We start from the raw sequence: 72,089 nt of genomic DNA on the forward strand, positions 1-72,089 counted from the left end.
GATGCTCTGTGGGTTTACCGCACCTCACCAAGGAGCGCTACAGGTTTTTCACCTTACTCACTTGTGTACGGGTCTGAGGCTATTTCACCCGTGGAAATCACCATCCCGACAGCTAGAGTATCAGCTGTTAATCACCTAGAATGGGATACAAAGTCATTCTCGGATTGGCGCCTGTTGGACCTCGAAGTTTTGATGAAAAAGAGCGGAAGCCTAAAGGAAGACATCGTTGTACCACAAAACTGTAGCCCAAGCTTACAACAGGACAGTCAAACCTCGATCCTTCAAGCAAGGAGACCTCGTGCTAAAAGTCGTGGAGCATGTAAGAAGACAAGTGTCGAGACCTTCCAAGTTTGACCTGCAATGGGAAGCCCATTCACAGTCAAAGAGGCTTACAGCAGCGGCTATTATCGCTTGGTCTCTGTCAAAGAAGGCACGCTGACGGATCCCATCAACGGGAAGTGCCTCAAGCCTTACTACTACTAAGTTAACTTTATACCCAGCAAATATCATGCAAATAACATGCACTTAGCAGTAGAACATGCCAAGCTACTTGAACGGGATCCCAAATTGTCAACAAATAGCATGCCCAAGCAAAATAATATAAGAAAGGCAAAGCCAAGCTGTTACAAAAAAATCTTGCACACGCTAGTCTAATCCTGCTTAGACATAACAAGGAAGTGCTTTTTCAGTGGTTATACAAAATTTTGGGCAGCATATACCTTGTTTTTAAGGAAATCCAACCTGTCAAAAAATTTCAAACAGTTCACAAAGACGAATTTTGCCAACCAAGCAATATATATATATATATATATATATAAGACATGCAACATGCCTCAAGCATTCAGAAATTAATACAAGCTTCAGTGGTTCAATACCAAATTACAAAGTTATAACAACGAAAGAATTCTCCCAATCTAGACAAAACATGTTTCTCTCGGGTAAATGCCCCATAGAGGTGAGAGCATCACTGTTCTTGTGGTTGTAATCAATAATCTCACCACGAGGTAGCACTGCCGAAAGCTGTGAAGAGGTGCCGGAAGCTATGTTGGGTGTGCCCAAGCTAGAAGGAGTAGGAGGTAGCCTGCTGGAAACTGTGGAGAAGTGTCGGCGGCTGTGTGCCCAAGCAAGGAGTATGAGGTAGCGCTGCTGAAATCTGGAGAGGTGCCGGCAGTTGTGTCGGGTGTGCCCAAGCAAGGAGTAGGAGGTTACACTGTTGGAAACTGTGGAGAAGTGTCTGTAGTTGTGTCGGGTATGCCCAAGCAAGAAGAAGGAGGAGGTAGCACTGCTGGAAATTGTGGAGAAGTGTCGGTAGCTGTGTCGGGTATGCCCAAGCAAGAAGAAGGAGGAGGTAGCACCGCTGGAAACTGTGGAGAAGTGTCGGCGGTCACTGTGCCCAAGCGAGAAGGAGTAGGAGGCAAGATCGCTGAAGCCAGGCAGGCAGCTGTGTCGGATGTCCCTAAGAGAGGAGGAGCATGAGGCTACATTACTGAAGGCGATGAGAGTGTCGGCAGCTACACTGACATCCCAGAGTAAGAGTAGGAAGTGTATTCTCCGCACCTTGTGACATGCTCTCAACCCGAGAAAGAGGAGAAATACAGGTATGAGTTGCAAGTCACAACAGGCAGCATGCAATGTGTATATACCAAGTAAAACAAGCAAAAAGGTTATTGGATACTGGTTCAATGTCAACATGCCGCTCATGGTTACTAACAAATTCGGAGTCATGCCTGAGGCATCCAGTTCCTCCAAACGAGTGTTGGAATTTGGTTTCTACAGCCATGGTTCATGCCGACCCTTTCTCAAGAAGTCTGAACTTGGTCAAGCAAGCAGATAGGTGCCCCTAGAACATAAGGGCTAGAGGAAGCACGCTGTCACGTGCTATCACAAAGGCCAAAGGAAACACCCACTCATGCAAATGATCATAAAAAATAAAAACAAATAAAATAAAAATAAAAATCACAGGAGAGAAATCTCCCAAGCCATAACGATGCAAGCGCTGCAAGACGACATGGCTCATTCTTGTTAGCATCTCCGAAAACTGATCTAATTGCTAAACCGTAGAGAAGTGCTAGGAGAAGTCAGGGCACCCTTTCGTAAAGCCTCATGCTTTAGTTCATCTTTCGGAGACAACGCAATGTGGAAAGCATCTTGGCTGCCGCAAAGTGGAAGGTGGAAAATATTGGCTACATCCTCAAGTGTGGGAGTAAACTCTCCCCATGAACCGGTAAATGTGTCTCGGTATTCCATTGCCTAACCACATGCTGGAGCATCTTGGCTTAAATATGGATGTCGCAAGCTTTAGAAATAAAGATAGCGTCCAGCAACCCTACCCGATTTAGGATGTCACAGGAGGATGGGTCCTTCAATTCACAGTCAACCCATTCTGACCAACCATTGCTGATGCCACATGGATATTGGAAGAATAAGAGGACGCTGAAATATGCCCTCTTTATGCGGGATCAACCACTCGAGTGTTTCGCACTGCTCTCCATTAAATGAATACGCTTCACCAAAGACTCTTAAGCAAAGGAGGAGGCCTCACTCTTTTTAATATGTCATCTAGGGATAAATGGGTCCCTAATAATGGGCAATGATCAGCGATGCCATGACCAGTTTTGGCAAAATGGCAAATCTCTGCATACGAAAAGAAAAAAAAAAGGGGGTTCAAGCAAATATGCAATTTATGACCCAAGTTCGCGACAAACAAAGTTCCCATCCTGTGAATCAATAAGCAGGCCAAGAAAATTCTCTCTCAAAACAAAATCAAGCATTGCAAGACATGCGTTCATCAACTTCTACTTCTCACGAGAACAAACTCTACAATTAATCAAGCATATGTTCGCAAGGGGAGTAAGCCTAGGCCAAGCACCAGTCTATGCTTATTCCTAGAATATTAAAATTGGCAGGGCTATTTACCAAAAGATTAAAACGGAAGCCCCAAATATCCAAGTTAGAAGGCTGGAGGATTTGAAGGTTCCAGTGGCAGAAACGTCAAAGGCTTCGAACCTGCCCCACCTATGCCTAGACGTATGCACCTGCACAGAAATAAACAAAAGAGAAAGCACATCATGCCAAGTTCAGCATTTTCATATACAAAGAAGAGGTCAGATAAAAGTAAAGAAGAGAAAAAGGGGGACAAACCCAAGCTAACGGTTTCTTCTCACAAAATTTGGTACCTTTCCAGCAATTCGAGCAAGCCAAAGAAAAGAGAACCTGGGAAGAAGGATGCAAATCCTTCTTTGCTAGCACCCACGTTGCTGCAATAACAAAATAGGTCAAGAGAGGGTTTGGTGTTTCACAGCCATAACAAAAGGGCAACATTCATGGATGAAAGGAACCCAGCAAATTTCTCAAATAAATTCAAGAGAAAACAAGGGAAAAAGCATACCTTGTTGAATTCCCCAAAGAAGGATCTTGAATACACCAAGAAAATGAGAGAAATCGAGGATTTTTGGAAGAAAATCGCACAAGGAGGCCCCTTCAGCAGCGACGAACGGAGCCTTTCGAATAAGGGAGGGGCGGAGTCGAACTTGGCATGGGCCTCTTCACAACGATTGGAGGCAGATGACTTCTACCCGATCTCACTCCTCACCACCCGAGTCTGTTGGAGAAGGGAAGGGAGCGAAGAAAAGAAAATTGGAAGAAGGTTGGGTCTGGTGCGAGAAATGAGGGAGAAAGGAAGAAAAGGAAGAAAATAATAATAGAAGAAGAAGGCGGTTGGCGTTGGGAAACTGCAAATAACCGCTGGAACCAATCACGATGCGCCATCATTTTGCACCCGGGAAGAGAAGAAGTTCTCTACAAATACAAATCTGATTTTTTTTGGGCTGGGTTTAATTATTCTGCCCATTCCAAAGACTATCCATGGCCCTTATAATTAAGGGGGCTAATGTTGAGGCCCAAAAAATCCATGGTTGGGCCCGAATAAATTATCAACCCAAAACGACACTCTACTAAGGAAAAACGTAAAGCGAAGTACACGAGAACCCACCACATGCGAGTTGTAGTTCACGTGCCATGCTAAATAAATTAGCCATGCTAGGGGTTGAGATAAAATATACCGGCTCTACAAGCCCATGCCAAACTTAAACATCGCAGTCCTTCCCAAGGACGATAAAATTAAAACATGCCAAGCAATATGCCATGCCAAGCACAAAATTGTTATCTCACACCTAACCACGCTACAAGCCTAAGTGGGCCCAAGCCACAAAATTAACCGGGGCTTACTGAGAAGGTTGTGGTATGGAAGGAAACAAGCAATTACGGGGCCCATTGAGGGTTCAAGGAACGTAAGTTTCAAGCCACTTGGGGGCTTTGAAACTCAAGCCCGTTCCTAGAACCCAAGCACATGGGTTAGCATGAGAGAGAGGAGAAAAATTGACCCATGCTCTAGGAAGACACCAAAGAACCTACCAAGATATTTAGCCCAGCCCACATCAATAGAATTAAAAAAAGAAAACCTTTCTAGCAGCTTGACGAAAGCCTGTCAAACGATAGAAGCAACAAAGCCAGAGGACCCAATACCATATGTACAAGCCCAAGCCCAGCAACTTGCAAAAATCTGGCGTCAAGTCCTATTCCCATTTGAACTCCAAACAATGGTCACAAGGGAGCCATGGCAAGACCAGAGGAAATCCATGGGGGTGAGAGAAGTGTCCATCGGACAAAAGGCTTCATCTCTTCTCTTTTCCTCTGTAAGCTCGCCTTGGAGAAAACATAAGGAAAGCAGGTGGCGCCTTCCCCTCTATGGGAAAGCCCAACTGCGTCAAACCATTGGAACCATAAAAGGTTCCTTACCCATGCTCCTTGGATGGAGAAATTCATCAAAATAGGGCTAAGTAGGAGCTGCCAAGGAAAAAAGGAAGAGGAAAACCAGACAAAATTAGAGCTCTTAACGCCTATAAAAGGAGACTTTTGCTACCCAGAAAACCCATCCACAACTCAACCATCCAGAGCCTGACCAAGCTTTGTCAAGCAAACTGGAATCTACTCAAGCCACCCAAACCTTTCTTTCGTTCATCCTTCTTCTCCCTTAGGATAGGAATCGTGCTAATATTTCCTTTGTAAGAAACCAGAGCCTGACCAAGCTTTGTCAAGCAACCTGAATCTACTCAAGCCACCCAATCCTCTTTCTCCGTTGTTTTCTTCTTTCCCTGAGATAAAATCTTGCTAATTTTTCCTTCGTTCCCAGTTTAGATTTTATCCTCTGCAAGAAACTCATGTCTCTCTCTCTCTCTCTCTCTCTCAAATTGCTAAACTCGTGAAAGCTTAGCTCCCATGCCACATGCTCATCAGGCTAAGTCATTAGTGAAATCATCATGCTTATTTGGGTGTTAGTAAAGTGATCCTGAGAGTGTTCTTTTAAAATCTCATCAGATTTTCTAAAACTCTCTTGGGAGCTTGGTTTCAACTCAGGCATTTGGGGGATTTTGCTCGTTGTCTTCTTACAAGCCCAGGCCCATTCGTCAGGCTGCTGGAACAAAAAACCCCCTACAACTATTTTACTTTAGTATATATCATTTTTCTTCAATAATATGTGAGAATTATGTGTCCAATGGTTAATTAATATATATATATATATATTAATCAAAAGGTTAGCATTGGGCCTTAGGGCTCTTGGGCATTATGATTTAAATTAAACCCGATTAGTTAATTAATTATTTGAATTATTTTTAAATAATGTTTTGAGTTTGTCCTATAAATTCGTTGAGAACATTCATATCATCATTCTTGTATAGCCACATCGATAAACCCAAAAATTTCGCTAGAAATGAAAGCTTTAGTGCTACGACTTTGATTTAGAAAGTTGTATCCTAGTGGAGCAAACACCATATTTAATTTCATTATTCTATTTGTTGTTTAAAATATAATCTATATATATAAAGCAAAAGGCGGAGAATGGTGAAACATTCAAAATACCAAAAAATGCCCGTGGTTAATTCAAACATAGAGAATTAAAATTATTAATTAAATGATGATAATATGATACATTCACATTTTTTATATTAAAAATTAAAAAAGAAAAAGATAATAGGTCATACTTTATGAAACATAAGTACTCATATTATCTTTTCTTAATTCTAAAATTAAAACCAATTGGCACATGTGTGAGCATGTGCTAAGGGGCTAGTTACTAATTAAAGTAATTAAAAAAGGCTAACATATTACTTAATTACATATATTAAATTAAAGAAGTAGGCCAAAAAATAAAGGTTAAGAAGAAACTAATTTTATATTTTTAAATATTTTTTTTCATTTTAAAGCGTATAGCCGAACGGCTATACTATTTAAAAGGACGCTCCCGGTCCAAGGTACCACTTGTCAAATGCGTAAAGCCGGTCGGCTACACTATTTTGGGAAAAAAGTGAGCAAATGGTATAGCCGCACGGCTATACTATTTTGAAAAAGAATCTAAATAGCCGGTCGGCTATACTATATACAGACCCGCCCACCATTTACGCGCCACGCGTCAAACGAGTAGCACCGATTTTTTTACCGTATAGCCGCACGGCTATACAATTTTTAAAAGCAACTAAGGGGAACATGTATAGCCGAACGGCTATACTATTTTATTTTAGTATATATCATTTTTCTTCAATAATATGTGAGAATTATGTGTCCAATGGTTAATTAATATATATATATATATATAATTAATCAAAAGGTTAGCATTGGGCCTTAGGCTCTTGGGCATTGTGATTTAAATTAAACCCGATTAGTTAATTAATTATTTGAATTATTTTTAAATAATGTTTTGAGTTTGTCCTATAAATTCGTTGAGAACATTCATATCATCATTCTTGTATAGCCACATCGATAAACCCAAAAATTTCGCTAGAAATCAAAGCTTTAGTGCTAGACTTTGATTTAGAAAGTTGTATCCTAGTGGAGCAAACACCATATTTAATTTCATTATTCTATTTGTTGTTCAAAATATAATCTATATATATAAAGCAAAAGGCGGAGAATGGTGAAACAATCAAAATACCAAAAAATGCCCGTGGTTAATTCAAACATAGAGAATTAAAATTATTAATTAAATGATGATAATATGATACATTCACATTTTTTATATTAAAAATTAAAAAAGAAGATAATAGGTCATACTTTATGAAACATAAGTACTCATATTATCTTTTCTTAATTCTAAAAATTAAAACCAATTGGCACATGTGTGAGTGTGAGCATGTGCCAAGGGGCTAGTTACTAATTAAAGTAATTAAAAAAGGCTAACATATTACTTAATTACATATATTAAATTAAAGAAGTAGGCCAAAAAATAAAGGTTAAGAAGAAACTAATTTTATATTTTTAAATATTTTTTTTCATTTTAAAGCGTATAGCCGCACGGCTATACTATTTAAAAGGACGCTCCCGGGCCAAGGTGCCACTTGTCAAATGCGTAAAGCCGGTCGGCTACACTATTTTGGGAAAAAAGTGAGCAAATGGTATAGCCGCACGGCTATACTATGTGCGGCTATACTATTTTGAAAAAGAATCTAATAGCCGGTCGGCTATACTATATACAGACCCGCCCACCATTTATGCGCCACGCGTCAAACGAGTAGCACCGGATTTTTTTTTTTACCGTATAGCCGCACGGCTATTACAATTTTTAAAAGCAACTAAACACTGTGTATAGCCGAACGGCTATACTATTTTATTTTAGTATATATCATTTTTCTTCAATAATATGTGAGAATTATGTGTCCAATGGTTAATTAATATATATATATATATTAATCAAAAGGTTAGCATTGGGCCTTAGGGCTCTTGGGCATTGTGATTTAAATTAAACCCGATTAGTTAATTAATTATTTGAATTATTTTTAAATAATGTTTTGAGTTTGTCCTATAAATTCGTTGAGAACATTCATATCATCATTCTTGTATAGCCACATCGATAAACCCAAAAATTTCGCTAAGAAATGAAAGCTTTAGTGCTACGACTTTGATTTAGAAAGTTGTATCCTAGTGGAGCAAACACCATATTTAATTTCATTATTCTATTTGTTGTTTAGAATATAATCTATATATATAAAGCAAAAGGCGGAGAATGGTGAAACATTCAAAATACCAAAAAATGCCCGTGGTTAATTCAAACATAGAGAATTAAAATTATTAATTAAATGATGATAATATGATACATTCACATTTTTTATATTAAAAATTAAAAAAAAAAAAGATAATAGGTCATACTTTATGAAACATAAGTACTCATATTATCTTTTCTTAATTCTAAAAATTAAAACCAATTGGCACAAGTGTGAGCATGTGCCAAGGGGCTAGTTACTAATTAAAGTAATTAAAAAAGGCTAACATATTACTTAATTACATATATTAAATTAAAGAAGTAGGCCAAAAAATAAAGGTTAAGAAGAAACTAATTTTATATTTTTAAATATTTTTTTTCATTTTAAAGCGTATAGCCGCACGGCTATACTATTTAAAAGGGACGCCCCGGGCCAAGGTGCCACGTGTCAAATGCGTAAAACCGGTCGGCTACACTATTTTGGGAAAAAAGTGAGCAAATGGTATAGCCGCACGGCTATACTATTTTGAAAAAGAATCTAGAATAGCCGGTCGGCTATACTATATACAGACCCGCCCACCATTTATGCGCCACGCGTCAAACGAGTAGCACCGGATTTTTTTACCGTATAGCCGCACGGCTATACAATTTTTAAAAGCAACTAATGTATAGCCGAACGGCTATACTATTTTATTTTAGTATATATCATTTTTCTTCAATAATATGTGAGAATTATGTGTCCAATGGTTAATTAATATATATATATATATATATAGTTAATCAAAAGGTTAACATTGGGCCTTAGGGCTCTTGGGCATTGTGATTTAAATTAAACCCGATTAGTTAATTAATTATTTGAATTATTTTTAAATAATGTTTTGAGTTTGTCCTATAAATTCGTTGAGAACATTCATATCATCATTCTTGTATAGCCACATCGATAAACCCAAAAATTTCGCAAGAAATCAAAGCTCTAGTGCTAGGACTTTGATTTAGAAAGTTGTATCCTAGTGGAGCAAACACCATATTTAATTTCATTATTCTATTTGTTGTTCAAAATATAATCTATATATATAAAGCAAAAGGCGGAGAATGGTGAAACATTCAAAATACCAAAAAATGCCCGTGGTTAATTCAAACATAGAGAATTAAAATTATTAATTAAATGATGATAATATGATACATTCACATTTTTTATATTAAAAATTAAAAAAAAAAAAGATAATAGGTCATACTTTCTGAAACATAAGTACTCATATTATCTTTTCTTAATTCTAAAAATTAAAACCAATTGGCACAAGTGTGAGCATGTGCCAAGGGGCTAGTTACTAATTAAAGTAATTAAAAAAGGCTAACATATTACTTAATTACATATATTAAATTAAAGAAGTAGGCCAAAAAATAAAGGTTAAGAAGAAACTAATTTTATATTTTTAAATATTTTTTTTCATTTTAAAGCGTATAGCCGCACGGCTATACTATTTAAAAGGGACGCTCCCGGCCAAGGTGCCACGTGTCAAATGCGTAAAACCGGTCGGCTATACTATTTTGGGAAAAAAGTGAGCAAACGGTATAGCCGCACGGCTATACTATGTGCGGCTATACTATTTTGAAAAGAATCTAGAATAGCCGGTCGGCTATACTATATACAGACGCCCACCATTTATGCGCCACGCGTCAAACGAGTAGCACCGGTTTTTTTTTTTACCGTATAGCCGCACGGCTATACAATTTTTAAAAGCAACTAATGTATAGCCGAACGGCTATACTATTTTATTTTAGTATATATCATTTTTCTTCAATAATATGTGAGAATTATGTGTCCAATGGTTAATTAATATATATATATATAATTAATCAAAAGGTTAGCATTGGGCCTTAGGGCTCTTGGGCATTGTGATTTAAATTAAACCCGATTAGTTAATTAATTATTTGAATTATTTTTAAATAATGTTTTGAGTTTGTCCTATAAATTCGTTGAGAGCATTCATATCATCATTCTTGTATAGCCACATCGATAAACCCAAAAATTTCGCTAGAAATGAAAGCTCTAGTGCTTGGACTTTGATTTAGAAAGTTGTATCCTAGTGGAGCAAACACCATATTTAATTTCATTATTCTATTTGTTGTTTAAAATATAATCTATATATATAAAGCAAAAGGAGGAGAATGGTGAAACATTCAAAATACCAAAAAATGCCCGTGGTTAATTCAAACATAGAGAATTAAAATTATTAATTAAATGATGATAATATGATACATTCACATTTTTTATATTAAAAATTTAAAAAAAAAAAAGATAATAGGTCATACTTTCTGAAACATAAGTACTCATATTATCTTTTCTTAATTTTAAAAATTAAAACCAATTGGCACAAGTGTGAGCATGTGCCAAGGGGCTAGTTACTAATTAAAGTAATTAAAAAAGGCTAACATATTACTTAATTACATATATTAAATTAAAGAAGTAGGCCAAAAAATAAAGGTTAAGAAGAAACTAATTTTATATTTTTAAATATTTTTTTTCATTTAAAGCGTATAGCCGGGCTATACTATTTAAAAGGGACGCTCCCGGGCCAAGGTGCAACGTGTCAAATGCGTAAAACCGGTCGGCTATACTATTTTGGGAAAAAAGTGAGCAAACGGTATAGCCGCACGGCTATACTATGTGCGGCTATACTATTTTGAAAAGAATCTAGAATAGCCGGTCGGCTATACTATATACAGACCCGCCCACCATTTATGCGCCACGCGTCAAACGAGTAGCACCGTTTTTTTACCGTATAGCCGCACGGCTATACAATTTTTAAAAGCAACTAATGTATAGCCGAACGGGTATAGTATTTTATTTTAGTATATATTATTTTTCTTCAATAATATGTGAGAATTATATGTCCAATGGTTAATTAATATATATATATATATATAGTTAATCAAAAGGTTAGCATTGGGCCTTAGGGCTCTTGGGCATTGTGATTTAAATTAAACCCGATTAGTTAATTAATTATTTGAATTATTTTTAAATAATGTTTTGAGTTTGTCCTATAAATTCGTTGAGAACATTCATATCATCATTCTTGTATAGCCACATCGATAAACCCAAAAATTTCGCAAGAAATGAAAGCTCTAGTGCTAGGACTTTGATTTAGAAAGTTGTATCCTAGTGGAGCAAACACCATATTTAATTTCATTATTCTATTTGTTGTTCAAAATATAATCTATATATATAAAGCAAAAGGCGGAGAATGGTGAAACATTCAAAATACCAAAAATGCCCGTGGTTAATTCAAACATAGAGAATTAAAATTATTAATTAAATGATGATAATATGATACATTCACATTTTTTATATTAAAAATTAAAAAAAAAAAAAAAAAGATAATAGGTCATACTTTATGAAACATAAGTACTCATATTATCTTTTCTTAATTCTAAAAATTAAAACCAATTGGCACATGTGTGAGTGTGAGCATGTGCTAAGGGGCTAGTTACTAATTAAAGTACTTAAAAAAGACTAACATATTACTTAATTACATATATTAAATTAAAGAAGTAGCCAAAAAATAAAGGTTAAAAGAAACTAATTTTATATTTTTAATATTTTTTTTCATTTTAAAGCGTATAGCCGCACGGCTATACTATTTAAAAGGGACGCACCCGGGCCAAGGTGCCACGTGTCAAATGCGTAAAACCGGTCGGCTATACTATTTTGGGAAAAAAGTGAGCAAACGGTATAGGCACGGCTATACTATGTGCGGCTATACTATTTTGAAAAGAATCTAGAATAGCCGGTCGGCTATACTATATACAGACCCGCCCACCATTTATGCGCCACGCGTAAACGCACCGGTTTTTTTAATAGCCGCACGGCTATACAATTTTTAAAAGCAACTAATGTATAGCCGAACGGGTATACTATTTTATTTTAGTATATATCATTTTTCTTCAATAATATGTGAGAATTATGTGTCCAATGGTTAATTAATATATATATATATATAGTTAATCAAAAGGTTAGCATTGGGCCTTAGGGCTCTTGGGCATTGTGATTTAAATTAAACCCGATTAGTTAATTAATTATTTGAATTATTTTTAAGTAATGTTTTGAGTTTGTCCTATAAATTCGTTGAGAACATTCATATCATCATTCTTGTATAGCCACATCGATAAACCCAAAAATTTCGCAAGAAATGAAAGCTCTAGTGCTAGGACTTTGATTTAGAAAGTTGTATCCTAGTGGAGCAAACACCATATTTAATTTCATTATTCTATTTGTTGTTCAAAATATAATCTATATATATAAAGCAAAAGGCGGAGAATGGTGAAACATTCAAAATACCAAAAAATGCCCGTGGTTAATTCAAACATAGAGAATTAAAATTATTAATTAAATGATGATAATATGATACATTCACATTTTTTATATTAAAAATTAAAAAAAAAAAGATAATAGGTCATACTTTATGAAACATAAGTACTCATATTATCTTTTCTTAATTCTAAAAATTAAAACCAATTGGCACAAGTGTGAGCATGTGCCAAGGGGCTAGTTACTAATTAAAGTAATTAAAAAAGGCTAACATATTACTTAATTACATATATTAAATTAAAGAAGTAGGCCAAAAAATAAAGGTTAAGAAGAAACTAATTTTATATTTTTAAATATTTTTTTTCATTTTAAAGGTATAGCCGCACGGCTATACTATTTAAAGGACGCAAGGTGCCACTTGTCAAATGCGTAAAGCCGGTCGGCTACACTATTTTGGGAAAAAAGTGAGCATGGTATAGCCGCACGGCTATACTATGTGCGGCTATACTATTTTGAAAAAGAATCCATAATAGCCGGTCGGCTATACTATATACAGACACCATTTATGCGCCACAAACGAGTAGTACCGTATAGCCGCACGGCTTACAATTTTTAAAAGCAACTAAAGGGAACACTGTGTATAGCCGAACGGCTATACTATTTTATTTTAGTATATATCATTTTTCTTCAATAATATGTGAGAATTATGTGTCCAATGGTTAATTAATATATATATATAATTAATCAAAAGGTTAGCATTGGGCCTTAGGGCTCTTGGGCATTGTGAATTAAATTAAACCCGATTAGTTAATTAATTATTTGAATTATTTTTAAATAATGTTTTGAGTTTGTCCTATAAATTCGTTGAGAACATTCATATCATCATTCTTGTATAGCCACATCGATAAACCCAAAAATTTCGCTAGAAATGAAAGCTAGTGCCACTTTGATTTAGAAAGTTGTATCCTAGTGGAGCAAACACCATATTTAATTTCATTATTCTATTTGTTGTTTAAATATAATCTATATATATAAAGCAAGAGAATGGTGAAACATTCAAAATACCAAAAAATGCCCGTGGTTAATTCAAACATAGAGAATTAAAATTATTAATTAAATGATGATAAAATGATACATTCACATTTTTTATATTAATAATTAAAAAAAAAAATAATAGGTCATACTTTATGAAACATAAGTACTCATATTATCTTTTCTTAATAAAAATTAAAACCAATTGGCACATGTGTGAGCATGTGCTAAGGGGCTAGTTACTAATTAAAGTAATTAAAAAAGGCTAACATATTACTTAATTACATATATTAAATTAAAGAAGTAGGCCAAAAAATAAAGGTTAAGAAGAAACTAATTTTATATTTTTAAATATTTTTTTTCATTTTAAAGCGTATAGCCGCACGGCTATACTATTTAAAAGGGACGCTCCCGGGCCAAGGTGCCACTTGTCAAATGCGTAAAGCCGGACGGCTATACTATTTTGGGAAAAAAGTGAGCAAATGGTATAGCCGCACGGCTATACTATGTGCGGCTATACTATTTTGAAAAGAATCTAGAATAGCCGGTTGGCTATACTATATACAGACCCGCCCACCATTTCTGCGCCACGCGTCAAACGAGTAGCACCGGTTTTTTACAAATTTATAAATAAACCTAATCCTAGACATGTATTTATAAAAAAACTCAAGCACTATTTAAACATAGAAACACACCCAAAATCAAACCCAAAGTCAACTTTTTGGGTGTGTTTATAAATAGGTTTTGAGTGTGTGTAATGATGGGTTTTGGGTGTGTTTATATGTTTAAATAGTGCTTGGGTTTTTTTATAATTTCAACCCCATTTTAGGTGTTTTAGTGAAACATATAGCTATACAATTTTTAAAAGCAACTAAGGGGAACACTGTGTATAGAACGGCTATGCTATTTTATTTTAGTATATATCATTTTTCTTCAATAATATGTGAGAATTATGTGTCCAATGGTTAATTAATATATATATATATATAATTAATCAAAAGGTTAGCATTGGGCCTTAGGGCTCTTGGGCATTGTGATTTAAATTAAACCCGATTAGTTAATTAATTATTTGAATTATTTTTAAATAATGTTTTGAGTTTGTCCTATAAATTCGTTGAGAACATTCATATCATCATTCTTGTATAGCCACATCGATAAACCCAAAAATTTCAAGAAATGAAAGCTCTAGTGCTTGGACTTTGATTTAGAAAGTTGTATCCTAGTGGAGCAAACACCATATTTAATTTCATTATTCTATTTGTTGTTCAAAATATAATCTATATATATAAAGCAAAAGGCGGAGAATGGTGAAACATTCAAAATACCAAAAAATGCCCGTGGTTAATTCAAACATAGAGAATTAAAATTATTAATTAAATGATGATAATATGATACATTCACATTTTTATATTAAAATTTAAAAAAAAAGATAATAGGTCATACTTTATGAAACATAAGTACTCATATTATCTTTTCTTAATTCTAAAAATTAAAACCAATTGGCACAAGTGTGAGCATGTGCCAAGGGGCTAGTTACTAATTAAAGTAATTAAAAAAGGCTAACATATTACTTAATTACATATATTAAATTAAAGAAGTAGGCCAAAAAATAAAGGTTAAGAAGAAACTAATTTTATATTTTTAAATATTTTTTTTCATTTTAAAGCGTATAGCCGCACGGCTATACTATTTAAAAGGGACGCTCCCGGGCCAAGGTGCCACGTGTCAAATGCGTAAAACCGGTCGGCTATACTATTTTGGGAAAAAAGTGAGCAAACGGTATAGCCGCACGGCTATACTATTTTGAAAAGAATCTAGAATAGCCGGTCGGCTATACTATATACAGACCCGCCCACCATTTATGCGCCACGCGTCAAACGAGTAGCACCGGTTTTTTTTTTTTACCGTATAGCCGCACGGCAATACAATTTTTAAAAGCAACTAATGTATAGCCGAACGGCTATACTATTTTATTTTAGTATATATCATTTTTCTTCAATAATATGTGAGAATTATGTGTCCAATGGTTAATTATATATATATATATATATATATATATAGTTAATCAAAAGGTTAGCATTGGGCCTTAGGGCTCTTGGGCATTGTGATTTAAATTAAACCCGATTAGTTAATTAATTATTTGAATTATTTTTAAATAATGTTTTGAGTTTGTCCTATAAATTCGTTGAGAACATTCATATCATCATTCTTGTATAGCCACATCGATAAACCCAAAAATTTCGCAAGAAATGAAAGCTCTAGTGCTTGGACTTTGATTTAGAAAGTTGTATCCTAGTGGAGCAAACACCATATTTAATTTCATTATTCTATTTGTTGTTCAAAATATAATCTATATATATAAAGCAAAAGGCGGAGAATGGTGAAACATTCAAAATACCAAAAAATGCCCGTGGTTAATTCAAACATAGAGAATTAAAATTATTAATTAAATGATGATAATATGATACATTCACATTTTTTATATTAAAAATTAAAAAAAAAAAAGATAATAGGTCATACTTTCTGAAACATAAGTACTCATATTATCTTTTCTTAATTCTAAAAATTAAAACCAATTGGCACAAGTGTGAGCATGTGCCAAGGGGCTAGTTACTAATTAAAGTAATTAAAAAAGGCTAACATATTACTTAATTACATATATTAAATTAAAGAAGTAGGCCAAAAAATAAAGGTTAAGAAGAAACTAATTTTATATTTTTAAATATTTTTTTTCATTTTAAAGCGTATAGCCGCACGGCTATACTATTTAAAAGGGACGCTCCCGGGCCAAGGTGCCACGTGTCAAATGCGTAAAACCGGTCGGCTATACTATTTTGGGAAAAAAGTGAGCAAACGGTATAGCGCACGGCTATACTATTTTGAAAAGAATCTAGAATAGCCGGTCGGCTATACTATATACAGACCCACCACCATTTATGCGCACACACAAACGAGTAGCACCGTTTTTTTTTACCGTATAGCCACGGCAATACAATTTTAAAAGCAACTAATGTATAGCCGAACGGCTATACTATTTTATTTTAGTATATATCATTTTTCTTCAATAATATGTGAGAATTATGTGTCCAATGGTTAATTAATATATATATATATATATATATAGTTAATCAAAAGGTTAGCATTGGGCCTTAGGGCTCTTGGGCATTGTGATTTAAATTAAACCCGATTAGTTAATTAATTATTTGAATTATTTTTAAATAATGTTTTGAGTTTGTCCTATAAATTCGTTGAGAACATTCATATCATCATTCTTGTATAGCCACATCGATAAACCCAAAATTTCGCAAGAAATGAAAGCTCTAGTGCTAGGACTTTGATTTAGAAAGTTGTATCCTAGTGGAGCAAACACCATATTTAATTTCATTATTCCATTTGTTGTTCAAAATATAATCTATATATATAAAGCAAAAGGCGGAGAATGGTGAAACATTCAAAATACCAAAAAATGCCCGTGGTTAATTCAAACATAGAGAATTAAAATTATTAATTAAATGATGATAATATGATACATTCACATTTTTTATATTAAAATTTTTTTTAAAAAAAAGATAATAGGTCATACTTTATGAAACATAAGTACTCATATTATCTTTTCTTAATTCTAAAAATTAAAACCAATTGGCACAAGTGTGAGCATGTGCCAAGGGGCTAGTTACTAATTAAAGTAATTAAAAAAGGCTAACATATTACTTAATTACATATATTAAATTAAAGAAGTAGGCCAAAAAATAAAGGTTAAGAAGAAACTAATTTTATATTTTTAAATATTTTTTTTCATTTTAAAGCGTCTAGCCGCACGGCTATACTATTTAAAAGGGACGCTCCCGGGCCAAGGTGCCACGTGTCAAATGCGTAAAACCGGTCGGCTATACTATTTTGGGAAAAAAGTGAGCAAACGGTATAGCCGCACGGCTATACTATTTTGAAAAGAATCTAGAATAGCCGGTCGGCTATACTATATACAGACCCGCCCACCATTTATGCGCCACGCGTCAAACGAGTAGCACCGGTTTTTTTTTTTACCGTATAGCACGGCAATACAATTTTTAAAAGCAACTAATGTATAGCCGAACGGCTATACTATTTTATTTTAGTATATATCATTTTTCTTCAATAATATGTGAGAATTATGTGTCCAATGGTTAATTAATATATATATATATATATATATATAGTTAATCAAAAGGTTAGCATTGGGCCTTAGGGCTCTTGGGCATTGTGATTTAAATTAAACCCGATTAGTTAATTAATTATTTGAATTATTTTTAAATAATGTTTTGAGTTTGTCCTATAAATTCGTTGAGAACATTCATATCATCATTCTTGTATAGCCACATCGATAAACCCAAAAATTTCGCAAGAAATGAAAGCTCTAGTGCTAGGACTTTGATTTAGAAAGTTGTATCCTAGTGGAGCAAACACCATATTTAATTTCATTATTCTATTTGTTGTTTAGAATATAATCTATATATATAAAGCAAAAGGCGGAGAATGGTGAAACATTCAAAATACCAAAAAATGCCCGTGGTTAATTCAAACATAGAGAATTAAAATTATTAATTAAATGATGATAAAATGATACGTTCACATTTTTTATATTAAAATTAAAAAAAAAAAAGATAATAGGTCATACTTTATGAAACATAAGTACTCATATTATCTTTTCTTAATTCCAAAAATTAAAACCAATTGGCACATGTGTGAGCATGTGCCAAGGGGCTAGTTACTAATTAAAGTAATTAAAAAAGGCTAACATATTACTTAATTACATATATTAAATTAAAGAAGTAGGCCAAAAAATAAAGGTTAAGAAGAAACTAATTTTATATTTTTAAATATTTTTTCATTTTAAAGCGTATAGCCGCACGGCTATACTATTTAAAAGGGACGCTCCCGGGCCAAGGTGCCACTTGTCAAATGCGTAGCCGGACGGCTATACTATTTTGGGAAAAAAGTGAGCAAATGGTATAGCCGCACGGCTATACTATGTGCGGCTATACTATTTTGAAAAGAATCTAGAATAGTTGGCTATACTATATACAGGACATGTATTTATAAAAACTGCACTATTTAAACATAGAAACACACCCAAAATCAACCCCAAAGTCAACTTTTTGGGTGTGTTTATAAATGGGTTTTGAGTGTGTGTAATGATGGGTTTTGGGTGTGTTTATATGTTTAAATAGTGCTTGGGTTTTTTTATAATTTCAACCCCCATTTTGGGTGTTTTTTTTTTATAACTTGGTAGATAGGCCAAGCATGCCAGTTACAGTTTTAATGCTAAGTGGTGAAGGGTCATTGCCTCAACCTCAAAAACCTTGTTCTTATAGTGAAAGGGATCTCGATGAACTAGAAGTCGGTCATTCTTTTAAAGCATTTTCAACAAATGAACACAAGTGCTTTAGATTTGGGGCAAAGATTCATGAAGTTCCAAATTGTGTGAGGAAGGATCTCCTAGAATGCCACTGCAATGTGCACGTGTTATAAGGTATGCAATTACAGTCACTTCAATCATATGCACTTAGCGAGTTAGTGATAGGGGAAACCCGTCTAGAATTTTCAGATTCTTTAGAGAGCATGTGTTTTTTGTCGTTTTTGACCATTGTGTTATATTTACTACGTGTAGTCCTAGATGGCTATTTCGACTTTAAAGGCTATTTTGAATCTCTATGTGATACTGTGGACTGTGGTAAAGACTTTTATTTGCTTTGAAATCCATTTAGAGGGTCAGGTAATTATTTCTGTTTACTTGGCGATCCCAACCCAGAGCATATATATACAGTTTTAGTTTGGTGTTGTATAACTTACTGAGAAGACTTGGGGGAACTAAACCATGCATGTTCCCTTCTAATGGCTAGCTCACCCTTACTCTCACCCTCATCCACACACTTGTAGTAACATTTTACATATTGAATCAATGGTCAATAAGCTTTCCTATAACATATTTGTTCTAGCTAAGCAGTTGTGGGCCGTTGGTAATGAGAGGGTACTAAAGAGATAGATATTACTACTTTTGTGTGTGTGTGGAAGTGGATCCATGACACTATATTTTTGACACGAGTTTTGACACAACAGTGCCCAATCAAAAGGGTATAGCGGCCCAGCTATAATAGTTTTTCATAATATAAAAAACCGTAGTATAGACGTGCGGCTATACTATTTTTTTAAATAAAAAATTATTAAAAAACAACCTTTCTATTTGCATTAGTTTATACTTTATAGATATTAATTTGCTAGTTTCGATATATATACTTTATAGATTTAATTTTTTAAAATATATATTATTTTTATTGAAAATTTTATAAAAAATCAAGTGTATTATACATGAAAAATACATACGTACGTACGTGTAAAATACGAGTATTAAATAAGAAAATGCTAAATTTTTTATACAGTTAATAACTCTGGAAAAGTAAAAACTCAAAAGGGTATAATAGAGACTCGTGTAAAGGCCTAATTCTAATGGAAAATGCTCTAAACTATTGATAAACAAAAATAAGGGAAAAAAGATAATAGTATCCATGTCAAGAGTATAGCCGCGCGGCTATAATCTTTATTAAAAAACCTCAGTATAGCCGCGCGGCTATATTCTTTATTTTTATATAAAAAAATATTGTGTATAGGCGCACGGCTATACTGTTTTCAGTAGAAGAGTTCAAATCTGGCTCAAAACGAAGCACCACAATATGCTAGAGGAAGAGACCATGAGATTCTAGAGGTACATATAACATATTAATGATAAAATAGGATGCTTATTTATATTTGAAGTATCAGTGTGACCTCAAACAACATTGTTTTAGACTATTAGTTAACAATATCTTCACATAAAATAAAAAACACAGATAATCTAAACTCCACAAGTATGCCAGGAAACTTAGAAAATGCATTTACCGGGTTAGGGAAAACTTCGAAAGGGTGCTATAGTTGTCACTCAACCTCAACTGTAAGAGTCTCCTTGGAGTCAGAAGGATCTACATATCTCCAAAAGAATGCCAGACTGTTATATTCATAATCACAACAGACAATGCTGCGAGAGTAATGCAACCATCGGCAAGGTGAAATGAGAAGTGGCCAAAACCACACCCAAAGAAGAATTTTGCATAGCAACCTGTGAGTGTCGAACATGTAAATGAAGGATTAGTGTTGCATGACCACCAAAATTTATGAAAGTTTCGACATTTCAATCTGAGCATTAAACAATGAAGACCTTCTATGGACTTACAATAAAGTTTAAAAACATAATTTTTATATCTTTATTACCAACTTGACCAAAGCCGAAACAAAACTGGAACACAAGGATTCACAGAAAGCCAGATCATGTCTTAAGGTTTACATTCTATTTGATTAATACCTCAATTGATATTGCTCGTCTTTGTGCTTCTCTAAACCCGCAAACAGCTGCTGATATATACCTGCAAATTAAGACTCTCCTTGATAAAAAGACTCCTCAAGTTGCACATTTGCACCGCAAAAACTCCAAAACAAACTAAACAAACAGGCACAACACCACAACCTTAAATAATATTTGTATGAGTGCAAACACTGCCAACAATGCTCGTATACAAAACTAGCTTCTATCTTCATATGTCAAATTAAAATCCACATAGACAAAGAAGCTTGAATATATACTTTCTTACTGCAATAGCTTTTATGGCTATGAAGTCATAACGACAGCAAACTATAGTTTCTCAACTGTTGCTTACAAATTTTGAATTCTTTGTCTTTTCAAAGTATAGTTAACTTCACTCTATAATTTATATATCAAACTTGACTGAAGCTAAATCAAACAGTAATAATACACTAATACAAGGCTACAACGTAATTTTTTTTTTTAAATTTTTGAGCTTAAATTATAGTGAATCTTTACATACTGAAAAAAAAATGTGTACATTACCTTGAGCTTTTTCCACAACAACACACCTAACAATTAAAGTCACCAACAGTTAAAGGCAACTTACCCTACAAAGAAACCAGCAATATGTAATAACAGCACCGAAAGAATAACCACCCCAATTTCTCCAGATAACACTGTCTGAGCATGAGCCATTAGAGACAGATCAGCCTGCAATGTTACAGCAACCATTGAAGCTTTGAGACGGACAACATTCTCAAAGAATACACTGGCCCACAAAATAAAATCTAGTATGTTTGAGAAAGAGAGCACATTTGGAAGGAACCGCAGGCAAGACAATCATATTTTACATATAAGTAATTAAAAGATATTTATATGCACAACAAATGTACCTGCATGCAAGCAGTGATGCAGCTAGAACAGCAAAAAGTGGCGCAAAAGGTATCACAATTTTAACCACTACAGGAAATGCACTCTGCATATAAGAACCTAACAAATTGGAGCAACAACGACCTGCAGATGACAGAATAGAGACCATAAGCCCCAGCTGATGGATAATATAATATTACTGAAGTTTGTTATATTTAACTTAACCTGCATGGTGCTGATTGACAGTTTGGCAGCATGCACAGGGACGTAAGTCCCTGCCAATATCTTTGTTAGTAGAGGAGGCTGGGCTACTGCCCCAAGAGTTGTGCATACCGTCATTACAATAGACAGAGGAACATCCCGTTGAGCAATTAAGGTCACCTGAAAGGCAATTTCATAAAAAGCATTTAATGGAGTTGAATAAATGGCCTAGGCGGGCGCTAGGCCTGCTAGGCGGGCTAGGCGGGCTAGGCGGGTGCTGGCACCCAGAAGAAAAAAAAAAGGCCATTTTGGAACTGAAAGGTCTTGGACGAGATGACGATGGCGCTGAGACTAGAGAGAGAGAGAGAGAAATGAGGATTGAAGAAGAAGAGAGGTTGAGAGTTATGTGTAGGGTTTAGAAAAGGGCCCGGCGGGAGAGAAGGGCCTGGGCTTCATAAAATACAACATTAAATGGATTTTGCATTATGAAATCACTAAAGTAACCACTAATAAGTAACAAATAAATATTTTAATATTTTAAATCAAAAAAATATTATACTATTTGTTTAATATATAATTTATATATCCTTTTATTTTCCATGATTTTGGTAATTTATAATACTAAATAGTTTATTAAAAAAAGCATAGGCACTCGCATATTACTCCTCTAGGCGCTAGGCCCTTGCCTGCCGCCCCCTTACTGTATAGTGATTTTTCGAACATTGGGATTAACATGTTGGTAAATTGAGGTGTACCAGCACTTCAATTTACAACCTGTTAATGTATGGTTTTTACTATTTTCTTTTAACTTCCCTCGACAACTTTGTAATAGGATGTGTAATGTAATTTATCAAGCTTAAGTCTAGATTAGGGAAAACTTTTATTGGTGCTCTTCTCTAATCTCTGCTCTATGGTGGCTCAAGCAAGTTGACAAATGTATTGAGCATTGCATATCATTACATTAAACAGTCTTTATAAAATGATGACTAGTCGTCTGTTTCTCATATGACTAGTCATCCTTGCTTCCAGCTGGATAACAAACTGTTTTGTCATATTCTTCTTTCTCTCTCTCTGCTGCCATGTGGGTTTCTGACCTAAGGAATTTTTTGGTCTGTAAAGGCCACGATTTTGGTCATTTGGCGGCTGTCTCTTTTGGGTGGAAGTTTTGGAAAGATTGACTTGCTTTCTTTCTCTCTTCTTCCTCAAGAGAGAACCAAATATTTCATCTATGAGTTTTTCCAATTGATTTCTTTTTGAAAAACTGCATTTGAAACATGAATCTGCATCTAGCTACTTAAATCATTCTCTCATTTATATCTAGGTCAGATTCAAGACTGATTTCTTCAAGAGTATGGTTTCTTGAAGAAATTGGTCATTCACCTTTGAATCCAAATTTTGGTTTCGGTTTGTGTTGGAGCTTGCAAGCTAGTGCCATGGGATGAACAAGCTGGAGAAGGAGCTGCCATTGCCATGAAGAACTGAGCTTCAAGCTTTGCTAAGTTGGAGAAGAAGATTGCACAAAGGAGGTATAGCTCATCTTCCTAAATAGATTTAGGTTTTTCTTGAGCTTGCTTGTGTTCCTTTGTAAGAATCTTTTTCTACTTAGTGGATTTCCTGGTCGGTTGATGACCCCCAGTTTTTCCCAATGGTGGGTTTCTGGGTGAACAGTTTCTGGTTTCCAACTCTGTAAATTTTCTGGGTTTGTGTTCTTGATAGTTGACTAGTCATCTGGGTTTGTGCGGTTGACTAGTAATCTTTTTCTACTGTTTGGTGTTTGCTTGATTATGCTGTCTTCACACACTTTCACCATAGTTGTTGCTAGCACAAGGGATGCCTAGATTGACGGGTCATTCTGAGTGCCTAGGTTGTCACTAGTAATTCTCTAGGCTTGCAGGTACATCTTGGTATGCTCTGTGTATGTTATTGTTTGGTATAATTCATATATGACAGTTGACTAGTCATAAGAGTATTTGGTCAAGGTCTAGAGTGTGTGAAGTTTGCTGCGTTCTTGGTTGAATATCTTTTAAATTTACCCCTCGTCACCTGAGTACCAATTTCAATTGGTATCAGAGCACCAGCTCTTGACATAAATAGAGAGATCTTTTGGGTGCTAATTGGTATTAGTTGTGCAAACATAAAAATGGATCAAATTGCTTCTTGCATTCATGATGAGCTTGCCTTGTTTGTTCAAAAATATAGAAGGGTTGTCAAAGATAAAACCAAAGTCACTAGGAATTGTCAAAATCTTCCTTGTTTGTCTACATGTGTGTCTCAAGACAATGTTTTTAAGGAGATGTATTTTTTGGACTCTTATGGCTTTAGGAAGGACAAAAGTTTGAAGGGTCTTGTAAAGTGCTATCTATGTGGTGGTGCTGGTCACATTGATGTGGAATGTGCAAATAACCACATGATAGAGTCTAATGGGAGAGAAGAGTCAATTAGTGCACAATGGAGTGATAATGATAGTGATGATTCCAATAACTATATCACTTCATCTTTTGAAGAGGCAAAATTTTTTGCCCTTGTTGGTTCTATTCATAACTCTAGCCTTGCTAGAGTTCATGTAGTTAAGGAAGGAAAAACTGATTCAGGAAATCAATCTGTGTTTAGAGATGATAGGTAGGATGACCAGTCATACAGGGAACAGGATGACCAGTCATACTTGGGTATATGTGAAAAGTATGATGTCCTTTTTACTGAAACTTCCAAGCTTAAGGAAAGAAATTTCTTACTTGAAAGGAAGGTAAAGAACCTAGAAATTCTTAATTGCACTTTTAAAGAAGCAAATAATGAATTGAGTGAAAATGTTGAGACCTTGGAGAGTGAAAAGGATTCATTGATTGTCAGTAAAAATGACATTTCAAACCAATTGAATGTGCTCAAGGAAAACAACTTGGTTTTCTAAGCCTCCAACAAGAATTTGTTGACTCAGATAAATGAGGCAAATGACACGATGATCAAGCTTACCATAGGGGCTAAAAAAGTGGATAAAATGTTGAATATGGGTAAAGTTCATGGAGATAAAACAGCTTTTGGTTATGGTTGTTCTAGTTCATGTGTTCCTCATCCTTTGACCACATTTCTCAAGCAGTCAAATACAATGTTTGATGTTTTAGAGCCAACTAGGACTCAAAGATTCATTCCTACTTGTTACCATTGTGGTGTGAAAGGTCACATTCGACCTAGGTGTAATGCTCTAAGGAATGTGTCTAGAGCAACCAATGCAAATGACTTTAAGAACCATGTTTCATCTCTTAAAACATGTGAGCTTGCAAAATCTGTTATTTGTACAAGAGATAAACATTCTTTACTTGCAAAATTTGGTTTTCAACAACCAAAAAGGTTCATTCCTATATGCCATTATTGTGGCACATTAGGACACATTAGACCAAAGTGTTTTGAGCTTAGGAATTTTGAGCAAAAGCCTTTTGTTCATTTCAAGAAAGTAAATGATGACTCACTTCAAACTCTAGTGAATAATCTTCTTTATAAAGCTGTCAAAATTCCTAAGGTGATCTCTTTGCCTCATAAAGCCTCAAAAGTGAAGCAAGTTTGGATAAAGAAGACAATGTTCTTTCTCATGTTGGTGACTAGTTTCTTTATCTTATGTATCTAGACCATTCTCTTGTTTGTGTATGCTTCATGGAGTCTAGATACATTGTCATGCATTTGCACCTTGTACTTTTGTTTGATTAGGATTCATTTGTTTAATGTTTTTTTAAATGTGGTCATTGCATGCATGTCTTTCAATTATCTCTCTCACAGTGCTTGAATCTTGGGTGATCAACAAAATTTCATGTTCTTTTGAACTTGTTCACATTTATCTTGTTGGTATTATCCAAACCTTTTCCCTTGGTGGCAAGGAATACATCCTAGCCATTGTAGATGATTTCTTTGGGTTTATTTGGGTCTCATTCTTGCTTGAAAAATCAGAAACCTTTCAAAGGTTTAAATCTGTCTGCCACCTTTTACAAAAAGTTAAGATGACTAGTCATCTGCCTCTTGTTAGAATTACAACGGATCATGGTTATGAGTTTGAGAATTCTCAGTTTCTGAAATTCTATGAGAAGATGGGAATTAAGCATGAGTTCTCTGCATCTACTACACCTCAGCAAAATGTTATTGTGGAGAGAAAAAAAAAAGATTTCTTGTTGAGATGGCTAGGGTTATGCTTAACAACAAAAATTTTGCTAAACATTTGTGGGCTGAAGCTGTAAATACAGCTTGTTACATCTTAAATAGGTGTTTTTGTGGTCTTTTATCTCCTATGCTTGAGGGAGAATCTCCAGGTATGGATCTAGTGGTTGACATGTCAACTTTTAGCAAACCGTTTGCCCTGTCAACTTTTGACAATTCTGCTTCCAGTTGACTGTCAACTTGTCATAATCCCTCATAATCTCAGCTCATCTGTACCTGTTGAAAACTCTCTATGTAAGCATGATATGAAGCCTTCTCTACTTGATTGCAAGTAGACCTGTCATTTCTTATAGTGTAGGAGTTTGTGCTAGGTTCCAAAGTGATCCTGAAGAGTCTTATTTGTTTGCTATCAAAAGAATCATAAAATATGTAAGTAGAACTTTTGAGTTTGGGTTGTGGTATACCTATGACACTTGTGTCAATCTTGTTGGGTATAGTGATGCCAATCGGGCAGGTTGTAGTGATGGTAGGAAAAGCACTTCCAAGGGGGTCTTTTATGAAGGCAACAACCTAGTTGCTTGGCATAGCAAAAAATAGAAATCTATCTCTTTATCCACTGCTGAAGCAGAGTATGTTGCAGCTGGGAGTTGATGCACTCAACTCCTTTGGATAAGAGAAATGTTGGAAGACTACGGTCTTACTCAATCATGCTTTCTAATCTATTGTGACAACATGAGTGTTGTAGATATTTCTAAAAATCCTGTTCAACACTCTAGGACTAAGCATATAGACATTAGACACCATTTTATTAGAGATCTTGTGGAAGACAAAATTCTATCTTTGAAATTTGTTCCCTTTGAGAAACAGTTAGCAGATATACTCACCAAGGCCTTGGACTTTCAGAAACATGTCACACTTAGGTACTCCATTGGCCTTTGCTCAAGTGATTGATTAACTTGTCTGTTCCTTATCTTCAGCACATTGCAGAACTGTTGACTAGTCATCTTCGTTTTAGTTGACTAGTCAAATATAAATTTTTGTTTACTTGGTGTGCAAATGTCAAAAACATCTGTTTCTTCTGATCTCTGATGGTGTGAAGTTTGAATCATTTTATGTTTTGCCTGATTTGTGCATAATTCCCCCCTTTTAGTTTGGAGCCATTAGATGAAATGTTTTTTTTGGTGTTTTTTCGTCCTCTTGGTAAGACAAGTGTTGTGATTCATTGTGGACAATCATTGTTATAATCTCCTATCTTATCTCACTTTTTTAGGCACTTTGTTTATAAATTTTTTTTTAAAAAAAAGGGGAATTGTGACCAATGTAGTCACGACTCTAGGAAGGTATAAGGTGATATGATTGAAGAATCTAGAGCAAGAGCCGCAAAATTGGGCCACTCAAGTACTTAAGTCTGGGATGTGCAAATAAGAAACATAATAAATGGCCAGATTGAGTGATGAAATTCAAATACGTTGAGTCTATACTTTGAGTTTGTCTTGAAGGTTCATTATATACTTGTCTCTCCAAGAGTGATATTTCTTCATCTCTTGTGTTTTTCTTTTGGCTTTGAAACCTCCTCTGTCCATCTTGCCTCATCTCTGAGCATAAAATCTAATTCATATTCTATCTATCAGAGTTAGTTGCAATTGTTTTGTTTGCACATGTGGTTATCTTCTCTCTCTCTTACTTATTGTGCTTGAAGACTTGGACTAGGCTATAATAGCTAATACATCGTTGATCACTTGATATATCTGCTAGTTCATGTTTGTGTTCTAAAAAAAAAAAACCAAAATCATGTCATCTTCAAGGTCGATACTAAAATTGCTGCTTGTTATGATATTGCCTGAGTTCACTAGTCAACATATGCTCATGCTGATTGTGGTTGACTAGTCATCCAGTTATGCTTGTTATGATATTGCCTTGGTTGACTAGTCAACTTATGCTTCCACTGATTATGATTGACTAGTTATCTTCTTAATAGGGTTCTTATGCCTTTTGGTGAAATTAATTTTCACTCTCTAAGAAAGACCATTGGTTATGAAACAAAGCACAAAGGCTCACTTGTCTTCTCCTTGTCTCATTTACACATTCTGTTCGAACATTGGTATTGTGTTTATGTATGATCATGTTTGGATGATGCCACTTTGGTCTATGACCAGTCATCTTAATAAGGTGTGTTCCCACATTCAATGATTTAGCCTAACATAATTCTTGACATCCTTAAGAATCTGCCTTACTATATGAGTTTTGGATTGTTGGCTAATTTATTTTGTTGGGGGAGTTTCTTTGAGATGCATGTGTTTTGACAACATTCTGCTTGTTGTTTTTATCATTTTCATACATCAATGTTGCCTTTCTAAGCCTTATCTTGATTGATTTGCTCTCTTTTGTTCTTGGTTGTGTCTGTGAGGTTGTTGGTCTTTTGATGCCACCTCAAATTTGGACATGCGTGACTAGTCCGTTTCACTAGTCCACTCTCTTCTTCTTGTGCTTTTTGGAAGCTATGTTGTGTTTTTGGACAACCTAGAGACTTATGTCTTGTGTTCTTTCTCGCATGTCCTCAATCTTGAGCAAAAATTTAAGGTTCATCTTGCTTGGTGCTTTCTTCAAATTGACAATGATTGATGCCTTAAATTTTGAAACCTTAGTACTTTGTCTTGATTTTGCATTATGGTGTGTAAAGAAAAATTCATTGGTTGTCCCTTGTTTTGATAAATATGTTGCTGAAACTCTATCTTTTTAGGGGAGTTTCTTTATGTGTAATGTGTACACATTGAAATTAAATTCAGCCACTTGATTTTAATTGCTTTAGGTATGATTCCTTGCAACTTGTGCTTCATTTCTTATTCTCTTTAGCTTGATGCACTTTTGTGTTTGTTGGCTATTTATGGAAAGTTTGCTGAATGAGTACGTCAAAGGTTAATTCCTTTATGCTATATGATACTCAAGGGGAGTATGTTTTCTAAGGAGGTGTTTTTGCTTTAGGGGGAGTTTCTATTTGTGTAGTGGTTTTAATCTTGTACCCTCTGCAGGTCGGTAAGGGAGTTATTTTGTAATCACATTGTGGTTAGTCTGTGCATTTTGATAGGGGGAGTTGTTCTGGCCTGTTTTGAACAACTGGTATTTGACTAGTCATAAATCTATGTTCTGTACTGTTTTAAACAACTGTTATTTGACTAGTCATCAATCTAAGTTATGTGTTGTTAACCTTGTTCATATCTGCCTATCCTTTTGTGGTTAAACCCTTTTGTATGCTGTTTCTATCTCTCTGCCTTTTTGCACTTTCCTTATCAACAAGGGGGAGAACACTCTCAACCCCACATTGCGTATTGTTTTAAAATTTCTGTGATAATATGCTTGTTTTTGTGCCGGGAAGATTGGTTGTTCTTGCAGGTATCTTCATTTCATCATCTCCTTAGTCTCGGTTTTGGGTTGAGTGTTCTTAGAGAGTGTGTTGTCAAGGAAAGCCAAAAAGGGGGAGATTGTTAATGTATGGTTTTTACTATTTTCTTTTGACTTCCCTTGACAACTTTGTAATAGGATGTGTAATGTAATTTATCAAGCTTAAGTCTAGATTAGGGAAAACTTTTATTGGTGCTCTTCTCTAATCTCTGCTCTATGGTGGCTCAAGCAAGTTGACAAAGGTATTGAGCATTGCATATCATTACATTAAACAGTCTTCATAAAATGATGACTAGTCGTCCGTTTCTCATATGACCAGCTGGATAACAAACTGTTTTGTCCTATTCTTCTTTCCCTCTCTCTGCTGCCATGTGGGTTTCTGACCTAATGAATTTTTTGGTCTGTAAAGGCCACGATTTTGGTCATTTGGCGGCTGTCTCTTTTGGGTGGAAGTTTTGGAAAGATTGGCTTGCTTTCTTTCTCTTCTTCTTCCTCAAGAGAGAACCAAATATTTCATCTATAAGTTTTTCCAATTGATTTCTTTTTGAAAAATTGCATTTGAAATATGAATCTACATCTAGCTACTTAAATCATTCTCTCATTTATATCTGGGTCAGATTCAAGACTGATTTCTTCAAGAGTATGGTTTCTTGAAGAAATTGGTCATTCTCCTTTGAATCCAAATTTTGGTTTCGGTTTGTGTCGGAGCTTGCAAGCTAGTGCCATGGGATGAACGAGCTGGAGAAGGGGCTACCATTGCCATGAAGAACTGAGCTTCAAACTTTGCTAAGTTGGAGAAGAATATTGCACAAAGGAGGTATAACTCATCTTCCTAAATAGATCTAGGTTTTTCTTGAGCTTGCTTGTGTTCCTTTGTAAGAATCTTTTTCTACTTAGTGGATTGCCTGGTCGGTGATGACCCCCAGTTTTTCCCAATGGTGGGTTTCTGGGTGAACAGTTTATGGTTTCCAACTCTGTAAATTTTTTGGGTTTGTGTTCTTGATAGTTGACTAGTCATCTGGGTTTGTGCGGTTGACTAGTCATCTTTTTCTGCTGTTTGGTGTTTGCTTGATTATGTTGTCTTCACACACTTTCACCATAGTTGTTGCTAGCACAGGGGATGCCTAGATTGACGGGTCCTTCTGAGTGTCTAGGTTGTCACTAGTAATTCTCTAGGCTTGCAGGTACATCTTGGTATGCTCTGTGTATGTTATTGTTTGGTATAATTCATATATGACAGTTGACTAGTTATAAGAGTATTTGGTCAAGGTCTAGAGTGTGTGAAGTTTGCTGCGTTCTTGGTTGAATATCTTTTAAATTTACCCCTCGTCACCTGAGTACCAATTTCACAACCCTACAATTTTAACTGACTCCAATTCCCTTATGTTTGTGTTCATAATTAACTAAAAATTAGTTGCATTGCATGGCGTTTAGATTTAACTTTTCTGGTATAATTTTTCTCAAGACTATAAACAAAGAAGCAGTTTCGTCAGTTCTCAATTGATTGTGTTGTGGCTATATGTCTCCGGAGTATGCCATGGGCGGGATGTTTTCTGAAAAATCTGATGGCTACAGCTTCGAATTCTTGCAATTGGAGATTATTAGTGGCAAAAAGAATACCAGCTTCTATTCCAGTGACCAACATATATGCTTAACAAAACCCTCCATTTTACCTATCGTGCTTTGATTCTATAAGCCACATCATCTCCATTCTCCCCTTGTATATATGGATGATTGAGTACATGCTAGATAGTGAAAGTTTTTGCATTTTGATATACTCTTAGTGGTGCAATTGGTTGCTCTTATGTCTTCGTTAGAACCAAAGGCTCCTCTTGGTTAGCAGAATTCAAAGGAATATGGTTCTAGTGACCATCTAGTAGATGCAACTTTGCCCGCTACTGAAGTCAAATCATCAAAACTTAGTATAAGGAATGGTACAAATAATCTTCACTATCGTTAGCAACATTGTCTTTTGCATCACGATTCGCTTTCTTTGTTGTAATGAAAGTTTGTAACTTAAATTTGTGTTTCTATTAAAAAGAAAAATTATAAATTGCTCTTATTATAGAGTTCATGTAATAGAATTTGGTTAGTAAAAGTGTTGAGACAGACTTGTTGTATCTACTCAGCTCTTTTTGTTCAAAGTATTTTGGATGTGTTATTAAAAGTGTGAAGATAGCATTTTATTCCTATGGTAAATGGATGCTATATGTGCAATGCTTATGATTTCTTATCTCCGTTATAGGAGAAACAAAGACTTCCGTAGCTTCTGGAAATGAGCATATTGGGGAGAAGCAATTAACGAATGTCTTACTTAATTGGTGAAACATCTTATAAGAAGATGGAGTCCAAAATAGTAAAGGAGCCACGCACAGTTCCAACAATGAGGCACTCATCACCTATTTCCAGTCCAGACAAGGGATATGACTTACAAATTATTATTTTATATATTTTGGAACTGCAGAATTGGTTATACTTTAAGTCTTCTTTTAAGTTTAATAAAATTGGTAATATATTTAGGTGCTATTTTTGGGTGTCCAATTCTTTCCTAACAAGTTAAGAGTATATATATCTTCGCAACGTTAAAATTGTAGCACAGTTGTGACCGTGGTTGGTAACTTTGTTGCCTTGTCATTTATTGAACCTACCTTCCTTCCTTTATGTGGTAACACACTTGTGTTGTTGAACATAATCATGCTGATAGTGAAGAAAGAGATCTCGTGAATATTTTTGCTAGTCTCAGTCCCTTTGAATCTTCCTGCTCGAGATGCTCCTTGGAAGTGGATAACTTCTCCTTTTAAGATGTTACATATGTGTATTCTATCATGATTTCAACAACTCATGTTGTGATTTGAATTAGAGTTAATATATTGTTTGGTATTAGAAGTTGATCAGAAAAATGTTGCTTGAGAATATGTGTGGTTTTAAAAAAAAAAAAAAAAAAAAAAAACTTAAATCTTCTAGTGGGATCGCTTTTGCATCCTATGTTGATGTTCTGAATGCACTGTTTTGTCATGGCTGCTGTTTTACATATTTACATATATCAAGTTAATTAAGTGCTCTCAAAAGCTTCATTGATGTTTCTTTCTTTAGGGGAGGCTTCATCCTTGATGCAGCCACACCTGGAGAATTAATTGGTGGGTTGAAAGACTACCATGTAATGCTAGGAACCAAGCCAAACAAAAAAAATCAGAAACTCAGAGAGAATGAGAGGGGAAATTGACTCTTTCCAACTAACAGGAACAAGACATTTTCATTAAAGACTACCAATAGATTGATAGTGTTCTTATGGTGAACAAGGACAAGAATTCCAGGGCTGCTCACCTTGAGTACACCTGATGAACCAGTGAGGGGTGTGTTTCTTTTAGTCTGCACTGTATATGGAGAGTTTGACTCTAATTAGAAGATAATTGTATTAATTTGATAAAGTTTTCTGTAACTGTCTCTCACCTTAAAAAATCTCACAATTAGCAGCATTGGAAACTGGATTAGAAAGTAGAAACCATACAGTATATAGTTTAAGTTGAGTAGGTGCGAAGACAATTAGTAAGCTATCAATACTAAAGTTGAATAGTGGGGAGCTGTAGCCTATTGTGGAGGGGATCAGTTATTAAGAATTTCAATATTGTAATGTCAAACAGAGCTATGCTCTTTCTATTATCAAAGACTCCTTCTCTTTGAGTGTCTCATGTAATTTCTAGCTATTTCGCATCAGCACTTTGTGTTTCATCAATCATAATACCGTGTGGCTAAAGAAACACACATAAAAACTGTTTTACAAACCTACATTATTATAGGGTTTAAATGACAGTGGCATGTCCGTCAATAATTTGAGTTTTATAACTAGAAAGATCAGAGAACACAGAGTCTCCTAGATGTACCCAAATTATTGGAACATAAGGGCGCCACAAACCACCAGGCATTCTGATCAGTTCAAGTCTCAGCTGATCCAGTAGGTCCCGTTTGACGAAAATGCCACCCCCCAAATTCAAGCAGATCTTCAAGCCCCTCAACGACCTACAGAGGAAATAATGAATTTTCTTTTTTACGTTCTCTCTGGAATAGCTCATCATAGATCAAACCCCAATATAGCAAGAAGTAGCCACTCAGTCATTCCATAAACCATAGCCCATTCCCATATGAAACTTGGGTTCTTCGTTGTATCATTTGCGGGACTCCGATTTCTTGAACCTCCATTAATTCCAAATCGTACGAAATTAACTGCCACGGCAGGAAAGAAAAAAAAAACAAAAAACAAAACAAAATTAACATGCATGTAAAGGGCATCTATTAAGAAAATCACTTCAAGCTAAACTGGCCTAGGAAATAATCAGAAGGATTTGAAAATAATATATGGCATTTACCTTTCATTTCTTCAAGAATCTGTTTACTCTAGCAGCCAAATTATGTGTGAAATTAAATTCAGCCACTTTACAGACTGAAGGAAACAATTCATCAAAAGTTGCATATCCTTGCAACCAACTAACCATTACTCTCACAAAACTCTAGAGTACATTTATTTAGAGGATATTCCTATAATCAGTTTCAACACACATTTGACGTAACAGTTAGAATGGATAATGTGTTTGCTTGTTTCTCTATAAGTGTAAAGGTTGCTATTAATGAATGTAGATACAGATTCAATCACTTCAATTGTTAACGTGCATTAACTATACCTGATATCACCATCCATGGGAGCATGCTTCACTTCTTAATCTGAGGACAACATATATATATATATATATATATATATATATTAAACCACGATTAACCATCAACAGATCAAACAAAATGTCAATGAAACTCGCATTTTTTCGGACAGGCTTAACCCTGTTTGGACTTAATGCAGATTGCAGACTAGGGTTGGTTGGTTCTCACAAATGTCTACTGTGCTTGTTTCCCTATTTCTACAATTTTTTTTCGTTTCCTACGTATATAGAAGAAGAAAAAAAATGCGAACGGATATGCTTCATGTCCTACACTGAGGGCAACAGAATCTGCATACTTTACCAACCTTGGAAGCAAATATCCCCTCATGTTGAAACCATTCCTTCCAATCCATACTCTGCATTACGAAAAATCAGCCTAGGCGGCATGGGCGGATCTGGGCGGCCTGGGCCCTGGGCGGCGCTAGGCGGGTCTAGGCGGCGCTAGGCGGTTTTGGGTGCCAGGTTGGGTCTGGTTCTTTTCTTTTGTTCTTTAAGCCCACTGCCTAGCGATTTTTCAAACTTATGCCCTGCAGGGCTGGTCTAGGCGGCTCTGGGAGGGTCTAAGCGGCGCTAGGCGGGTCTGGACGGGTCTAGGCGGCGCTGGGCGGGTCTAGGCGGCGCTAGGTGGCTCTAGGCGGCACTAGGGGCACTAGGCGGCTCTAAGCGGTGCTAGGCGGGTCTGGGCGGGTCTAGGCGGGTCTGGGCGGGTCTAGGCGGTTCTAGGCGGCGCTAGGCAGATCTGGGTGCCAGGGTGGGTCTGGTTCTTTAGGCTTTAGGGTCTGCGTGCCAGGGTGGGTCTGATTCATATGGGGAGATGATCCTGACCTGGAACTGACAGAACCTCCACCTGATTTTGGTAATATCTTGGTTCTCTCGTATTGAGCAGCAACATTTAATATTTAGGGTTTGAGGGTGGATTTTTCAAGGAGAGTGGAGGAGTGAGTGAGGTGGATGGCATAACGTGAGATGTAAGCAAGAGAAGCGGAGCTGAAGCTTCGAAAATGGAGAAAATCAAGGAGAGAGAGGGCCTCACAGCTCACTTTTTGCTTCGCAGCACATCATAACAGAACCATATATAGGCCGGAGGCTGAGGCGGGCCCCAGCTAGCTCCAAATCAAAAGCCCCCAAAACCCCAAATTCTTTTATAAAAATCAAAAATTTAAAAAACGAAAGGTTGGGGTTATGGTTGGGATTGGGATGGAACTTGGAGAGAGAGAGAGAGAGAGAGAGAGAGAGCGTTTTAAGGGTGTGCGCTTGTTCGTTCGTCTCCTGTTCTCATTTAGGTGGTGAGTAGATCATCATTGCAGAGATACAGCAAGTGCCCTTCTGCCCCCCTCTAAATACCTGATTTTTGGGCTTTCCTTTTCCTCTCTCTCTAGAATTCCCCCACCTTCTTTTTTAGTTTATTTCTCTTATTTATTCAGTTAATTTTAGTGACAAAAACTCAGCAACCTTTAGTTAATTCGGTGCTTGATCAATTATAGTTATTAATCATGTATTATTTTGTTTTAAAAAAAAAATTGTAAAAGATGCGGTGGCATAGGGAGCTGGAAAGCCTTTGGTGATAGAGGAAGTGAATGTGAATCCGCCTCAGGCAATGGAGATAAGTATCAAAGTCGTCTGCACCTCTCTCTGTCGCAGTGACGGAGTCTCAGGTACTCTCCTCTTCTTATTTTGTCCTCCTCTTTTCCCCCTTTCTTTTCTTCTTCTTTTCAACACAAATAGAGATAAAACAATATTACTTTTCCTTCAATTCTTTTTTTCTTGTTGCCTACTTACTGAACATCTAGGAAAATAATCATTATCTGGCTAGGAAAATTCGTTTAACTATTACTTATGGTTTCTGTCTGACCAAGAAAAATTAAAACTTCGTTTGTGAAACTGCCAGATATGCTTTCTTCTTTCCAGATGGATTAATTTTCTTGCAGAACAATTGTTCAAGATTAGTCATTACAGTAACTGAGAAGAAGTAAACCTTGGTTTAAAGTAATGAACTTATCCATGAATTAATATCCTGTTTAAATTTTTCGAAATTCAGACCTATCAGGAGCTAAGTATCAACTGACTATTCATCTAACTGAAAAAAGTTATCTATGTATGTTGATACCAAAAATATGATTATTTATGGATACCCCTTGATGGTTACTGAACATGGATTCTCCTTAAAGAGCATCTTCTACCTTCTCCCTCGCATCATCACATGAAGCAGGAGAATAATTTGGTTCGCGTGTGCATGTCGGTGTTTGTCTGTGTTCATGTTGTAATAGAGGAATGAATTTTCCGTTCATGATAAGTTTCTTCACAATTAAAATGCAAAGAATAATATATAAAGGCTTCCTTTGTTTTGGAGGTGATGGGGGATAGGGAGGAGCAGAAGCGAAGGAATCTGATAGCCCTCACATGCCCCTGCACGTAGTCACATACATATGTAATTGCAATTCTTGATCAAGGAAAAACGTTGCTGACATATGTTGACATATTTTTAGGCTTCTGTAAGTGCAGAGACTTGTTAACAGTTTTCACTTTTCAAATATGACAGCAGCATGACTTAAACAGTAATGATTTCTTGTATGATAGGTTGCACAGGGTGCTAAGCTCAGGGGAGCATCTCAAATAATTGGCGTTGACACTAATCCTGAAAAGGGTGAAAATGGTAATTATCCTTTTTTCCCCCCTTTTTCTATCTGGAGTTCTATGGTACAAGTGTTGAAAATTTGGATCTGCCTAATGTATTTGTTGGTAAATAAGTGAGTGTGGTAATTCTATTTAAACTTATGTGAAGATGTACAGAAAAAGCTTTTGGAATTACAGCACTTATCAACCCTCACGACAGCAAAGATCCTATTCAACAGGTAATGTTGAAATAAACAGAAATAACCATACTCCCCCGCCCCACTCCCAAGTGAAATTTATTATGAAAGAAATAAAGCTAACTTATAATGCAACAGTGATATGTGTAAGGAACCCTGATGAATGAACTTGAAGTCATTTAGTTTGAAATTTACGTATAAGCTAACTTTCTTTCAGGTTATTAAGAATCTGACAGGTGGAGGGGCTGATTACTCATTTGAATGTATAGGTGACAATGGAATGGTAACTACTGCTTTGCAGGCATGTTGCGATGTAAATTTCTCATATCTCAGTGTTTTTCTTTTTCCCCTAAGCCTATCTCATATTTATTTTTGTGTATGTGATGAGTTCTTATTTATTGAACTTCACTCATTTGTATCTGGCGTTTCTTTGAAGGGATGGGGGTTGACAGTTACACTTGGTGTGCCAAAAGTGAAGCCGGAGGTAACAGCTCATTATGGAATATTTCTTACTGGAAGAACATTGAAGGGATCTCTATTTGGAGGATGGAAACCTAAATCTGATCTCCCTTCATTAGTAGATATGTACACAAAAAAGGTAAAACTAACTAAAACTTCATTGAAGCATCAGTAAGTCCAATCTCCCTTCTAATATTAAGTGTCCTTTTCCCTCCCATTGTTGTAAAATTTAATGTGTCCTCATGTAGCTGGAAAATCTACTGACAATGTTTAGTCCTGGTTACAAGAATGCGATAGGGCATGCCCAAACAATTTATTATGTCTTAGTTTGATAAATGTCTAATGTACAAACTTATCAAATCATCTTGTTTGAAGTAGTAGGGTTATAATCTGAATTTCGCTTAGTATCAAATTCTTAGGTTGAATTTATAAACCATCTAGAACAAGTTCCTCTCCTAATCCTTCTCACTGTTATTTCTTCTGTGTTAAACTATTTATTTCTTCAGCTTTAAAGGTGTGTATGCTAAGAAAGCATGCCAATTTGCAGCCAGTATGATGCTAAATTCTTTTGTTTTATTTCATGTTAACAGTTGATCTCTGTTTTAAACAGCTGACATGTTCCCATTGACCGATCATGATTATTCTTCTAGTTTAAGAAAAAAATATTTACTTGTTATATTTTTCAATCCACAAAATAAAATGCACAGCCTGTTTGAATTCCTAAAAATCTACCTGCAGGAAATCCAAGTCGACGAGTACATAACACATAACCTGCCATTTGAAGATGTCAACAAAGCTTTCAATCTCATGAGAGAAGGGAAGTGTTTGCGTTGTGTTATCCACATGGCAAAGTAATTTCTCTTCTTCTGTCATATTGAAGTTGCCTTGCCTGGATACACGCGAGAGAGTTAATTTTATAATATTGTTCTGATAAAATAAAGTAAGTTTCATCTGAATTCTGAAAGTAGGTATTTATGGAGTAGGATTATCTGTGGGCAATCTACTGGAAAGCTCAAGCCTATCTCACATTACCCGCCGTATTACTTGTTTGTTACTATGTTAAAACAACTCTTAAAGTACTTATGGGCATGTACACTAGCGTTCTACGGGATTTGAGAAGACATTTTTAATTCAATCTTCTTAGTCCATACGTGCAGCGTGTTTGATGGGTGAACAAAACCCATATGGGTTCAAGTATCAAATTAACCCGAGAGAGAGATTCCTTTTCCCTTTTTTGTTAGGTACAAGCGATAGTCTAAATTAGAGGATAAAGAGATTTCTCACAGACACCCACACACAATGATGTCATGGGGGTTCGAACCTGTGATTTATGATCTCAAGTCAAGACCTTTTTCTACTGAGCTAGACCGTTGGTGTTTATGGTGTAAAATGACTACCACACCCTTGGAAATGGTGACATGTGTCAAACACATGATTTCTTTTTATGGAAAAACTAAGAGATGAAGGCAAATAACATTTTTTTTCTTCAAATGTTATGTTTTGATGTTTTTAAGTTAATTCAATTTTTCATTAATTTCAAAAAAGTTTATAGGTTTTTAAAAGACAAAAAAAAGGTGTACAACGTTTATTTAACAATAAACTTAACGGATTTGACCATATGAGCTAACAATGCTAAACATGGAACTAAATTGGCTAAATTAAAAACACATGGACTAAAAAAATAAAAAAAAATTAAAGTTCAAATTAAAGTTCAGAAGGGGAATGCTATTTCTTTTGAGAAAAAATAAAAAAAATAAAGACATTGTTAGTCTACAACATAAACCACCAGAATGAATGTAACTCATGATGCACGTGTCTGTTAGGATGGTCACGTGTCTGTTAGTTAGGATGAGCTGGCTGGTTGTTATTGTTGTTAATCTGTTTTTAACTTAATTCACTAGTTAGTTAGCTTGAAGAGATATATAAGTCTAATTGTAAACTCTGTAAATGAGTAAATGAGAAAATCAGTTTTAGAACTTTACTTTCTCCTTGTTCTGTTTCGCTTACTCTCTCTCTCTCTCTCTCTCTCTCTCTCTCTCTCAATACTTCTAAGTCTGAGAAGCTTGATCAGGTTCATCCATGGCTTCCATGAAGAAAGCTTTCAGACATATGGGTTCAAATTCAATATCTCTCTTATTCAATTTTTTAGTGTTTGCTTGTTGCTAGCTAACTATTGGAATTTCGCAGGAGCATGTTAAGTTGCAAGTGTCTCAAAACTAGAGCTTTTATAACAGACAAGGAAATGTGGTAGTTCAAGTATGTGTTAAGTGTATGCTTCTTTCTTATTATAACTTAACTGAACTACCATACCATATCACATGTATGATAATGATATACGGTACCTGGCGTTGTATTTGTTGTTGTGAGTAGGTGAGGATGGTGATCAGTTCAAACCTTTTCGGTTTTTCTCCCAAAAAGGTCCTATCCTAATCCTAGGAAGGAAGCAAAACACATACGCAGATGCCATTAGGAAGGAAACGTTAATTCAAAACTTCAAAATGCTATTGAAGAGGCAGGTTCTAGAGCTCTTAAGCAAAGGCTATATCAAAGAAAGTATGAGCCCATGCGCAGTCCCAGCTTTACTCACACCAAAGAAGGATGAAACTTGGCGTATGTGTGTCGATAGTCGTGCAATTAATCTAATTACTGTCAAATACCGATTTCCAATTCCAAGGATCGACAACATGTTTGATATGCTCGATGGTGCAAAAGTATTTTCCAAGATTGATCTTCAAAATGGATATCACCAAATTCGCATCAAACCTGGTGATGAATGGAAAATCGCATTCAAGACCCACGAAGGACTTTACGAATGGCTTGTTATGCCGTTCGGACTTTCAAATGCCCCCAGCACATTCATAAGGTTAATGAATCAAGTCTTTTGCCTTAGTTTAGTTGCACATTGATGTGCCCATTTTTTTCACAAATATGATCCAATTGGTATTTGGTATAACAAACACAAGCAACATATACAAGTTTTGGCATGCAGCTAGCTTACCAAATTCACAAAACGTAAGTGGGGATAAAGGGAACCAAGGTCCCAAGAAGGAGTTGTCCAAAAGATACAACTTCCCACATAAAACTCTCATATGGGGACTTGGGAGATTTCTATTTGTGAGGTAAAATACCTCTTGGTTGAGCTGGGCTAAAGTACAAATGACCAAGATGAGCTCAGGTCCAGGTGGTCAGGTTGAGCTTGATATCAATGGACAAGCTGGGCTTGAGCCTTGGGCGAGATGTCTCCGAAGTATGAATGCATGATAACTTTTTTAGAGTTCCAACTGTTCACATTTTTTTTAAATAAAAAATTTCAGAGAAATATTTATCACAATGAGTCTAGCATAAGGAACATGCCAGGAGATTGTATAAATTTCAATTTGTGTTTAGGTTTAAAGTATTAATAGAACAACATGTTGAGACAATACGAAGAATTGGAGAAAATTTCAAACCACACCATTTATATATGATTCATATTCCTCCTCAAATAAAAATATAATGTATCATAAAACATATATTTGTTGAAATAGAAGTGCAGTACCACAACCATTTATAATTTGAGATAATATGATTCATATGTCGAGACAATAGAAGTGCAGTGCCACAACCGTAAATTTGTTGAAATCTCTATTCTCTCTCTCTCCGGCGACGACACGCAACTTTCGAATGCGATTCCGGCGCCGTCCGGCCACCAAACTCGATGCTATAACTTGTAAAACGCTCCTCTACATGACCCACTATACTATTTTATTTTAGCATATATCATTTTCCTTCAATAATATGTAAGAATTATGTGTTCAATGGTTAATTAATATATATATATATTTAATTAATCAAAAGGTTAGCATCATGCCTTAGGGCTCTTGGGCTCTGTGATTTAAATTAAACCCGATTAGTTAATTAATTATTTGAATTATTTTTAAATAATGTTTTGAGTTTGTCCTATAAATCCACAAAGAACATTCATATCATTATTCTTGTATAGCCGCATCGATAAACCCGAAAATTTCCCTAGAAATGAAAGCTCTAGTGCTAGGACTTTGATTTAGAAATTTGTATCCTAGTGGAGCAAACACCATATTTAATTTCATTATTCTAGTTGTTGTTTAAAATATAATTACCAATTAAAGTTATTAAAAAGGGCTAACATATTACTTAATTACATATATTAAATTAAAGAAGTAGGCCAAAAAACAAAAGTTCAGAAACTAATTATATATTTTTTCATTTTTTTTTCATTTTCAAACGTATAGCGGCACGGCTATACTATTTATAAATATGAAAAGGGACGCGCCCAGGGCCTTGGTGCCACGTGTCAAATCTGTAAAGCCCGGCGGCTATACAATTTTGAAAAAAATTTCAAAAAGAATCTAGTATAGTCGGGCTGCTATACTATATATGTATGTATACAGACCTGCCCAGCGCTTATGTGCCACATGTCAAACGAGTAGCACAGGTTTTTTTGTTAAGGTATCGCACGGCCATACTATTTTTAAAAGCAATTAAGGGTAAAACTGAGTATAGCCGGGCGGCTATACTATTTTATTTTAGTATATATCATTTTTCTTCAATAATATGTGAGAATTATGTGTTCAATGGTTAATTAATATATATATATATATTTAATTAATTAAAAAGCCTTAGGGCTCTTGGGCTCTGTGATTTAAATTAAACCCGATTAGTTAATTAATTATTTGAATTATTTTTAAATAATGTCTTGAGTTTTTCCTATAAATTCGTAGAGAACATTCGTATCATCATTCTTGTATAGCCGCATCGATAAGCCCAAAAATTTCGCTAGAAATGAAAGCTCTAGTGCTAGGACTTTGATTTAGAATGTTGTATCCTAGTGGAGCAAACACCATATTTAATTTCATTATTCTATTTGTTGTTTAAAATATAATTACTAATTAAAGTAATTAAAAAAGGCTAACATATTACTTAATTACATATATTAAATTAAAGAAGTAGGCCAAAAAATAAAAGTAAAGAAACTAATTATATTTTTTTAATATTTTTTTTCATTTTAAAACATATACCCTCATGGTGATACTATTTATAAGTATAAAAAGGGACATGCCCAGGGCCTTGGTGCCACGTGTCAAATGCGTAAAGACGGACAGCTATACTATTTTTGAAAAAAAGTAGGAAAATGAGTATAGCCGCAAGGCTATATTATTTTTAATTTTTTAAAAAAAGAATCTAGTATAGCCGGGCGGTGATACCATATATATGTATACAAACCAGCCCATGGCTTATGTACGCATCATATAAAATTCATCTTCTTTTTTTTCCTGAAAAAGGAAAAAAAAAAAAAAGGTCATTGTCTTCCCATAAGAAGAAAATCTCTCTTTTTTATTATGCAAGAGAAAAAAGATTGTAGTTATCTAAAGAAAATGGTAATTTGAAACAAAAGAAAAAAAATCGATAGTTTTCTCAGATCCAAGAAAATACAAACTGAAAACAACATGAAATAAAAAATTTAAAAAAGGATGATGCAAATTCTGGAACGGAAATCCATATATGAAAGAACTTCAATGAATAGTGCTTTAATACTGGAAGTGAAACAAAAAGATGAATGATTTTTGTTAGGCTTAACTAGGTCATTTCGTACGTTAAAAATAAATAAAGATTGAAAAATAAAATAAAAAACTGAAAATTGAAATAATACTCTCAGAGAGAGAGAGAGAGAGAGATCAAAGGGTGGTGACAGAGAGATTAGAGGGGGAGAATGGGGGAGAAGGAAAGGGGAAGAAGAGGAGGAGGAGGGGAGGAGACAGAAGGGAAGGAGGACTGGGTTCTTGGGTTGGGGAGGGAGGGTTGCCGCTAGGTTTACTCTTTTTCTTCAATTTTTTCCGAAAATATAATTTTTTTATAAAAAGGACAAAATGTTGATTTAGATGGTAGGGGGAAATGAAAAAAAGTAGTTCGGTGAATACAACAAGTTCGTGGAGCAAATCACCAGTTAGGCCTTCTTTTTAACAAAAGAAATCAAACCCAAAAAACCACAGCGCTCAACATCTAACCCATAAAAAATATGGATATAAAAAAACCTAAGCACTATTTAAACATATAAACACACCCAAAACCCATCATTACACACACTCAAAACCCATTTATAAACACACCCAAAAAGTATTTAGCAAAAAAAATTGAGGATTGGATTTATTTATAAATTTGTATAAAAAATATGGATAGCCATCATCAAAACATATATTTAGCAAAAAAAATTGAATATTTTCAGAGAGAGCCAAGTAATCCATAACAGAGAAATCAGTTTTTATATATAAAACAACCAGAAGAGAGAAGAGAGGAAATAAGAAGAGAAAGGAGAGATGAGAGAGGGGAGTGGACAGAAGAGAGCAAAGCACTTCAAAGCAGGCTGAGGTAAATGACGCGAAGCATTATGAGGGACACGATGCGGAACTTGCTGAGGAAGACGACGCGAGAGAAGAGAAGACGATAGTTGGTTTCCACATTAGTCTTCGAAACCCATGTCTTGAAAGCCAACGTATACTAGACTGTTATCCCGAAAAAAAAAAAAATGAATCCTAACCGATCCATGATCCACTTAAGTCCACCAAACAATGGACTGGAATCATATCCACTTTAATTGGATATATTCAATCCAGTCCAGTCCACCAAACATGGCCTAAAAGTGGGGTGGATTAGACATGGGGTTACCAAACGGGTGGTGGGTGGTTGTTAAGAAGAAAGAGAGAAGGGTGGCGGCAGCTGCATGGTGGTGTCTTTCCCTTTTTTTTATTTTTTATTTAGTTCTTATCTTATGTTTTTATTTTAAAACTGTATTGAAACAGTTATGTTTTTTTTATAATTAATATTTAAATAGTTTTTGAGTTATTCTAACAGAAAATTAACGAAATGGATAACATTGACTAACGATTCTAAACACAATGGATCAAATTGGCCAAATTGAAAACACATGGACTACATTGACAAATGTGGTAAAAACCATAGACCATTTTTGCATTCAAGCCCAAAAAAAAAACCCCAAAGTTAATGTTGAATCTAAATTTTCTATAAAAAAAAAATCTCAATAATGTTGGATTTGGACCATCTCTTTTGCCAGGGCTTACAAGTTAGACGAGGAGGCCCAGTCTGGTGGGGTTTTTGTGATTTTGGATTTGAACTGGGCCTTACTCTGAAATCCTTTTTCTTGCTCGAACAATTCTGAATTCTAATAAAACAAACAAAATAGAACAAAAACCGTTCCTATAAATTGATTCATTTGGCAGTTTTTCCGCTCTCTGCGCACCAATGGCTGAAGGTTTGAAGGACGACGCCAAACCCCATCTAATCTTCACCTACGGCACACTCAAACAAGGCTTCCACAACCACAAGCTAACGCAGGACCTTATCAATCACGACGACGCCGTTTTGTTAGGCCCCTACATCACCCGCCATTCTTACCCGCTCGTCTGTGGACCCTACGGAATCCCCTACCTGATCAACCTCCCCGGGTCCGGTCACCGGGTCAAGGGCGAGCTCTACTCCGTGTCGACCCGAGGACTCGCTCGACTCGACGAATTGGAGGGCACGAGCATCGGGCACTACGAGCGGCTACCTGTTGATGTGATGAATGCCGACGATGACGTCGTTTCGGTGGAGGCTCAGGCGTATTACGCGCACAGAAGCTTTGGGCCTGCGATGTGGGAGAGAAATGGGAAGGCGGGTTTGAGTGAGTTCACGGAGAAGGAGGCCAAAGGGTACGTGAAAAGACAAGATAGGCCTTGCCAGGGTCGCGCCATTCTTGAGGACGTCCGGCATTTTGTGTCCGGAATGTGAGGAAAAAGGCAGTTTCGGAAAGGTCAATGTTTTCTTGCTCTGTTACATTAAGCACGTAGTCTTTGATTAATTTTAAACTTGTTGATTATGAATTCTTATTGTTTAGCAAGAGAGGCTCTGTGTTAGTTGAATTGCTCATTTATCTTTCTTTTTTTCTTTTTATCAATTCAGGTTTCAATTTTTATTTGTATTATTTTTGAATTAGAGAATTCAAGTGTGTTTAAGTGCAAAAAACCACTCAAATTATATTTTGTTAATCTGCATAAGTAGGCCTAGCTAGGCAACCAATCTTAGTCTGAACCAAATAATCAGAACTTGCATTAGGCCAATTGCACTCATAAACTAGGTGTCCGCTTTTGTGAATCAAATTTCCATAGAGGATATGGCAGTTCTGAAGCCAATGGCAATGTGTTAGAATTTTCACCGATCTTTCATTTTCATTAGGGTTCTAGGCTGCAGAAGCAATTGCCTGTAAATAAGTTATCTTTCACCCAAGCGACATAACCAGCCTACCGCATTGAAGGAAAGATAGGCCAGATATACCTCATTTGAGTCTTCAACTTTCTAGACACCTAGTTTTGTGTTGCCAAGATTGGTATGTGAGTTGCTTGGTAGTATTGCGGGCTAATTTGGTGAGGAACTCTGGTGGAGGAGAGAGGCTCAGAAGGTTTGTTCCTGTACGCAATTTCTAGTGCTTTTGACAGTGGCTTTTGAGAGTGCAGAAGGCTCAATGAACTTGTTAAATGCATTGCACTCTCTCCTTTGTTCCCCCATGTACGAGTCTTATGTTTCCTCCGTTTTATGTTCTTAAAGTTGCACCCTTTGTACATTTTGCTTTGCTGGAGCTATCTATCTTTGACACCTCTGAATAGATTTTTATTTAGTTTCATCAGAAAAAGAAGACTTTAATCTAGCATCACCGATGATGATTGCTATTCTTCAGTGCCTCATCAGTCCTTAGTAGAGATTAGTGTCTTTGGTGCATCAGGTAGTAGTAGTTGTCGTGGAGTAAGAACTGTGTCTGAAAGGCTAAAAATGCACAAAGCAGAATAAAACACACAATTTTTAATTTTGGATGAGTAAAACAAACAATACCAATACCATTAAGGGCTAAAAACGCACAGCAGAGTACAACAATGCATTTCATAATGCAGCAATTGCTAATCCTAGTACATGAGGAAGCAAGCTTCTACCGGCCCTTTATTTTTATCTGTAATTCATGCATCCCATATTTTACAGAACCATACTAAATGAGTTGCCAAAGCAAACTACAGCCACCTTTTGTGGTTACATATGATCCTCTAGGGGCCAGATTTCTACCAACAATAGCACCTGGTAGTTACATCTGCACTTTCTCAACAGCCTTCAGGCATCAGTCACACAGGTGCAACCATTAGAACATTCAGAGAAGCCCTTGCCAGCATCAGGCCCTTCAACCTTGGAGATGACACATTTCCAGCCTTCACCGCACTCGCAGTATGCTTCGCTTGCACCAACTTTTTCTACCTCCTGCGGCACAACGTCATTAGTCACCGTCCCATCTGCATATCTGTAGAAAGAACTGGGCATTAGTCTCAATTCACTTTGTAGTTTGTACAAGCGAAACTCAGCAAACAAGCAATTGGTGAAAGTGATGCTTATTAATATCTTAGACTGGTTTATTTGTGTGCTGATTGACGTACATAACACAGGTGCAATTGTCACCGCAGTTGAAGAAGGCCTTGCCCGCATCTGGTCCTTCAGTCCTAGTGATGACACATTTCCACCCTTCGCCACACCTACAAAATGCCTTGCTGATGCTAGAGTTGCCTCCGGCTGCTGCAACAGACCTGCGCAAATTTGAGGCAGTTAATTTAAGTATGATCAATGGAATTGAGTGGCACAGTGCATCTAAAACAACCATTGAATTGTCAGTACAACATAAACACAACTTTAGCATCTTCTTCTTCCCTTATTATTCATGTAGTGAGAGGAATGAAACCTGACTGATTGCTCGCCACTGCTCTGAGCCTCCATTTTCCTGAATTTGTTGGACTTCTTTGATCTTCTTGTTCGTCTTGATGAGCTATGGACCTTTCTTTGTAGGGCCAGTCGAAATGTCAAGAAACCATTGATTGTGAAGACAAAACAATTGTTGTTTGTAGGGATACAACTGTTGATACACATGAAATTGTCATCTTCCTACAATAATTGAGTGCCGAATTTGTGTGGCTCATAATTGATTTTTTTATTTAATGTAGATAGAGATAAGGAAATGGAGACCTTTTAAGGATGCAAATCTGTTCACCACTTTTAACCATTGTTACTGTTCCATTAATTTCCCAATCCCCTTTCGCCCTAGTCCAGCTATCAATTACCCATCAGTAGTTCGAACAGGGTTAAGTTTGTAGGAGAGAAAAAAATTAGGGCTGCAAAAATTTCTCAATCCTTCACCAATACGATCTATCCAATTACAATAGGTCAAAGCTATAGGAACAAATTGTGGAAGCCTGTGAAGAGTATGGCTTCTTTAAGGTAGTGAACCATGGCGTCCCAAAAGATGTCATTGAGAGAATGGAAGCACAAGGGTCTGGTTTTTTTGGTCAAACCCACCATGGAGAAGCAACGAGCTGGCCTGGCTTGTCCTTTTCGTTATGGGAGAGCTTGAATACCTTCTCCTTCAAAAAAAATTTGCAGCCCTCTAATTTCCCAATTTTGCTTCCCTAATTTTTTACTCCTACAAACTTAAACCATATCGATCTATTAGAGGGGTTTTGACTGGGCTCTGGTGAAGGGGCGATCATGACCTGCACACACGCAACATCCAATTGGACTTGAATTGCTAATGACTTCAAGTGTGATGACGAAATTGAGAATTTCGATAATCAAATTTGTTTTCAGGCCTAATCCCAGTAAGCACAAATGTGCAATGTATCAAATCATAGTTTTTAACCAAGGCTTAATACATAATTCATCTTATATAAAAATACTTAATTCATGAGGAGCTCATCAAAACTACCTAGAAAACAAGGTTTTCTCCCGTATAAAAAAAAAAAAAAAAAAAGGTCTTCTTCCAATTACAATCTCTCACATAGAAACAAGCTCGCATAGTAAAATACATATACGACTGTTGTTGGAGTCTCATGGTTTCCTCCATGCTATGACAAAAAAAATTTGGCACGGCCTTTCAGTTTTGTGGTTGCCCGATGTATATCTTTTCTTCCAAACTGAAGATAATAGCTCTTACAAATGACCTCAAACTGCAGAACATAAACCGCAGTTTTGATGTCAGAGGACTCTTTTCTTTGGATTCTATTGAAATTGAAATTGCGGATTTTGGGCCTGCGGAAGGTCGTTTTTCAATCAGAGGATGTGGGCTCTTTCGAAGATTTCAAATGCTGCTGACTCTGTTACCTAGAAGCTAACTAGGAGGGAGGATCCCAGCATAGGCGCCCAATATAACCAACTTATTATTTTTCCTCAAAAAATAATAAAATAAAAACATATTTTTCATACGTCAGAATGATGTGGAAGAAGGTTGCAACCAGCATAGGCGCCTAGAAGCATATATATATATATATATATTTTTAAACTATAAGAGATAGTCTAAACTAGAGAGAAGATAGATTTCTCACACACACATATAAATGATGCAAGTCAAGGCCCTTTTCCACTAGGCTTAGACCCCTTTGGAGCCTAGAAGCAGATGTTGGTTAGGGTACTAATACCTAGAAGCATATGTCGGTTAGTCTAGTTTATCAGGGCAAAGAGTTCGCCCTGTTGCACTCAAGTTCGAATCCTAACTCTCTATAAGTTAGATTAATTTAGAGTAATTTAAGAGAGGGGGTATTCAATTAGGATTCTAGAGCATTTAAAAAGATTTTAAAAATCCGGGTATATTCAATTTGGATTTATACTATCAATTGTACAAAAATCTAACTAGGAGGGAGGATCCCAGCATAGGAGCCTAATAAAACAAACTTATTTATTTTCATATATTAATTAATTATAGAAGATATATAGATGATTTTGATGCGTCAGAATGATGTTGAAGAAGGTTGCAACCAGCATAGGCGTCTAGAACCATATGTGGGTTAGGTTAGTTGATCAGGACAGTGAGTTCGTCCATTTTACACTCAAGTTCAAATCCCATCTCTATTGTACAAAAATCTAACTTGAGGGAGGATCCCAGCATAGGCGCCTAATAAAACTTATTATTTTTCATATATTAATTAATTATAGAAGATATATAGAAGATTTTGATGCGTCAGAATGATGTTGTACACAGAAGAAGGTTGCAACCAGCCAACCAAACCACAAGAGCAACAAGCGTGAAGAATATAAGGCTCTCTCCACTAGGGAAGCAATGTGAGATGGATTGGTCCCATCTACAGTAAGAGGGCTTAGGTAGACAAGGTTGCCCTAGCGTCATAGCATGTGTTTGCCCACTATATACCTACTAGTACTAACATGTGCGGCACAGCTTGTGTCATTGAAGCTTTAATTGGATAGAAATTGGACCTTCTCTCAATGAGGTCTTCGATCTGAAGAACATGGGACGGCAATGATCCCCATATGCATTGTAAACCATTACATTCGGTCACTATTTTTCATCATTGTTGGTGGTTTTAATCTGCCAGCACTCAGCTAATGCACATTATACTTTAGCTTTAAAATCACATCAAAATGTACACCGACAAAAATTGTCAAACAAAATTTCATGGAATAATCTATAGGAGTAGGGTTAGGAACACCAAATCTTTTCACCAAAAAACAGGGCAATGTTTGAATCCACTTCACATTATCTAGCGAATTTTAAATTAATTAATTTTATCAACGGATTCTAGTCAAGTGAAAAATGGCTTTGATTTGAAGACTAGTGGTGTAAGGTTCGAACCCCGATGGTATGGCACCTTGATAGTGTGTGTGAGAAATCCTCATCCCTATATAATTTACACTATCGTGTGTGTTTTAAAAATAAATACATATATGGGGAATAGATTTGGTGACCTTAGTCTTATTGCACGAAATATTGATAGTCTGAAAATTAAACGAATGGGAACGTGGCCCCAGCTCAAAACCTAGAACGCATAGTCGTCTCCTACTATTTTTTTGATCTACAGTAACCCCACAACCATAAAATGCAAGCTGTTGAGATTTTTTTCTTCACTTTTCCCTCAATGAAAGTCGTGTGCTAATCAGTGCTGGTAGGGTTTTCTAACTTCCCAAAAGAATGCTTTCTTTGTTTCTCTCTATGGTATGCTAAGATTGGACGTACGTCGCATCGAAAAATGGCACGTACACAGTACATGGTCATCATGTTAAAGTAATAACAATCTCATTGCTTGGTTGAACGGTGACCAAACGATGAAGACATGTGAGGGAGGAAGGACGAAATCATAACAGGCACTTGGGAAGGTGGTGGCTAGCCAGCTTGTGCACTGACATAATGGCAGTCATATAAATCTGAATCTTTCATCACTTTTAGCTTCAGCTCTCTACAATTGATCACGTTTTGGAACTTCTAGAATAAAACTAGCTAGGAGGCCATTTCAAGGTCCCCAGTGTTTGAATGATTAACATGCATATACATAATAACCAATCAACTGCTAAGATAATACTTAATTTAACCCACTCCACATTTATGATATAATGGTTTCATAGTGGCTTAAATAAATGGTTCAGATTATGGACTAGATCAATGTAGAGTGTGACCCGAAATACCTCCCCTCATTATTTTTTTTGAATACAATTGATAGTTTAAATTACTCTAAATTATTCTAATCTACAGAGAGAGAGACTCGAACTTGAATGCAATCCGGCGGGCTCACGGCCCATACCAACTTGCCCTAACCTACATATGCATGCTTATTATTAATAAAGTTATTTTTGGGGTCCTTCCAATGAATTTGCGATTGTGAAAGTGGAGCGGTTTTTTTATTTTTTTGAAAAAGCTTTGGTTTTTTCCAAAAGTGAAATTTTTTTAATGTTAAAACCTAGGGGGAAAAACCTGTGTTTTTATGGATCAAGTATATTGGCTTTATTTTTCTAAATACATATGCGCAAATGTAAAGGCAAGATGTAAGTAATTTATAAAATAATTATGATCATTAATTAAATAAGCATGTAGAACCATAGGCATCGAATTATTTGATTACCTCGCTACAAAGCTATAGAAGTCTTATGTTCTCTCTCTCTCTCTCTCTCTCTCTCTCTCTCTCTCTCTCTCTCTCTCTCTCTATCTCTCTTTCTCTCTCTCTCTCTCTCTCTCTCTCTCTCTCTCTCTCTCTCTCTCTCTCTCTCTATATATATATATATATATATATACACACATTGAGAGAACTTCCATTATTTGAGGGACACACTCCGGATCGTGTTTCACTAATCCAAACCGTCTATTTTGTAGATACTCATTCAAAGATCATCTTTACAAAAAAATCACTAGAATCCGATATCATTTGACCACTCAATCGAGTTATTGAAATTTTAGTACTTTCTTGAAGCACCGTGTTCATTGATTTTGTAAGACACAATTGGATGTCGAAACGGTTTCCGATTTGTCTAATATTTTTTTTTATAAGGATGATCTATGAATGAAGACCCAAAAGATAGATGGTTTGGATCATTAGGAAAAAAATTGTATGGTACCCTAAAGGGCATCCCTCAAATAATTTTATTTGAAGGATACCCTTAAGTTTCCCGTACGATTTTTTTTTTTTCAACGATCTAAACCATTGATTTTTTTAAGTCTACATTCATAGATCATCCTTGCAAAAAATTAGAAAAATTGAAAACCGTTTCGATATCCAATTGTGTCCTACAAAATCAATGAATACAGTGCTTCAAGAAAGTACTAGTGGTCAAATGGTATCGGATTCAAATGATTTTTTGTAGAGATGATCTTTAAATGAGTATCTACAAAAAGATGGTTTGGATTAGTGAAATACAATACATAGTGGGTTATCCTACAAAGGTGTCCCTCAAATAAGCTTATTTGAAGAATCCCTCATATATATATATATATATATTTATTTATTTATTTATCAAGTGTAATTGGAAGGTTTAAATAAGTGATAGGTCACAGTGGGAGTAGGGACCTCCCAATTAACTACAATTATATATTTATACGTGCAGGTCAATTTTAATGTAAATCCTGTCGCATACTCTATAGTCCATAACCATATCCTATATAATAAGTATAGATAAGGTACATCAAGCCCATATATAAAAATATAACAGGCTAAATGGTCAACTCTAAGTGCAATTACTATTCCAATCACTTCAGTTTTTCACAAATACAAAATATAATAGCTGTACTGCAACCTAGTTCCTATGTTCGAATCTCCCATCTTCTAATATCAACTATATCAAAAGTATAACTAAAATATATCAAGCCCATAATGAGGACAATATAACAGATGAACCGATTAATTAACTCTAAACCCAAAATAGCATTATAGTTAGTTTGGTTTTAACAAAAATAAAACATAAAAGATTACGACCTTATATTGTTACCAAGGTAATATGATTGAAGCATACATTTTATATTGTTCCCTTACTAGTAATAGAATCGTGTTTTCTGGTCAGAAATTAGGATTTCCGTTATAGAAGAGAAAAAGCTTTAGATTCAATTTGCCATGTCTTTTCTTTCAGTTCCCTTTTCCTCTATGTTTTCTCTTCTAACCTGCTCGATCTGTCTTTTTCCCATCAATGTATAGGTCACCACTGAGAAGCAAATCTAAATGCCAAGAATGAAAATGTAGCTTCTCATTATCTACTAATTATTCCTTTTAAAATCCGTATCCACTAAGACTTTGAAAGAAGAATAAAAATAGCCTGAAACCAACACGTAGCAGCGTGACGACCAAACACAAGTTGTCCTACATTCCATATCATCATGCCCCATGGATAAATTTGTTTTAGCATTCAACCTCTTTTTTTGGCTAACATTAGCAATCCATTATTTGAATATATATGGCTTGCTTTTTCTTTTTAATAAAAAATAACGCACAAAATGGCTTGATTGCGTAACGATATTATATCAATGTATACGTGGGAGACAGCAAAAGCACACTAGGGTAGTAAGTGAGTGTACAGTTTTTACTGGACCGCCTTCTTTGGGACACCTCAAATTCTCTTCTGCATGTACTTCAACCACCTTGTGCTCAGTCCACCTTCTCCCATTCCTATATATCCCTTCAGCTCTCTTGCATTCTACTCCATTGTTGTGGATTCAACTGCATTACTTCAATGACTATTCAAAACACTCACAGTTTTGTCTTCTTTGTGTTATTGGGTATAGGGATATGTTCTGCAGCCAGAACACTCCTACATTATGAAGAACCCGTCCATGTTCCTCCTGTCAGCTATGGCACAGGCCATGGCAGCGGTGGCGGTGGTGGATCAGGGTATGGAGGTGGTGGTGCTGCAGGTTATGGTGGTGCTGGGGGATATGGTGGCGGAGGAGGTGCAGGAAGTGGTGGGGGTTATGGAGCAGTAGGAGAACATGGTGCTGCTGGCTATGGAGGTGGTAGTGGTGGTGGAGAAGGCGGTGGCGTTGCCTATGGAGGTGCTGGTGGGCATGGTGGTGGTGGCGGCAGTGGTAGTGGTGGTGGAGAAGGCGGTGGCGTTGCCTATGGAGGTGCTGGTGGACATGGTGGTGGTGGTGGCGGCGGTAGTGGTGGCGGTGGTGCTTATGGTGCAGGGGGTGCTGGAGGATATGGAAGTGGGGGTGGTGAAGGAGGTGGTGCCGGCTATGGCGCTGGTGGGGAACATGGAGTGGGCGGTGGTGGAGGTGGTGGAGGTGGTGGTACTGGTGGTGGCGGTGGCTCTGGATATGCTTTGGAGAGCATGGCAGTGGTTATGGAGGTGGAGCTGGTGGTGGAGTTGGCGGCGGCTATGGGGCTGGTGGTGAACACGCGGAGGCTATGGAGGAGGTGGCGGACATGGTGGGGGTGCCGGAGGAGGTTATGCTGCTTTGGAGGAGCAAGTGGAGGAGGATATGGTAGTGGGGGAGGAGCTGGCGGTGGAGCTGGAGGTGGAGCTAGTGGTGGCTATGCGGGTGGTGCCGGTGGAGGAGGAGGTTCTGGTGGTGGCAGCGGCTATGGAGGAGCACATGGAGGTGCATACGGAGGAGGTGGTGGGGCCGGTGAGGGCGGTGGCCATGGGGGTTATGTTCCTTGAGTTTCCCCTTACCACTTGTTTGTCACTAAAAGCTTTACCTCTTCTTACCTATATTAAATTATTAATAGTATTAAAAAGGGAAAAAAAAAATAAGATAAATGTGGGTATAAGAGGATTATTATAATTTTGAGTATATGAAGAATCCCAATTCTATGCTCCCAAAGATTGTATCTGTTGATGATTAATATGGATTCTTGTTCTTCACGATATATTTATGAATGTTACGTACCATTGTGCTGCGGGCATTTGAATAACAATGACTGTTGTTTCTCAAATAGCTAGTAAACATAAATAATTGTTTGGTTGAATTCTAGAAGTGCAACCAAAAAGAGAAAACAAAAATAAACAAAAAAAAAAGATAGGAAAAAAGAAAGAAAAGAAAGCTTGGTAAACCATTGAAATTTTTTTTTTAAAAAAAAAAATCATAATACCAAAGCATAACAGTTCAGTATTTACCATTATTTTCTTGTGGATTTTGTGGGTTGAGAGAGGTGATCCGTGCTAATGCTAGTAATGACTTTGAATTGAGTCAGTGAGCCTAACAATTATCTTTCTACTGTCACCCACAAAATTGGCCTTTTGCTGTGGCTATCTGTTCTTCGTGGAGAGAAAAAGAAATGATAGTGTTTTTAGGGTTGACAGCAACCCTCTCCAATTAAACTATCAAATGCAAGTTGATAGCCGCAAATCCCAAGCCTTCTCTCCTTCTAAACCTTTTTTTGGAGTGGAGACGGCCTGATGTAGATTGATGTTTCTTTATTTATTTGTTTGGCCGGCCTGCATGGCTCCTTGACTTTGCTTTGTTTTGGCCTTACTGTGACTTGTTTCTTGTTTTCCCTTTTGGGTGGTCCTTTTTTTTTTTTTTGGGGTTTTATAAGCATGTCCTTTGACTTTAATTACTTTTTTTTGTTATGTCGATTTTACTATTTGAGGTAAATAAGAAAACACATTGAAATTCCAAATTTAATGCATTCTTTCATTGTAATTGAATTTCATAATTTAAAATTTGAATTCTTTCCTTAAGAACATTTACCTAATATATGTATAAAATACAATTTAATCAATAAAAGTAAAGACTCACATATTATACTAATCGATGAGGCAAGGATCCACATGAAATTATATACTTATGCATCAGGTAAACACCCAAATATTTAAACAATATAAACAAATTGATGACATTTTTATGTACCTAATTGTTCACCCGGTTTATATTTGCTCCTGTGATGGAAGGGTAAAGTTCCTCATTGCCTTGAAAATCATTGACTGGTTAATAAGTCAACTTTTTTTAGTGTGAGAGCGTGTCACTGCTAGTAATAAAAATTCTAGCAGACTTCTTAAAAATAGATAACTTGCGCCCAAAGTTACTAGTTTTTAAACAAGCGATTGTGAATTTGTAAGTAAGTTCTTTTCTTGCCTCAGACTGGTGAGGACTTCACAATTTTTCACAGTACAAAACTGGCAGAACTCAAGGTTAGAATAAATGATAAGATAGTAAACTGTTTTAGGTAGAAGTGCCTTTTACAAAACTCAAGAGGGAAAAACCAACTCTAGAAAGGCAAAAAAAAAGGCTGGACTTTCATTTCATGTCGGATAGAAGTTTACGATCCGGTGGATTGGGTATGTCATCTTTGGACTAGGTGTCAGCAACTTCAATTGTTGAGTTTCAGCTGTAAAATGATGCCAATGTTCGAGTTTGGCAGAGCTTTAATCTATCTCAAGCCCTGGAAGGCTTCTTGAACGGGCGAAGTGGTGGACTTGAGGATTCCGAGGGAACTGCACGTGGTACCTGTTCTCGCTTGATCAAGGCTCTCCATAAATTTGTTGAGGTTTTCATATTTGTAAAACCTGAGCCCTACTTGATTTGGATTTTGCTTAACCAAATTTGTAATGAGAGAAATCTCGTTTTGGATGATTTATTTCTCTAAGTTTGAAACTGGAAGTTTTGATTTGTAGCTGGCTTCTTTCTTGTTGGCTCAATGAGCTTTTGGTTGCTTCAGTTTGTTTGAAAGTTCTTTGAGATCAAGTGATCATTTTGAGTTTTTGTCTTTGATTGATTTTTTTATTATTGTGTTTTGCTCTGTTCACCCTCTCTTATATTTATAAGAAATGATTTGGAGGGCGCTTCTAATCTTTTATAATGGGCGGCAAAGTTTTATCAAAAGATCTTTCATTTTTAAATGCAAAGAAAAAAGGGTCTTATCAATTCTGGCAGATAAGTCCTCAGTAGTCAGTTCTAAGGTAATCACTTCCGGTAATTTTGAAAGGAAACCTAACCCTTCTTCCAATTCGATGCTTTTTGTAAGAGCTCAAACTGTGACAGTTAGTTTGATTTTCTAGTTTTGAACAAGTCTCTGCTTCCTACCTATCTCTAAAAAACGTAGTCTGCTTATCTTTTGAAAATGGTGTCTTTTCTGGAGCAAAGAATATCTTTGAATATTTATAAGAGCGATTTGATTTTCCAGTTGCAGAGATTTTCAAAGATGTCCTTCCTTTATACCTGCCCTTGTCAACTCTTTATTGAAATTGCTGACTTTTCAAAGTCAGAAGATCACGTGGGTTTGTCTCCAATTTTGGGTTTTTCTTCTCTTTTAATCAAGCCAAGTCCAGCTCGAGTTTTCGAAGCCTAAGTTTTTTGACAGATCTTGGGTTGAGCTTTCCTTTTTTTGGATTTTGGGCCCTTTGTAAAATCCCACATCGACCAACGGAAAAAGGGTGATGTGCTTTATATGTATATGCCCACCTCCATCTAGCACGAGGCCTTTTGGGAGCTCACTGGCTTCGGAGTCATGGGAACTCCGAAGTTAAGCGAGTTGGGGCTAAAGCAATCTTAGGATGGATGACCCACTGGGAAGTTTCTCATGAGTTCCCAAAAATAAAACGCGAGGGCAGAGAGGGGAGCCCAAAGTGGACAATATCGTGCTACGGCGGAGCCGATTCTGGATGTGACAATTTGGTATCGAGCCACTCTGCTGTGTCTTGCTAGTGTGCCGACGAGGACGTCGGGCCCCTAAAGGCGGTGGATTGTAACATCCCACATCGACCAACGGAGATGGGGTGATGTGTTTTATATGTACATGTCCGCCTCCTTCTAGCACAAGGCCTTTTGGGAGCTTACGGCTTCGAGTCATGGGAACTCCGAAGTTAAGTGAGTTGGGGCTAGAGCAATCCCAAGATGGGTGACCCATTGGGAAGTTGCTCGTGAGTTCCCAAAAACAAAATCGTTAGGGCAGAGAGGGGGGCCCAAAGAGGACAATATCGTGCTACTGTGAGCCGATCCCGGGATGTGACACCCTTGACTTTTCTAATCGCAAAGTCCAGACTGCTTGGGCCCTGTAGTTCGTTTTGTTTCTCTGGGCTTTTAGTGTTGAGCTGGGTGTGCAGAATTTTGGCCCAAACACTAATATATAGGTACTATGAGCTAATGTGCTTTATTTTAATATATGTGTATATATATATAGGTAGAATTTTCTAATGTACCTGGTTTTTAGGTAATATAAGATTATGTATCCAATTACTAGGTAAATGTGAGATTATGTACATAACTTACTAGATAAATATAGGATTGTACCTGATTATTAGGGAAAGTATGAGATAATATATAATCTACTTGACATATAGGTATTTTATTATTTTCAATATATCTTTTTTTTTTTTTTTTGTTTCTTCAATTTACCAAATACAGAGGTCGTAAACAATAAGAAAGAAAGCCAAAGATTTTTTTTGGGTTAAAAGAAGAAAAAACAAAGACAACATTAATATACAAAATCATAGATGCAATTAATAGAATTCATAGATGCAATTAAAAGAAGAAGAAAAGAAAGGCAGCGTAATTAATATACCAAAATCATTATGGTCATAAGCATTTAATTTATTATTAATTATGGTCATAAACAATTCTTTCCCGTAATTATCACATAAATTATAGTTACCCGATTCAAGGCATAAGGGGCAACATTGGAATAAAAAATTATTTTAAAAAATAAAGACAAAAAGATTACATCAAAAAATATTTAAAAAGAATGTAAACCTATGTGGCACAAAAGTCAACGGACTTGTATCAAAGTCACCAACTTCTCAATTAGAATTTGGATCTATATAAACTTTTTTTTTTTTTTGGTTGAAAACAAACATAAAAAGTAAATTTGACTTTAGAAAAACTAAAAGAAAAAGAAAAAAAAAGTTGGTAGAAATACGAAGTGTTGTTTTATTGTCACAGTAAAGTTTGCTGAAAACTTGGTGGATTATACAAAGGAGTGCTACTATTTCTACTCACATGTCCTATTTTCCCACCCACCTTATCTTCAAAATTTTAAAGACAAATTTATCATTTTGTAAAATAACTTCTAAGGACTTATGAAAAAACCTTAACGCAGCCATTTGAAACCAAAAAAAAAACTTTTCTCCTCAACTCATTTTTTATCACATCATCATCGTTTTCTCTTTCTTTTGGGTTGAATCTCACAGATGAAGCATTAGAATTTAATTTGGGCAGTCCTCCTCCTACTCATATTAATCATCGTTGGCTCCGTGAGCTCAAACGGCGGCATTTCGAGCTCAGAGAGAATGGAGTTGCATATTATAAGTGATTATAACGTTTTGAACTCGGAGTGCAAGGAGTTGCAGCTTCTGGTTTTGCGTCAGAAACCAAACAACGACGTTTTGAATTGGGAGAGCAGGGAGTTGCAGCCATTAGATTCACATAAGAATCAACTCGAAGTCTTCTCTCGCTTTCACTTTCACACTCGAAGACTTCATTCCCATTGACCGTTAGTTCCTTTTTTTAAATTAAATTTTAATAAATTGGTATTCAATTAATATTTTAAAGAGATATTTAGTCATATATCCATTCTTAGCAATGATATAGATAAACCCTATACCATTTAATTTCTATAAACAAACCAAAAAACTGACAGTTGGTCCTATTAAATTTAATTTTGATTATTAAATTACTTTGATGCTCTATTGAGTGTTTTGAGTTTTTTTATAAGAGTTTTGGGTTGGGCTTGTTTTAAGAAATGATGACAGTTTTGTATTTTATATGAAGTTAAAAGCCTCTTTGTTATGTTGTAAATGGGTTTTGGGTGTGTTTCTAAAGTCTATTTCATATAGGTTTTTTAAAAAAAATAATTTGAGCCCCTATATTGAGTATAATAGTAATTTTTCCTATTTTAAATTGCATTAAATTGGTATTCAAAGCTTCTGGTTCACAAAATATTCCATGCTTCATCGATTGTGATGATGACTGGAACTTGTATATGCACATAAGGCAATTTGGTCGAGAGGTTTGTCATAAAAATGCCATTGTGTTTGTTGTTCCATTTTTGCTTAAAATTAAATTGGTATGTGCTTGATAATAATTAAAGGGTATTTTAAAAAAAATAGAGGATGGAAAGATATGATTGTGTTTTTTCAAAATTACACGGTGCCTGAGAAGATAAAGTGGATGAGGAAATAGGACAGATGGGTGGAAATCAAGGATTGAAATAGCGGCCGATACACCGATATATCTGTCGATATATCGGTATTTTCAACTATTGACACCGATACTGGGGGGTAAGGTCATATATTCCCTTGTATCGACGATATATCCCCCGATAAGTGCGATATTCCCGATATTTTGCCGTTATACCCGATATTTTCTGATACCCATAATAGAACCCAAAAAAATTCAGATGTTTTGAAGGCAAATGAATCAAATTGAACCCAAAAATTGCTAATCCTTGCCCAGAACCTTATAATTTATTAATATGAAGAATCTATGCACAATCCACTGCCCACATACCTCCAATCCATCTGAAGAGGATATGGCGATTAATTTTGGATCTATGAGCATAGGAACTAGACCTACTACTAACTCAAATGAATCTTATTATGGCTATGGTTATGTCATGTCTGATTATAGTGGAACTAGTTATCGAGCTCAAGATGATGAAACAGATTATGAACCTACTAATTGGGTTAATCCTAACTATCATATATATGGGATGATAGTAAGGAGCTCGAGAGAGACTTATGTGCACCATGTTCTAACATGGCTTACAAACTGCTCGGTTTACATGACTTGGTATGACTATTGTATGAATCTAGATGGTTGTTCCTCATTGTTTGAACCTCATAGAAGCTCTTCATTTATGTAGGTGGACACTTATCTAAATTGTAATTCAATGTTTAAACAAACTATGGATTTATGCATGGTTTATTCATTATAATCAAAATTTTATTTTCAAACTTTTCATTAATGCGCATTACATACCACTTATATTTCATCAATGTATATCTTATTATTAGTAAATTTTGAGTTTTATTTGTTCAATACATTCATTGATAATGTACATAACATCTATGAAAGTTTTACACCAAAATTATGTGTATTAATGCCTATATCTGTCCTTTTTGTTGATTTTTTTCCGATACCTAAAACGATAACGATATATCCCTCGAAATATCTGTAAATTGGAGGCCCGATATTATCTGCACGGCCGATATTTTAATCCTTGGTGGAAATAGCAGTACTTATACCAAGATATCACGTAGAAGATAATGGCACCATTGAAGTTTACAAGTAAAAGTCATGGTTGTATATTCGATTACAATTCCACAAAGTTTTTTAATAGTAAACTCAAAACCCAAAATAAAGGTTCTAAAATATTCCTAAACTTTACTAATAATGGTTTTTACTATTCAGTTTATCAATTTGATCATGGGATGTGTTATATTTGTATTTTACGGCATGACACACACGGACAAATACATATGATTACTGTGCTAAGAAATTTTTTAATTTTTATTTTCACCAAGTGGCCAGGTAATATTTAGATACGAGTGCTGCTATTGCCACCCATCTGTCCTATTTTCCCACCTATCTTATTTTCTCACTCACTATATAGATTTGAAAAAACACAATCCTATATTTTCACCCACCATTATTCCTAAAATTCCCTTTAATTATTAATTCAAGCAAAAAAACTTGAAACTTTAAAATAATTTTTATATAAAAAAAAAAACCCAGCACAAACTTCCCCCATCGACGACCCACCACCCCCATCCTCCTCCTGCCACCGACGTGGGTCACTTGTGGGTTTAACAAGAATCAATGAAAGTCATGGGTTTAACAAGAATCAATTAAATACTTTAAGATCTCCGAGACAGACAAAAAAAAAACTGCAAAAATCAAGCGATCAAATCAGATTATTAACCCATAACCCATGCTGGAATGGTCTCTGGTTGGGGAGGTTGTCTTTATAATTAGCTTGATTTTGCTTTACGTTTTGGTGCTTTTGATCACCGAACGCGATTCCATGAGGTTGTATGTCGCCTACAATTGCATTTACATTTTCAGAATGTTGCTCGCTCTACAACTTCGCTTTATCGAATTTCAGCATGTGCAGTCTGGCGAGCATATGGTTGCGATGGGCCTCTTCTTCTTTATGTAGGTTTGCTTTTCAATGCACATTCAATTTACTGTTATCAATTATACGAATTGTATTGTATGTTTCCTCTTTTGTTCAGTGTATATGGTGTGAATTAACTTACCCGATTCATTTACTTCTTTATTCATTTTTCTTTGGTGGTGTGTGGGGGTGTAGGTAGGTATTTTACTTCTTAGATTGGATTGGGCAGGCACCTACTAAGTGACAGAAAGATGTTTCAAGCCTTTCTAAGGATCACTCACCTACGCAGTAGGCGTTGGTGTTGTTGCATTGGGAGTCGGCACTACATCTGGGTATATCCCTCCATGGTCGTCGATGGAGAAAGTTTGTCATGGGTTGAGGTTTTTGTCCTTAGAAGTCATTTTACAAATAGGTAAATTTGTCTTTAAAATGTTGAAAATAAGGTGGGTGGGAAAATAAGATAGGTGGGTGGAAATAGCAACACTCTTGGATACACAATAATAAGGTAAATAATTGTCACTAAACAAACGAGTAAATAGTTGACATACACCGACACATTATTTGGTGAACGAATTAAAGGAACCACAACAGGCACTAGGCTCAACGTCGAACCTAGAATGCATAGTCCACTCCTACTATGTTGCCTGATAGTGCCCACAACAATAGATTGCAAGCTGTTGAGTTTTTTTTTGTGTCATTCTTTGGATTGCTAAAATTGAACGTTACATCTAAAGAATTTTGTAAACCAAAAGCCCAATATATGTGAGGAGAGGAGGAGAAACGAATCATAACAAGCACTTGTGAAGTTGGCATTATGGCACTCTCATTCTTAAACATGACTATACATAATAATTAATCAACTGCTAATTAAAATTATACTTAATTTAACCCACTCCACATATATACATATAATGCTAATTAAGTCAATGATTCGGATTATGGATGACGGTAATTATTTAAAAATTAAATTAGCATGCAGCTTCTTATTATCTATTAATTATTTCACCTAAATTCGTATCCACTAATAATTTGAAAGAACCCTAAAAATACCCTGAACCCAACACGTAGCAGCAAGACTACCAAACACAAGCTCTCCTCTATTTCTATATATGATTTGTTCTAGCATTTAGCCACTTTTTTTGAAACACCTCAAATTCTCTTCTGTACGTATGTGCTTTAACCACCCTTTCCTGCTCCTATATATACCTTCACCTATCTTGCATTCTACTCCATTGTTGTGGATTCAACTACATTATTTCAATGACTACTCAAAACACTCATAGTTTTGTCTTCTTTATGTTATTAGGTATATGGATATGTTCAGCCAGAACAATCCTACATTATAGAGAGCCTGCCCATGCTCCTGCTGTCAGCTATGGTGCAGGCCATGTCGTCGGTGGTGGTGGATCGGAGTATAAATTTGGTGGTGCTGCAAGTTATGGTGGTGTTTGGGGATATGGTGGCGTAGGAGGTGCAGGAAGTGGTGGGGATTATGGAGCGATAGGAGAACATGGTGCTCCTAGCTATGGAGGCGGTAGTGGTGGTGGAAAAGGCGGTGGCGTTGCCTATGGAGGTGTTGGTGGACATGGTGGTGGTGGCAGCAGTGTTGCTTATGGAGGTATTGGTGGTGGCGTTGGCGGTAATGGTGGTGCTGATGGTGGTGGGGGCGCTGGATATGGAGCGAGCGGCGATGGTCGGGCATCTTGGCACGGTGGCGGTGGTTCGGATATGCTGGAAAGCATGGCAGTGGTTACAGAGGTGAAGAAGGTAGTGGTGCCAGTGGCAGTCATGGTGTTGGTGGCAAACATGACAAAGGTTATAGAGGAGGCGGCGGACATGGTGTTGGTGCCGAAGGAGGCTATGCTGCTGGAGCAGCAAGTGGTGGAAGAGCTGGAAGTGGAGCTAGTGGTGGCTATACAGGTGGTGTAGGAGAAGGTGGTGCCGGAGGAAGCAGCGAACATAGTGTTGGTGGCAAACATGATGTTGGTGCCATTAAAGGTGATAAACAAGGTGGTGGTGCCAGTGGAAAACATGGTGCTGGTGGAAAACATAACGAAAGCTACGGAGGAGGCGGTGGACACGGTGGTGGTGCCGGAGGAGGTTATACTACTGGAGGAGCAAGTGGTGGAGCTACTGGAAGAACAAGTGGTAGAGGAGCTGGAGGTGGAGCTAATGGTGGCTATGCAAGTGGTGTAATAGGAGGCGGTGAAGATGGTGGTGTCGGAGGAGACAGCAAACATGGTGTTGGTGGAAAACATGGTGCTAGTGCCATTGGAGGTAACGAACATGGTGATAATGCCAATGCCAAACATGATGCTAGTGGAAAACATGGTGCTGGTGGCAAACATAGTACTAGTGCTATTGGAGGCAGCAAACATAATGGTGGTGCCGATGGCAAACATGGTACTAGTGAAAAACATGGCGAAGGCTATGGAGGAGGCCACGAACATGGTGATGGTGCCGAAGGAAGTTATACTATTGGAGGAGCAAGTGGTGGAGAAGCTGGAGGTGGAGCTAGTGGTAGTTATGCAGGTGGTACAGGAGGAGGCAGCGGACATGATGCTGGTAGTGGTGCTGATGGCAAACATGGTGCTAGTGGCAAACATGGTGTTGGTTCCATTGGAGGTGGCAAACATGGTGCTAGTGCCGATGGTAAACATGGTGCTGGTGCTGATGCCAAACATGGTGCTGGTGTCATTGGAGGTGGCAAACACGGTGCTGGTGCCGATGGCAAACATGGTGCTGGTGGAAAACATGGCCAAGGCTATGGAGGAGGTGGCGGACATGGTGGTAATGCCGGAGGAGGTTATGCTGCTGGAGGAGCAAGTGGTGGAGGAGTTAGAGGTGAAGCTAGTGGTGGCTATGCAGGTGGTGCAGGGGGAGGAGGAGGTTCCAATGGTGGCAGCAGCTATGAAGGAGCTCATAGAGGTGTATATGGAGGACAAGGTGGTGGTGAAGGCGGTGGCCATGGTGCTAGTGGCAAACATGGCGAAGGCTATGGAAGAGGCGGCGGACATGGTGGTGGTGCTGGAGGAGGAGGCGGACATGGTGGTAGTGGAAAACATGGTGCTGGTACCATTGGAGGTGACAAACATGGTGGTGGCGCCGATGGCAAACATGGTGTTGGTGCCATTGGAGGCGGCGAACACGGTGGTGTAGTCGGAGGAGGCAGCAGACATGGTGGTGCAGTCGGAGGAGGCGGTGAACATGGTGGTGGTGCGGTTGGAAGTTATGCTACTGGAAGAGCAAGTGGTGGTAGGGTTGGAGGTAGAGCTAGTGGTGGCTATGTAGGTGGTGCAAGCGGAGGAGTTTTCAGTGGTGGCAGCGGCTATGGAGGAGCTTATAGAGCTGCATATTGGGGACGAGGTGGTGATGAGAGCGGTGATTATGCTCCTTGAAATTACCTTTACTACTTCTTTGTCACCAAAAGCTTCACCTCTTCTTACCTATATTAAATTATTATTAGTATTAATAAGGGGAAAAAAACTCGGTCAAAAGTCACTTTTGATCCCTGTAGTTTAGCACTTCAACCACTTTTGACCTTGTAGTTTCAATTCGTCAATTTTGTCGTTGTAGTTTCATAATTGTAGCAATTTAAGGACCATTCTCATTTCCATCAAATTATTCTAACTTTTGTTATCTATTTAGGGGTATTTTGGTCCAAACTTGCATCCCCTCCCCCAACCCGCCAATAGTCACGAGCGTCTTTACCCAACCCCAGCTAGCCATCACACCTTGTAATTGAACGCCCACACAGCCTCCCAGGGCTGCCCCAACCCCAACAAATGCACAAGGCATAAGCTAAAAAGCCGAGAGCTATGTTCCAATAGTTGCCCTAAGACCGATTGATGTCTCCAAGCAATACATACGATATCGAGTTGGGAGAGAGAAGGCAAATTGAGGAGAAGATTGGAAGTGGGGGTTGTGGAGACCCGTTGCCCCTCTAATTTTAGCCCAATTATGTTTTGGGTTCCTTATGTTCTTGTTCAATTGTTGATTGTGTTCTTGTTACTTTATTTATTTATTTTAACATTCACTACTTTTCTTGCACAAATTGTTAAATATAGATAGATCCATGAGTCCATGATATCATGGGGTTAGGGCGGCCTTGGGAGGCTGTGATGGCAGTTAGTTACAGGGGTATGGTGGCTAGCTAGGGTTGGGTGGTATTGTTCTTGAGTGTTGGCTTGTTGGGGAGGGGATGCAAGTTTGGACCAAAATACCCCTGAATAGATAACATAAGTTAAGAATAATTTGACAGAAATTATGATTGTCCTTAAATTGTAATAAATATGAAACTACAATGGAAAAATTAACTAAATTGAAACTAGATGGTCAAAAGTGATTGAAGTGTCAAACTATAGAGACCAAAAATGACTTTTGGCAAAAAAAAAAAAAAAAAAAAAAGATAAATGTGGGTACAAGAGGATTAATATAATTTTGAGTATATTATGAATCCCAAAAGTTTATATGTTGATAATTAATTAATATGAATTCTTCTTCTTCATAATAATATTTACGAATGTTACCAATACTAATTGTTATCGTTATAAATTCCGCAACGAGTGCATTTGGATGACAACAATAAATCATGTATTAAACATAACTATCTTTACTAATTAGTATTTGAGACAAACAATATTTCTATTTGGCTTTTAATACCTAGGAATGAAATTTTGTTTTAGATTTGGCCAAAGAGGAGGCCCAAATTCATTGGCCCATCTTATATTAATCACTAAAAAGACAATTATACCCCTTTTGTTTAAAAGATTCATTGCTTTCCCTTTTTGATCATATTAGATCTCTCTCTCTCTCTCCCTCTCTCTCCCTCTCCCCACAGCAATGACGACCACGTCCTTCACCTACAATGGAATTCTCAAGCTACTTGACTCGCGGGTCATCCCTTCGGCCTTCACCGGCAACTCCAAGGTCTTCTAGCTCAAGATGAAGAGCGATTACGATCGCTATCTTGCTGTGTTCAAGATCGGCGCCGAGCGCAATGACCAGCCAACCCTATTTGATCTCGTTCTAGTACGTCAAAACCCTATATGAACCCTAATAACGATTTGCTTCTTTGTCGCGATTGTAGTGTTTTAAAGGTTATATTACTTTTCTGCAATTGTAATGTTGGGTGAACCCTCAGTGTGTTGCTGCTTCACTATTTTTGTATTGTTGAACTTTCATTTGTAAAATTGTTAAGTTTTCTATCCCACAAACGATTAAGGTGAAATTAATTGGGAAAATGATTCATATCAAAGAAAAAGAGAAGATGTTTTATTTTAGGGAGTTTTACTAAAACACCCAAAATAGGGGCTGAAATTATAAAAAAAACCCAACACCCAAAACACTTTATAAACACACCCAAAACCCATCACTACACACACTCAAAACTCATTTATAAACACACCCAAAAAATATACAATTGTTGATTTTGGGGTTGATTTTGGGTGTGTTTCTATGTTTAAATAGTGTTTGGGTTTTTTTATAAATACATGTCTAGGATTGGATTTATTTATAAATTTGTATTTATTTTATTGACTAAATTCTATTAAACTGTTCTGCAGACCATTGCAACAGTGTGTATGTTTCTTGCTAGGAAGGTTGAAGAAACTCCCAGGCCGCTAAAAGATGTCATTCTTGTCTCGTATGAAATTATTAATAAAAAGGATCCTGCAGCAATTCATATAGAATCAAGCAAAAGGTAGTTATCAACTTATCACCATATGCACTCTGGTGAAATGTGGCAGAGAGGTGTTTTAGTTTTAAGATTCTCTCTCTCTCTCTCTCTCTCTCTCTCTGACTGGGTCCATATTCTTCTTCAGATCTCCCATTTTTTCTTTTTTTACAAATTTATAAATAAACTCAATCCTAGACATGTATTTATAAAAAAACCCAAACACTATTTAAACATAGAAACACACCCAAAATCAACAATTGTATATTTTTTGGGTATGTTTATAAATGGATTTTGAGTGTGTGTAATGATGGGTTTTGGGTGTGTTTATAAAGTGTTTTGGGTGTTAGGTTTTTTTATAATTTCAGCCCCCATTTTGGGTGTTTTAGTGAAACTCCCTTTTTTTTTAATAGAATGTAAATAATTAAACCTATAAATTTGATTATCTTTTACAACTCTTAAATTAAATTCATTATTATTAAGGGAGTTTCACTAAAACACCCAAAATAGGGGTTGAAATTATAAAAAAACTCAAGCACTATTTAAACATATAAATACACCCAAAACCCATCATTATACACACTCAAAACTCGTTTATAAACACACCCAAAAAGTTGACTTTGAGGTTGATTTTGGGTGTGTTTCTATGTTTAAATAGTGCTTGGGTTTTTTTATAAATACATGTCTAGGATTGGGTTTATTTATAAATTTTAAAAAAATTCGTTTGAAAAATTAGAACAAGGGCATTTTGGTAATGAAATTAGTTTTGATTCCGATTCTTGACAATAGTAAACGATTTTAATGGAAATCTTTTTTTTTTTTCATTCCCATTTGTAACAGTTAGTAAACAACTTAATTAGAATGCATGACTTTGATTCATGTTTAACCCAATTCTTGCTTAACCCGATTCCTGATTAGTAAGCATGCCATATAATGGAATGACATGTTATTAGATAAAAAAAAAATAAGAAAATATTAATAGACTTTTGTATTGCCATACCCGGCCCTGAACCATCCCATTGCCATCCCTATATTTGACAGCAACTAGGCCAGATATAATGTATGCTACAAGCTTGTTGTCCAGATTTATGCACAAGCCAGCTCGTATCCACTATGGAGCTCCAAAAAGCATCCTAAGATACATTCAAGATACACTTGACTTTGGTATAATGTATGAAAGGAATGTTGAGCCAAAATTGGTAGGGTTCTGTGATAGTTATTGGGGAAGAAGTGTGGATGACTTGAAGAGCACATCTGGTCATACATTTGCACTAGGAATTGGTGCATTTTCTTGGACCTCTAACAAGCTAAAATCAGTTGCACTATCAGAAGCTAAGTATGATATCGGCTTTAATTGCAACTCTCAAGCAGTATAGAATTATAGTGGATTTCGGGGAGAAACAAGAATGGGCTACTATGATTCCTTATGACAACATATCTGTTATTGCTATGAGCAAGAATCTTGTTTATCACAACAGAGCTAAACACATTGCCCTAAAATTTCACTACATCAAAGATGTTGTGGAAGAAAATCAAGTAAATATATGGTTTATTGCATCACTCGAAGATCCTCTATTGTCACCATGTTGGATTAAGGTTAGTGTTAGGGTTTGAAAGCTTAGTTAGGAGTTACAATTCCTTGTTATCCTCTTCTCTAATCTCTACATGAAATCCAACACTCCATGACATGACCCGACCTGAATTTCCCCTCGAAACTCGTGTCGAATCCTATTACATATTCCGGCACCAGAACGATGCTGGACCCACTACTAACTTTACACCTCTCACCGGTACTTTAAGAAAAAATGGATCAAAACTTCTACCAAAATTTTGGCAGAGTCTCTCCTATAAAATGGACTTTTCCCAAATTAACACCTGCAAATAACGACAATCTAATAATCCCAAAATTCACTATCTTGATTCAAACCATTTATAATTCTTTCCAAATCGTTCTCAAACTGAATCTGAAACACAAAAACACAATTGAATCATTTCTAAACATTTAATATCAATCTCAAATACTAAACTACAATTAAACCATATATAAAATCATTTTCAACCAAAACCGAATGCTCAGAAAGTAACCATAAACAATTCATTCATAAAACATTTCATAAAACCATCATAACAGGAAAATCATTTATAAAACAAATGTCCACTCACACACTGTCCAAAGCACAATTAACTCTCTGTGGTTTCGTCTAGAGCGATTCATTGTGCCTGAACTTGGAAACCGAACCCAACTCCGAACTTTAAAAATCAAAACTCTATTTCCTGGGGCTCAAAAGTGTAAGCATGACTTTCGGGGAGTTCTTAAGGTCAATCTAATACTTTTTGAATGATGAGATGACTTCGGAAGACTCACGGTCAACCGAACGGTCAAACTTTCCATATTGGTCAACCGGGCCGAAGGGGCCCACAACCTCTGATTTCCAATCTGAAAGTTCCTATGGGTTCAACCAAGTCTACGAAACCCATTCTGCAAGTTTGGTCTCAATCGAGCGGTCAGATCGCTCTCGATCGCACGATCACCGGTTTATGTAACCTTTGAATCATTGATTCGGAGTATCCAAGACACTGATTCTCAATTCGTGAGTTCCTACACAATCCTAGAGGTATAGAGAACAACATACTTGGAAATGAAGCCGATCCAACAGTCCAAACATATCGAACCCGGATATTGCCTAATATGCGTAAATCCGTTCGACTGCGAAACGATGACCAAATTCAAATCCGAGCATACCATCTTGCTCGGGAAGACATGGGGAAAATTTTAGTACACAATGGGCCTCCACACCAAGGCTCACGAGCCGGCAGAACGTGGGTGGCTTGAGAAATTTTCGGCAACGGAAATTTCTCAAATCACCCAACAATACATATACTTACATGATCGGGACAACTAGTAGAGCAACTAATTCAACTGGGCCGACCCCCAATTTGGCAGGGAAGTGGCTGAAAAACACAGCCAAAGTCAGGAAAAATCTGGGTTCCTAATCAAACTATCACGGCATCAAATCGATCAAAACCAACCATCAAAACAGCTAGAACACATTAAGAGGATGAGAAACCATACCTGGTTTGACAATTTTGGTTGCCGGAAATGCCCTGCCATAGTTAGAAAAATCGGGATTTTTCCCCTCGTTCTAGTCTCTTCACGGTTAGAAGTCGGGTCCGGAAATTGAGTGGGTTGTGTAGAGAAGGAGGGGGAAGATTTTGGAGGTTGTGGCATCCGATGGTGGCCGGACAGCGCTGAAATCGAAGTCGAAAAATCCGCTCTGTGACGACGAGAGAGAGAGAGAAGACCGACCTGGTTTTTAAAAATCTGACTTTGAAAAAATTACGATTATGCCATTGCACTTCCGTTGATCGTAACTTCTTCGTTAAACTCTTATTTGAGCCCACTACGTGCCTACAAACTCGTATCGATGAGCTCAATGCAATGGTGCCACTTAAATCCCAAAAATCCTTACAGATCGAAAAGTGACTAATATGACCCTACCCCAAGGGCAAAAGTTGTAATTTCATAATTTTATTAAATAATAATTAATTTGGGTCTGGATGTTACAGTCCACGTCACCTAATATGCGTTGTTCACATATTAGGTTTTAAATGTCGTCACACGTGATGAGGCGTGTGAGAATGTGGAGGTGAAAATGTCATGCATTATCATTTCCCACCTAGAAAAATCAAGATGGAGGAGGATGAATCTGGACTCATCCCTAACTATAATCCAATAGTCTGAGAAGCAAATAAATAATGATAAATATGTACCTGCATGTTTTTATCATTAACGAACCTTTTTGTGGCCAATTATCATAAACAAAACTGAAAACTATAAAAATGATAATGGATCTTACCAAACTAACTGCACTAATAGAGAAGCTGATGACAATGCAGGCATCATGTGGAAAATAAGGAAATATTATATTGCAAATGATTGAAGAATATTATACTCAAAACACTAGTAATTACACAGGAAAATAAAATTAACATTTCACGTTCTTTTGTCTAATGTGAAAGAGATCGAGTTTGCAGCATGCCGCTTTCCAGAAGTAAATTATTATCATATGTGGAAGACAGCATGAACACACTAGTATAAGAGTGAGATTAGTAGACACAGTGGGTGCTTTTGGAGAATGTGTCGGTGCCCACAATTATCCTTAGTTTGCATGTCCTTTCAACATCCACGCTCTCTCTTAGTGGACGATGTTTTGGAAACCTACCACAAAAAATTTCTATATATACCCACTTTCTCTTGCATTCTACACATAAGCTTGCGGGACTCAAGTAGCTAGAACTACTCCCATGGCTCCCAAAAGATTGGTAGCGTTATTTTCTTTGTGATATTAAGTTTAGGCATTTGTTCTGCCACTAGAGCCCTCTTCACTAGTAAAGAATTATTAGGAGGCAAGATTAATGTTGCTATAGGAGGGTATGGTGGTGGTAGTGGAGAAGGCGGTGGTGCTGGATATGGCACTGCTGGTGGAGGACATGGCGGGGGCGGAGGTGGAGGTAGCGGTGGTGGCGGTGCTGCGGCTGCTGGGGGTGCAGGGTACGGAAGTGGGACGGGTGAAGGAGGAGGTGCAGGGTATGGTGCCGGTGGAGAACATGGGGGTGGATATGGCGGTGGTGGTGGTGGAGGTAGTGGCGGCGGAGGTGGTGGCGGTATAGGTTCTGGAGCAGGTGGTGGTGAAGGAGGGGGTGCTGGCAGTGGGTATGGTGCTGG

At 36.6% G+C, this 72,089-nt stretch overlaps 4 protein-coding genes and 2 pseudogenes across 6 annotated transcripts in view; 4 read left to right on the forward strand and 2 right to left on the reverse strand.

Moving 5' to 3' along the window:
• Window positions 1-20,321: 20,321 nt before the first annotated feature.
• On the reverse strand, window positions 20,322-22,551 carry LOC148915559 (putative sodium/metabolite cotransporter BASS2, chloroplastic; annotated as a pseudogene).
• A 12,442-nt stretch (window positions 22,552-34,993) lies between these two features.
• On the forward strand, window positions 34,994-38,280 carry LOC103336967 (alcohol dehydrogenase-like 6). 2 transcript variants are annotated; one of them, XM_089055665.1, is made up of 7 exons: window positions 34,994-35,347; window positions 35,591-35,716; window positions 36,639-36,714; window positions 36,852-36,913; window positions 37,089-37,184; window positions 37,308-37,469; window positions 38,069-38,280. In XM_089055665.1, the coding sequence occupies exons 5-7, from the start codon at window positions 37,152-37,154 to the stop codon at window positions 38,183-38,185; spliced, it is 312 nt and encodes a 103-aa protein (XP_088911791.1). In that variant the 5' UTR covers window positions 34,994-35,347; window positions 35,591-35,716; window positions 36,639-36,714; window positions 36,852-36,913; window positions 37,089-37,151; the 3' UTR covers window positions 38,186-38,280. The 2 variants fall into 2 exon arrangements, with proteins under 2 accessions (XP_088911791.1, XP_088911792.1); XM_089055666.1 differs by lacking the exons at window positions 34,994-35,347; window positions 35,591-35,716 and adding an exon at window positions 36,404-36,553.
• A 6,291-nt stretch (window positions 38,281-44,571) lies between these two features.
• On the forward strand, window positions 44,572-46,202 carry LOC103336888 (AIG2-like (avirulence induced gene) family protein). The gene is made up of 2 exons (XM_089041625.1): window positions 44,572-45,155; window positions 45,578-46,202. Exon 1 carries the CDS (start codon window positions 44,606-44,608, stop codon window positions 45,131-45,133), a length of 528 nt encoding a protein of 175 aa, XP_088897751.1. The 5' UTR covers window positions 44,572-44,605; the 3' UTR covers window positions 45,134-45,155; window positions 45,578-46,202.
• Window positions 46,203-46,213: 11 nt separating this feature from the next.
• LOC103336889 (uncharacterized) lies at window positions 46,214-47,249 on the reverse strand. The gene is made up of 3 exons (XM_008240020.3): window positions 47,115-47,249; window positions 46,816-46,962; window positions 46,214-46,682 (listed from the first exon to the last, which is right to left on the reverse strand). Exons 1-3 carry the CDS (start codon window positions 47,147-47,149, stop codon window positions 46,499-46,501), a joined length of 366 nt encoding a protein of 121 aa, XP_008238242.2. The 5' UTR covers window positions 47,150-47,249; the 3' UTR covers window positions 46,214-46,498.
• Window positions 47,250-53,287: 6,038 nt separating this feature from the next.
• Window positions 53,288-54,552, forward strand: LOC103336890 (uncharacterized; annotated as a pseudogene). The gene has a single exon (XR_016122157.1). The product of XR_016122157.1 is annotated as an uncharacterized LOC103336890 (transcript).
• An 8,075-nt stretch (window positions 54,553-62,627) lies between these two features.
• The window catches only part of LOC103336968 (uncharacterized), a 9,998-nt gene continuing 536 nt past the window's right edge, over window positions 62,628-72,089 (forward strand). Inside the window, 7 exon segments of the mRNA XM_089041949.1 lie at window positions 62,628-62,637; window positions 62,996-63,321; window positions 63,375-65,078; window positions 67,254-67,390; window positions 68,448-68,733; window positions 71,659-72,075; window positions 72,078-72,089. The exon segment at window positions 72,078-72,089 is cut by the window's right edge and continues 536 nt beyond it. Of these exon segments, the coding sequence (XP_088898075.1) occupies window positions 62,628-62,637; window positions 62,996-63,321; window positions 63,375-65,078; window positions 67,254-67,390; window positions 68,448-68,733; window positions 71,659-72,075; window positions 72,078-72,089 (2,892 nt within the window).

The sequence above is a fragment of the Prunus mume genome, linkage group LG7 (assembly GCF_029339155.1).
Source record: "Prunus mume cultivar Tortuosa linkage group LG7, ASM2933915v1, whole genome shotgun sequence".
Lineage (NCBI taxonomy): Eukaryota > Viridiplantae > Streptophyta > Magnoliopsida > Rosales > Rosaceae > Prunus > Prunus mume.

Coding starts and splice junctions, on each gene's coding strand:
- LOC103336889 (XM_008240020.3), bottom strand. CDS start 47,149: ATGGAGGCTCAGAGCAGTGGCGAGCAATCAGTCAG. Junction 46,963..47,114: donor AGTGGCGAGCAATCAGTCAG/GTTTCATTCCTC, acceptor AAATTTGCGCAG/GTCTGTTGCAGCAGCCGGAG. Junction 46,683..46,815: donor GACAATTGCACCTGTGTTAT/GTACGTCAATCA, acceptor TTCTTTCTACAG/ATATGCAGATGGGACGGTGA.
- LOC103336967 (XM_089055665.1), top strand. CDS start 37,152: ATGGTAACTACTGCTTTGCAGGCATGTTGCGAT. Junction 37,185..37,307: donor CTTTGCAGGCATGTTGCGAT/GTAAATTTCTCA, acceptor GTTTCTTTGAAG/GGATGGGGGTTGACAGTTAC. Junction 37,470..38,068: donor TAGATATGTACACAAAAAAG/GTAAAACTAACT, acceptor ATCTACCTGCAG/GAAATCCAAGTCGACGAGTA.
- LOC103336888 (XM_089041625.1), top strand. CDS start 44,606: ATGGCTGAAGGTTTGAAGGACGACGCCAAACCCCATCTAATCTTCACC.